Source organism: Cyprinus carpio, chromosome A13 (genome assembly GCF_018340385.1).
Source record: "Cyprinus carpio isolate SPL01 chromosome A13, ASM1834038v1, whole genome shotgun sequence".
In the NCBI taxonomy this organism is placed as follows: Eukaryota; Metazoa; Chordata; class Actinopteri; order Cypriniformes; family Cyprinidae; genus Cyprinus; species Cyprinus carpio.
In genome coordinates this window covers 9328566-9400654 of record NC_056584.1, presented here as the reverse complement: position 1 = coordinate 9400654, position 72089 = coordinate 9328566, and the positions used below count along the sequence as shown (strand labels likewise).

At 36.6% G+C, this 72089-nt stretch overlaps 6 protein-coding genes and 1 pseudogene across 7 annotated transcripts in view; all 7 read right to left on the bottom strand.

Annotated features, from left to right (window-relative positions):
- The window catches only part of LOC109101146 (transmembrane protein 150A-like), a 27956-nt gene extending 2783 nt beyond the window's left edge, over positions 1–25173 (bottom strand). Inside the window, exons 1-6 of the mRNA XM_042768664.1 lie at positions 24908–25173; positions 24281–24481; positions 18658–18705; positions 16489–16575; positions 14469–14536; positions 7942–8069 (exon numbers count right to left, since the gene is read on the bottom strand). Of these exons, the coding sequence (XP_042624598.1) occupies positions 7942–8069; positions 14469–14536; positions 16489–16575; positions 18658–18705; positions 24281–24345 (396 nt within the window). The 5' untranslated portion in view covers positions 24346–24481; positions 24908–25173. The remainder of the gene's footprint in view (positions 1–7941; positions 8070–14468; positions 14537–16488; positions 16576–18657; positions 18706–24280; positions 24482–24907) is intronic.
- A 2159-nt stretch (positions 25174–27332) lies between these two features.
- LOC109100794 (tripartite motif-containing protein 16-like) lies at positions 27333–30905 on the bottom strand. Its single transcript, XM_019114228.2, has 6 exons — positions 30425–30905; positions 30180–30275; positions 29121–29354; positions 28865–29024; positions 28282–28341; positions 27333–28185 (listed from the first exon to the last, which is right to left on the bottom strand). The coding sequence occupies exons 1-6, from the start codon at positions 30821–30823 to the stop codon at positions 27665–27667; spliced, it is 1470 nt and encodes a 489-aa protein (XP_018969773.2). The 5' UTR covers positions 30824–30905; the 3' UTR covers positions 27333–27664.
- A 748-nt stretch (positions 30906–31653) lies between these two features.
- Positions 31654–35068, bottom strand: LOC109100796 (toll-like receptor 4). The gene is made up of 3 exons (XM_042768663.1): positions 34942–35068; positions 34294–34460; positions 31654–34201 (listed from the first exon to the last, which is right to left on the bottom strand). The coding sequence occupies exons 1-3, from the start codon at positions 35026–35028 to the stop codon at positions 31993–31995; spliced, it is 2463 nt and encodes an 820-aa protein (XP_042624597.1). The 5' UTR covers positions 35029–35068; the 3' UTR covers positions 31654–31992.
- Positions 35069–35426: 358 nt separating this feature from the next.
- Positions 35427–39008, bottom strand: LOC109100795 (toll-like receptor 4). The gene is made up of 3 exons (XM_019114229.2): positions 38045–39008; positions 37771–37937; positions 35427–37688 (listed from the first exon to the last, which is right to left on the bottom strand). The coding sequence occupies exons 1-3, from the start codon at positions 38165–38167 to the stop codon at positions 35471–35473; spliced, it is 2508 nt and encodes an 835-aa protein (XP_018969774.2). The 5' UTR covers positions 38168–39008; the 3' UTR covers positions 35427–35470.
- A 7288-nt stretch (positions 39009–46296) lies between these two features.
- LOC109100571 lies at positions 46297–48664 on the bottom strand (annotated as a pseudogene). Its single transcript, XR_006161475.1, has one exon. The product of XR_006161475.1 is annotated as a toll-like receptor 4 (transcript).
- A 1030-nt stretch (positions 48665–49694) lies between these two features.
- Positions 49695–55223, bottom strand: LOC109100797 (zinc finger protein 501-like). The gene is made up of 2 exons (XM_042768661.1): positions 55057–55223; positions 49695–53208 (listed from the first exon to the last, which is right to left on the bottom strand). Exon 2 carries the CDS (start codon positions 53062–53064, stop codon positions 51490–51492), a length of 1575 nt encoding a protein of 524 aa, XP_042624595.1. The 5' UTR covers positions 53065–53208; positions 55057–55223; the 3' UTR covers positions 49695–51489.
- A 1732-nt stretch (positions 55224–56955) lies between these two features.
- LOC109101148 (storkhead-box protein 1-like) lies at positions 56956–70522 on the bottom strand. Its single transcript, XM_019114567.2, has 4 exons — positions 70030–70522; positions 60041–60193; positions 57666–59916; positions 56956–57422 (listed from the first exon to the last, which is right to left on the bottom strand). The coding sequence occupies exons 1-4, from the start codon at positions 70340–70342 to the stop codon at positions 57275–57277; spliced, it is 2865 nt and encodes a 954-aa protein (XP_018970112.2). The 5' UTR covers positions 70343–70522; the 3' UTR covers positions 56956–57274.
- Between the last annotated feature and the right edge of the window lie 1567 nt (positions 70523–72089).

Below are 72089 nucleotides of genomic sequence, written 5' to 3'. Positions count from 1 at the left end.
CACAAAACATAAGTCATATTGCAACACAAACTCATATTAAAAACATAATTTATAGACTTTGTCTGTAATCAATGTTACTTGATTTTATGAATATGATTTGCTCACAAAAGCAGATAAAATTCATATACATACATACTTATATACAATCAACTTTATTTTTATTTTTTATTTTTTTTTTGTACTTTAAACAATGAAAGCTGTGTTATAACTGTCAGTACAGTACGTCTAAGTCAGTTACAAAACCACAGTCCCAAAATTGTCCTGAAGCATATTGGGAAACACAGCAACATTGCTGTTTATGTATAATTTCCATTTTTATAGCTGCAAGCTTTGCTGTGCTCACCAAAATATGACTGTGTAGTGTTTTTAAGGTCTGGGTGCTGAAGGCAGAGACAATGCCACATCACACATCACATTCAACACCACCAGCAGAGGGCAGCAGAACAACCACAACTACAATGAGCCCCATTAACTACATTATAAACCACACAAGACAAGGTCTGTAATACCTGGAAAATGTCAGTAAAAATCCATATCATACTTTAAAATCCGTATCATGCTTTAAAACGTACTTTAATATAAGGAGCATACAACATTTTTAAAAGAAGTCTCCAATGCCTCTCGATGCTTCATTTATTTGATCAAAATAATAGTAAAAACAGTAATATTGTGAAATATTATTCCAATTTAAAATAACTGTGTTCTATTGTAAGATATTTTAAAATGTAATTTATTCCTGTGATGCCAGAGCTATTTTTAATCAGTCATTACTCCAGTCTTCAGTGCCACATGATCCTTTAGAAATCATTCTAATATGCTGATTTGGTGCTCAAGAAACGTTTCTTATTATTATCAATGTTATAAAAATGTATTTTTGGATCAATATAAAGCCTCTGTTCATCCTCTGGTTAAAAGTATCAATCTCTTTCAAAACAAATGATTGCATAGCAATCTATTATAGTTTATCAGACAGCAAACAATATATCATCACTGTCCCTCGATCGATCCCTTGCAATAACTTGATCTGTATTTATTATTTTACTTCTTTTTTGACACACAAACAAAAGCAAAGTATCAAGTGTTGCAGGAGGAACTTTGGAAACCATAAATCAACTCCAGGCTGTCAGTGAACCAATGATTATCTCAGCAAATGATATCCTGTATGTTCCCCTAAGGCTAAGACTTCCCCTTCACTTCAGTGTCTAAATATTGAGCTGCTGTTCCCATTGCTTACTTGTGCTGTCATTATGACAAAAACATGTTCTCAGCTCTGTAATGTGCAAGGTATGTAATGTGCATCTCAGGTTTAAGGACAAGGATTGAAGCTCTTGAAAGCTTCACAGTCTTGTGGGAAACGAGCCTGAGACTGAGACTGATGCATTAATCTGCCCAGACAAAATGCTGGCCACTCACATTACACCTTCAAGTGAACACCTGAGTTAAAGGAGTAAACTTAGCTGAAAATGTACTTACTCTCACGCCATGCAATATGAATTTAATTCTTTGTTGGAACAGATTTGAAGAAATGTAGCATTACATCACTTACTCACCAGTGGATCCTCTGGAGTGAATGGGTGCCGTCAGCATGAGAGTCCAAATCTCAAGTAAAAATATCACAATAATCCACAAGTAATCCACATCCATCAGTTAACATCTTGTGAAGCGAAGCGCTGCTTTTTAACTTTAAACCATTGCTCCATCAATTATGCTTCCATCCATCCAGTCCATCCCTTGTTGTCCTCTCGTATCAAAATCCACCAACATATTTCTTTACAACTGTTTTGGGCAGTATTTGCTTGTAAACAACAGTGCTTGATCTGTCGCTTTGGATAAAATTGTCTGCTAAATGACTAAATGTAAATGTATATTTCGCTTCTGTTTCAGATGAGACGATTTTTTCAATAGAAAAAGCAATATTGTGTATGGATTACTATTTATTACAAACACGATTTCAACTTAAAAGAATCTAGACAAATTTATTACAAACAATCATTATTGTGATGTCAACTACGTTAAGTAATGGACTGGAGCCATGTGGATTACTAGTGGATTATTGTGAGGTTTTTTATCAGCTGTTTAGACTTTCATTCTGACGGCACCCATTCACTGCAGAGGATCCAATGGTGAGCAAGTGATGTAAAGCTATGTAGAGAAAGGATCTTCTGTCATTTGGACTTGCTTTAACGTGGTTGAATGCCTGCCTTGCAGAAAAACTTGTAGATTTGTTTCTCTCTCTCTCTCTTTGTGCAGACAGTGTTTAAAGAACAATAAAAACTTATTTTTGACAGCATACAATAAGTAGGGCTGTCAAATCCAAATCTTAAATTGCATGACACCTGAATAATTGATCAAATTCAAATCAGGTCTTGCAGTTTTTCATTGTCTTCAGTTTTTTTGTGTATTTTATCCTTTGGGGACCCCTTCCTCCACTCTGGGAATGCAGAAGAAAAGATCTTCACAGTTTGCTTTGGCAGTCAGTAGCTGCCAGACCATCAGGACTAAGACCAAGTGAGACACTCTATGCACAGAAAACGCAACTACACCCACTGGAAGAGCCCCACACAGGAAGAGCCCCATTCTTCATTAATTCAGGATGATTCATCCAGTCCAATTCTGAGCAAGAAACACGCGTTTGGCTGTAGTTAAATGTTTATAGGGGACCACACAAGCATCCACTTAAACATAAACATTCACACCACACTGAACGTGAAAATTTCGGAGCAACAACGCTCTCAAAATCCACTTTAGACTCTCAAGGCCCTTTCACACTGAACGTGAAAATTTCGGAGCAACAACGCTCTCAAAATCCACTTTAGCACTCAGTGATTGTTTAAAGTGGGTTTTGAGCAAAAAAATTAATAATCACAAATTTTGAAGTGTAGCTTCATGCTAATTGTAGTTCTAATTATATTTTAAGATGTATTCTTGTAAGCATTATAGATAGTTTGTATTTCTGGTGTAGAACCAAACTTTATTTATCTTAATTTAATGCTGTTTATTGAGCAGCGGTCGATGTTAAAGCCATATACGAGATACATAAATGAGGAAAAATGCATTGTTGGTCAGCGCCACCTAGTGTGCAGGCGTGAATTAGCAAAAGACGATCAATCACTTTGCGCTCGGTGTGAAAGCACAGTTCGTCTGTGATTCACATCATGCTCAGTGTCAGAGGGCCTTCACTTAAGAATTATTCAGATGGGATTTGGATTATTAAAAGATGTGGGCATGTGGTCTGAAAAGATTTTTCTGACAATTTTTTTTTCTTATGTCAGCCTTTACAGGGTTAAAGTTGCGATATAACTAGGTAGCGATAAATCTTTTCTTCCACATTGTGCCCTACATCAGAGGGAAATGGATTATTGAAAAATGTAAAAATGTAGGACAGGGACTTGGTGCAGTTCATTGGTTGCTGACTGGATGGAGGTAGACTTGAATGTGAACTTGAAGTCAGCTGTAAGAAAGGGCAGTTTACTAAATGACTGGAGAAGTCTGATATACGTCACTAAAGAGAAGCTTGTTATTTCACTGGAAAATCGAGGTGATGAGGTGCATGTGTGGTGTTTGGGCCACGTGCTCATTCCTGTCTCTCCTGCCTGTCAGATCATGATAGCTCTGTACTCCGTACACAAAGCACATGGCAAGCCATGACTCATTCATCCATGTTTCCCGTAACCTTCTCTCCATTTTATAGAAAATAGGAAGGATGGAGCAATCCATTTTTCTTTCCAAAAATGCCTATTTTGGAATTAAACGTTGGTGATAGGAATGGATCAAGATCTTCAGATTATAAATGTAAAAATCTAGATGCAAATCAAATTATAAATTTGTCATTATAAAACAGTTCAAAACTAATTACTGGAAGGCTGGACTGAACTGCAATCAAAACAACTGAATTATCTGCAGTTAAAGTCATCTTAAAAAGTTTACTACTTTTTTAATGTACTGTGTATGATTCACTTGTGCACATTATTCTAAAACATGTCATCAAAATATGATACCTCCGAACACCTGGATCCATTAAAACACCCAAATAAAAACCTGATTGGCTTTCAACTTCTTCCCTCCGAACACCTGGATCCATTAGAACATCTCAATCAATTCCTGATGGATTCAATGAAGTCCCGCACTACACATTTTCTTGTTAAAAATTCCATTCACTTGGAAATATTTCACATTAAGGAAGTAAAGAATACCATTTCATGACTTTTAAGACCCCATGAAGTCGCTTTACAAGAGCAGCGTTCTTTCCTACGTTGACATATTTCCTACTGAAACTAAAAGCAGGACATTTTGAAGGATTTGTCCCTTAAATAAAATAAAAGACTTCAGTTACATCAACGACATGAACCAGGATTTGCTAGTGAGATACTAGAAAGCATCTGATCTAACAAATATCTGTGTAGCACAGGATTAGTCATCAATATTTTTGGTCAGTTTTACCCAGTAGAGGAAGACTATAGATTTCAAATGTGTACTGTTCAAAGGTTTGGGGTCAGTAAGATATTTTTTACACATTAAATAGATCAAAAGTGAGAGAAAAGACATTTATAATGTAACAAAAGATGTTGATTTTAAATAAATGCTGTTGTTTTGAACTTTCTATTCGTCAAAGAATCCTGAAAAATATGTATTACGGTTTGCACAATAATACTAAGCATCACAACTATATGATAATAATAAGAAATGTTTCTTTAAAGCAGCAAATCAGCATATTAGAAAGATTTCTGAAGGATCATGTGACACTGAAGACTGGAGTAATGATGCTGAAATTTCAGCTTTGCAATCACCGAAATAAATAGCATTTTAAATAGCATATATTACAATAGAAAGTAAGTTGACATTTTTTGCACAATATAACATACTTCTTAAAAAAAATTAAAACATTTACCAGCCCCTAACATTTGATTGTTAGTGTATGTCTTTTAAATTCAGTCAACATTACAGAGCACACAGATAACCTCAAAAACTAAAAGCCAAAAAACTCTCATTTAGATTTCAGCAGGTCTTTAACAGATTTTCATCACAATCCACTGCAACAGCTTTTACTCCTCTGAAGTCAAGGGAGTTTTATTTGGCAAACAGGATCCCTGTTATATTTCAGCTCATCTGAATGAAGGCCTGACTGGAGCACAATGTGGCAGGCAGTGAGCAGGAATGCTCTGTACATGTTTTCATTACACAAGCAGCAGCGGAGGGAGGGACTTCAGGAGAGTACTGTTTTTTTTTCTTTCTTTTTTTTTTTGATGGAGGAAAACAGCAGAGGGGAATGGAAAGAGGGCTGGCAAATGTGACCAAATGGACTGCAGACTTCACATGTGCGACTCAAACATGGAACTCTCGGCTCAATACACATTGTAGCTCTCCACACAGCGTGGGTGGTCCTGTATCATCACAATGACCTAACGTGAGGCATTAAAGCTATCTTCGCTGCTGTAAAGACTGGGTTAGACCAGCATGAATTTCCATGATTTTTATGCTGTAGATGCTATTCAGATATCATGATCTTTCTTGTGAAGCTGGCTGAACAGGTTAAAGTTTAGTTCACCAGAACATGAAAATTCTGTCATCATTTACTCAACCTCATTTAGTTCCAAAACCCATAAGACTTTCGTTCATCCTCAAAATGCAAATGTAACAATTTAATAAGAAACCTGAGAGATTTCTGCCCCTTACCAGGTTCAAGAAACTTTCCTCCAGTTGAACTGTTCTGGAACTCTGTTGTAAATAGTGTATAGTTGTGTCCTCTTTTGGAAGGACAAACAAACCATCTTTCCTTTAACATATAAACACACAGCATAACACAAAACTACAGAGAGAATGAACAATACTAAATCGATAATAAAAGTTGCGCCTTCTTTCTTTGAGTATATATTTGGGCGGTGTTACGCAAATCTTCCCACACAGTGACGTAGATAAGTTGGGGGTGTTTGAATAAGGCGTTTTAGGAGGGCGTGGTTGACTCTTAACTTTTATAAAGAATATCTCTTCGGGTTTGGGACTTTAATCTTTGAGACTTTACGGATCTTCTATATGCACGAACAGCTTTTAACACTCCAAAGACAAAGGAAAACAAGAAATCTCATCATATGATCCCTTGAATCAATGAGGTTCTTGTGCATCTAGCAAGTACAGTTGAGCTTTAATTTACCATATTGGATGTGCTCTATGTATGTGCAGTGATGAACGATTATACAGTATGTGAATAATAGCCTAATCTAAATCTGTTAATCATATACTGTGATTGTGCTCTCTTCAGATGAATTCAGTTAAACCGCTCAATTAGTGTGGATTCTTTTACTATCTCATGAACGGTCCCACTTTATATTAAGTGGCCTTAACTACTATGTACTTACATCAAAAATAAGTACAATGTACTTATTGTGTTCATATTATATTGCAAACCACTTTTGCTGCTATTGAGATGGGATACGGGTAAGGTTAGGGACAGGTTTGGTGGTATGGTTAGGATTAAGGGTGGGTTAAGGTGTAAGGGATGGGTCAACAGTGTAATTATAAATGTAATTACATAAATTAATTACAGATGTAATTACATGCAGGTATTTTTTAAATATAAGTACAATGTAAAAACATGTATGTACACAATAAGTGCATTGTACAAAATGATTAATTAAAATGTAAGTACATAGTAGTTAAGGCCACTTAATATAAAGTGGGACCTCATGAACTTTTTAAACATCAATGTTTTGGTGGAACAGACTTTCAATAGAGGTACATAAATTTCCCATTTTCATTTGTGTTCCAAAATGAACGAATGGTTTTAGTTCGACATGAGGGTGAGTAAAGGATGAGAGAATTTTTTGATTAACTAATTATTCGAATCAGTCCATTCCAAACCATTTTAGGATGCAACAAACAAATGTTTCAAGGGAGTAGCTTTGCTTGATTTCAAAACATATCAAATATGCAGGGGAGCAGAACCAAAATAGCTCTAAACCAATAACAAAACTGCTAGTGAGATGAATTAAGTTGATTATGTTGCGAGGTTGAAGGGTCAAGACTTTTTTAAGTTTTCACCTGACTATGAAAGTTACAGCCTGCTTTAGTGAGGGATGGACAAAAAACAAGTCTGAACCTGTGCTCCTACACATTAGGTTACATGTTGCTTTTGATGGGGTACATAGATAATAAATGCAGGTGCTTATATTATCAGCAGAAAGGTTTGCCTCCCCCATTCTGTCTCTATGGCAACCGGCCCATAAAAACCTGCGATGCCCCCGTTGGCCGACCTCCCTACATCACTAGCAGTCTGGGAACACGGCCAAACGCCCAAACATTTTAACCTGCAAAAACGCTGTCGCCAAGGGCTAACACCGATTCATGAATAAAGGTAAAGGATGTTGGTTTTGCAGGACTCAGAGGAGCATGTGGCTCTGCATGAGGGGCTTTATGGAGTCTGGCATTTATCTTTCATCTAAACGCTCTGGAGGAGGATCCAGGGGAGCAAAGAACTGGAGTAAAGTATAACTCAAGCACGGATGACAGAGGTATTCTCAAGAAATATCTGACAGAAAACTCTAACCCAAATGCTGATATATACACATGCACACAACTGCATCCTAAGATACACTTGCAAACACAAACGTAAGCACACACAAAGACCTGGGAGCCAAAAAGTTTGACACACTGGACTGAATTTGTGTTTTTAAAACATTAAAATATAATGTAATAAATATAATGTCACAGATAAATATTAATTTGCTAAATGATCATCTTTTAGCCTCAAAAAAACATATTATAAATACATGCATACATGGTAATACCAGATTTTCTACAGGAAGCCACTGTGCGTTACAGCCTGAAGCCTATGAGAGTGTGTTTCCCCTTCTGCTGTCAAATGTTCAACTTAAAGACCCTGAAGAAAACTTCCTGTGCTGATGTGGAGCAGTTTTTGGACACAAGTAAGGTTTATGCAAGCTGTACCTGGAAATTGCCGACCATGATGAGTCCTGCAGCACAGATCCAGCCGGTGGAGAGACTTGCTGTGTTTAACACGCAGTTCTGGTGCTTCTCTATCACATGGGCATAGCGAAGCATCACAATCACCATTACTGAGAAAACAAAAAAAATGGTTATTTTATAAAGAAACACCACAATTAAATTTGCAAAAAAGCACAAATTTAAAAGACACTGAATATGTGTGTGTGTGTGTGTATATATATATATATAGTGTGTGTGTGTGTGTGTGTGTATATATATATATATATATATATACTGGATAGTCTTAAAAAATCACCAATAAAATCCTATCAATGCAAAATTCCTGATGAAAAGCCTAGCAGCCTTCAACAATGTGGTCTTTAGATACAAAACAGTTCGTGTCAACCATCTGGATAGTCTGCAACAGTCACTAAGACATGCCCTGTCAAATGTTACATAAAACATTTAGCAGTTTTGCAACATTCAAGATTTCTAAGATATGAGTTCATATTTACTTTCATATTTGGCAGACACTGTTAACCAAAGTTAATTTAAGGTATACAATGTTAGCAGTATAAACAGGGACTAAAAGTAATACTCAATAAGCATCAGATGAAAGTAAAAATTGGCTTTGGTGAGTAGATACATGCTATCCAAAACAACTGAAAAAATCTGGAAAAGGAAAAATCTGTTTTGACTTGCCCTCATCTAATGACTTCACCTTCTCATTGGGAAATCTTCCACTGACGTACATGTAGGATGAGATCTATGAGGCATATCTAATTTTATTTCCTAATTTTACTAAGTAGTGACACATACGTAAAATATTCATTTCATAAGCCACCAAAATGAAAACAATTAAACAGCGAAGCATCTTAATGTATTTGTGACAGGCACAGTTTCACAGAGAGACTGGTTCGCTTATCTCAAGCGACACAGAGACCAACAGTGTTTTTAAAAGTATGCACAGAAACAGCTAAATAGTCCAGTTATCACAATGCCAAAAATATATAAGCCTATGTCAATCCATTCTCCAAACCACTCCAAACCAATTTATTTGACACCTCTTTAGTGTCACAGGGATGTTGAAACTTATATAGCCTATTTATTTAATAATTATATAACTTTTATTAATAAATACACTATTCTCACCAAAGAAGCATCCTATACTCAACAAAAAATAAATTAAAAAATAAAAAATACAAAAAAAATATTAAAAATTCAAAAAAACTATTACAATTTCAAATAACTGTTTTCTATTTAAATATTTTAAAATGTAATTTATTCCTGTGATGCAAAGCTGAAGTTTCAGCATCATTACTCCAGTCTTCAGTGTCACATGATCCTTCAGAAATCATTCTAATATGCTGATTTGCTGCTTATGAAATATTTCTCAAGAAATCTTTTGTAACATTATTAAAGTCTTTATTATATTTTATTTCTTAAAAAAAATCCTTGCTTTTAAAATCCAGCTTAAGCTATAATTTGTGATCCTGGACCACAAAACCAGTCTTAAGTCACTGGGGTATATTTGTAGCAATAGCCGAAAATACATTGTATGGGTCAAAATTATTGATTTTTCTTTTACGCCAAAAATCATTAGGACATTGAATAAAAATCATGTTCCATAAAGATATTTTGTAAATTTCATACTGTAAATATATCAAAACTTAATTTTTGATTAGTAATATGCATTGCTAAGAACTTCATTTGGACAACTTTAAAGGCGTTTTCCCAATATTTCGATTTTTTTGCACTCAGATTCCAGATTTTCAAATAGTTGTATCTCTGCAAAATATTGTCCTATCATAACAAATCATACATCAATGGAAACTTTATTTATTCAGATTTGAGATGGCATATAAATCTCAATTTAAAAAAAAGTATGTGGTCCGTGGTCACATTTGAAGTACAGGAACAAAGTTAATTTGCTCTCCTTAGGTTGTTTAATCAGTTGTCATGATGGCATACAATATGTCATCTTACAAGGTTAGTGTGACCTAACAAATGAGACAGAAGAAGGTTAGTATTTTTACTCATTACCAAACCACCTGGCCTCAGACATGCCGAGTCAGACTCACTCTGACAAAACATTATTTCCAGTATTCTTTGGACAAGAAAATACTCATTGTTTTCCTGAAAAATGTAAAGGCTAACAATGTGGAAAGATGAGGAGAGAGTGGATGAGGAGAAAAGAGGGGCTCAACTGTTTTAATGCTGGGTTAATGCTTAATGAAAATGACTGAGGCAGATGTGGCCCGTAAGAGTGGCAAAATGAATACTCTTAGTCAACACTAAAACTGTCATGACATGATTACTTATAGTACTGAAACACTGCAGGAAGCATGAATTTACATGCTGGTCTTGCTTACGGACAACTATAGCCATGTTTCTAACCAGTATGATGCAAGTCAACCAGCATGGTGAAGCTGGATGATCAAGAAAGTCTTGCTGATTAAGCTAGATCAAGAGCTCATTGAGGACCAGCATCCAAAACAAAACATATGCTGGTGACCTTCTATGCTGGTATTTTCAGCAATCTACATATAAGAGGCTATATGTAACTTTTGCAGTCGTAACTAACTTGTAACTAGTAACTACTATGTTCGATATAGCATGGTGTTCGATACAGCAAGTGATGCGCATGGAAAAACAAACAACATGTCTGCAGGTTGAGGAAATTAACTGTTTAATAAAATCCAGCTGAAATGGCACAACAGCAACAGGAATTGTGGCGCGTAATGGTTGTTTACTACATTAGACTACACTGTCAGCTGCAGTCTTCCTTCCCAAGCATCTTCTGTGACAATTCCCTCATGAATGGGCCCTCAGTGGAAACAGGTTCAGGAACAATGGGAATTCAGCACAGACAGCTATCTGCAAACGGCTAAATATATCTGTTTATCACTGACTAACTTTAAACTTTATCTTCTTGTGCTCTGGACAACCCCAGAATCCCATTCTACTAAATGGTTGTAATGAAAAGGTCAAAAAAGGTCAAGGTCTTTCCAACTGCCTGCCTGGGTACATGGTTGTGTGTAGGTGTGTTTGTAAACACTGTTTTCTGGAAATATGTTCCATAGGGCGCAAGACAGGGGACTCAAAAGTTATTATGGACATGGGAAGTTATTATTTCTGCTGTGTAACTACCACCACACTTCACAGACAAACAAAGCTATGTTTAACTCCAGTCAAACTCACTTTATATTAATGGCAATGTTTAGCCTGAAAATGTGCCTCTCTTGAGCTAGATGTTTCAGATTCTGTAAATTCAAAGCGAGTAATACGCCTTGAACGTGTCATTGGTCTGGAGTCAACATGACAGTGTGAGAGAACCCTAGACAGGATGCTTGCCAAGTATGGTTGTGCATTATTCAGACCTGAATTAAATTTGAATTGAAGGATGCAGAATTGCAGTTCTAATTTGAAATAAAAGAAAGTAGATTTGAAATTAATTAAATAAACAGTAGTATAAATATTTTACAAAGGTTTGTAAAGCCGAACTTGGAATGTTGGCTTGACAAAGGTAAAAAAAAAAAAAAAAAAAAAAAAAAAAGCCTTGAAGTTTGATCATTTGCAGACAGACTGAACTTTGAGTTAATTTCTTTGCATTTCAATCCAGTACAATTTCCTCTTCCTAGTCCTAATTCTAGTATTATTTGGTATATACTGTAATAGTATGTCTAAATATTTGAAATTTAATTTTTATATTTTCAGGTTAATTAATTTTAATTTTAGTTTAAGTTTTAGTAACTTCATTATGTGCTTCTGTCATTTTCATTAGTTTTGTTTGTTTTTAGTTGCATCTATTTAGCTTCTATTTATGTCTATTTATTTTATTTTTAACTGGCAATTTCAGTTCATTTAGTAATTTTAGTAATTTCAGGACTTCAACTTAAAGTTATTTTATTTCAGTTAGTTGCAAAGGAAACATTTTAAATCATTGGTTTTTAAGTTATTCATCTAATATTTATATTTCATTTTAGTTTTATTTCAGTTAAGGAAAGCAATCTGTAATAGTTTTAATTACAATTAAATTTCCTGTGGATGAAAGAAATATCATATAAAAACCGATGAGATAATTAATGTGGATGAGACTGCTTTTAATCAAAGGACAGAGACTCATCCACCAACCATCCATGGAAAAGCTTTTAATGGGCAATGAGATGTGAAAATTACTGTAGCTTGTGAGGAATATTGTATGAGGATGACACGACGACTCTAAATCAGTGCACATACAGAATCCAATCATGGAGCAGTCTCTGCTCCGAAAAGGTTTTAGTTTGTAACGGGTGAAATGTGGCGGAAATACTGTAGCCCAAACACATTAGCGAGATGACCTGTATATTAATGGATCAAGGGTTTTCACCTTGGTGCAGCATTCCCTCAAGAGAACAAAAAACAGGAGATAAAATTAAACAGTCCTGTCACACGGTCTTCGGGAGCCTGAACTAGCTTCAGTCAGTTCCTGCTGTGAACTCTCTCCACCCTGTTTCCCATCTGTTAGAGTGCTACAGTGCTGAGAGATGTTTCCTCTAGTGCATGCTGACATCAAAAAGAGCTCTTGAAAGCTCAGATTTGGAAACACTGAGCATTATATAAGCCACGAGAAAACAATGCAGCCCTGGGGAACCGCTGGTCACCATTGATAGAATGATCGGCATGCGTGGTGTTTTATAAACTTTTTAGTGTAAACAACTGCATTAAGATCCTATTTTCCTGGAACGGTGATGCAATCAGTCACGTAGCATTCAAGGAGGTTTTGTTTGATAGTCGTGTTATATAAAACACACTTTCAAAAACTATTCAAAATTCAACTTTCTTGTTTTGTTGGATGAACAACGGTAATTTCCTTGAGCAAACAGGCAGAGCCCGAATCTCCCAGCAGGAGAATACTCTCAGTTATCGTTACACTGGGTGTGGGACTGAACACAACAATACAGCCCTTCAGCTCACAGCATGAACACTGCCACCAGGCCCAGACGCTCAGGTCAGAGGTCACTCTGAACCAATGATTCTTTACTCTCACAGACCTGCTGTGTAGTTTGCACTCGGCTGTAACCGACATCATCTACATTAAGTATAGCTCTGCTCACACAGAATACAGCTGAATTTATGTCCAGGGAACACCATGAACAAGTCTTAAAAAATAAGATGTTTTGTAATCTGATATAGCTCAAATATGTCAATGTTACCTATTAAAATTTGTATTCAAAGGGGATTTCTGTTCTTGTTTATCTGCTTGCCCTCTGGTCATTGTTTTTGCTGTGATGTGATTCAAATTCAATTCAGATCATTTCTGAAGATGATTCATCCTTCCTGAACAGCAACTCACTTGGCGTTTTTTAATAATCAGCAACTACATCAACAACCCATCATTATAAATAAATATTTTGTCTTTCCCTAAAAATCTGACTTTTTTGAGTTGTGAAATATCAAAGTTACATGTAAACAACTGCTTTTCCTGGCAAGTTTAGATAATGAGAAGTGTGTATTGTCAGCATTTAGATGATAATGTCTTTCCCTAAAAATCTGACATGAGTGAACATAAACCAATCCGTAGTGTTGAAGATAGTTGACCTTGTATAGTTCGTGGTGATATTACACAAACGCAAACATACTAAGCCTGTGGTTTCCTGAGCTGATTGCTGCCCAGACAGTGAATCATTGTGCTACAGATGGGAATCATTTACCGAGTGAACTACAGATTGATCTGAAATTCCAAAATCAAAATAAAGTTCAGAAATGATGTAAATGAGAGGAAAAAGGAAGTCGACGCTTGAAGGTAAACTGTGCAATCAGAATCTCCTACCCCAGCTTAACATGCAGATAAATCTGTAAGCCATCAGCAGGTTGATTTCGCCAAAAAGTGTAAACACTGATCTGACACTGAATTTTTTTTTTTTTTTTTTAGCATCCTTATTAGCACAACACAGCAAGTTTAGAGTGGTGCTTTCTGTTTACATATGTAAATGCAAATACAAACTAAAATGAATAGAATGTACACTGCTGTTCAAAAGTTTGGCCAACAAGTTTTTATTTATTTTTTTTAAGAAAATAATTTCTTTATTCTGAATTAAGGATGCATTAAACTGATCAAAAGGGATATTAATGATGTTACAAAATCCATCTCAAATAAAATCTGTTCTTTTGAACTTTCTATTCATAAAAGAATCCTGAAAAAGAGTACCATGGTACTTAACAAAAATGTTAAGCAGCACTTAACTTAAGTTTTCAACAGTGATAATAATAAAAGAAATTTCTTGAACAGCAAATCATCATATAAGAGTCATTTCTGAAGGATCATGCGACACTGAAAACTGGAGTAATGATGCTGAAAATTCAGCATATATTCAAACAGAAAACAGCTATTTTAAATTTCAATAAAACTTCACAATATTACTGTTTTTACTCTATTTTTGATTAAATAAATGCAGCCTTGGTGAGCATAAGAGACTACTTTCTTTTTAGAGAAATCTTACCCACATTTAAACTGTAGTGTAAGTGGGAGATGTGCATTGTAAACTCACCCATAAAGGATCCGGTGCTGCAGATGAGGCTGAAGAAGCAGCTCTCTGGAGGAAGTGTGCCGCATTTACTGCAGATCAGAACATCAGAACAGAGGTTAGATGTCCAGGGTTCTCACCACATGAACAGACACACATACATAGATGCACATTCCAAAGCAAAGGGTCCTGAGAGATGAACTCCTATTGGCAGCTGACTAAAACAGGCCTGTTTGGCTCTTGGGAGCACACTGGCAGCTGTGGGTTATTGGGATGGAGCTAGAAAAGGGCTTGAGGACCCTTAGCTTTTCCCACACAGCTGTCACTCGGTATGGGAAATGTCAAAAGATAAGCAAAGATAAGGCCTTCACCAAAGAAAAACTAGCACTTCACCATGAAAGGAAATCTTCCTCATAAACACAATCATTCCTGAAGGCCATTTCAGCTTTATATAACATATCACTATGGTATGAAGCCTTTAAAAGGAGATGCAGTTGCAAATAAATAGAGTAAACAAACCTAAATCTACAGCCAATCAGCCAAAGAGTGTTGAGAATGACAGGCTACCTACTACATAGCGCATTGGATTCATTGCCTTAAAGGGTTACTTTAATCAAAAATGTAAATTCTGTTATCATTTAATCACCGTCATAGGTTTCTAAGCCTGTATGGTTTTTTCTTCATGTCTCTTCCAAACAAACACTTTTATAATGACAACAGTTGTTAAGATTAAAAAAATGTCAATAAAAGCACCATAATAGTCTCATTAAAAGTGATGCATTTGACTTTTGAAACCATATGTTAGTCTTGTGCAAGGGGCACAGTTAAATTTAATCATTATTCATTGAGAATCACATCCAGCTTGTCTAAAAATTGCCATTGTATCTGGATGAATAGTCTTCAAACATTGAAAAATTATTTTGTTACATAGAAGAAAGTAAATGTTTTGGCCATGACATAATAACTGTAAATTAACTGTATGCCCAAAAGCCATGTTCTTCTAATAAAAATTCTCTTAACCAAACTCAGCTTTCCAAAACCACGTAATAGATTCCTGCCAAATGTGCCTCTACTTTATTACATAAAGCAATGCTTTCTATAAATAAATCACTGAGGTGTTAAGCTCTATAATGATAAGCTGGAAATGTGTGTCCTGTTCTAATTGCGGGTGTCTGTTGATCTGACCTTTCACCCGCTTCAGAGCACCTCTGGGCTGAGAACCGCAGACTACGGTGGCTAGCAGTCAAAACAAACCCTCACACAAACACACACACATACACAGACTGTTGGTGGTAGAAATGCAGATCATGGACACACCCAAAGGCACACATAAATAAGACTAAACATATAACTCGAGTTCATACTCCATAAACTACACAGCTCTGGAGGCAAAAGAGACAGACAGTCTGTTGAACAGCTCGGGATCCCACAAGTTATTCCAGAATCCACAATATATGCATTGTCAGATTTCCCTTTGATGATAAAATGCCTAGAAGAATCAAATAAATGAACAACATACTTTGGCTAAAACCATCTCAATGTTTTTGTCCTATTTGTCAGTTTGGTTTAGTTTTTTCCTCAGTAATTTGGGAAATTCCTTTGTGTGGTGTACAAGTTGCAGCTCCTCTAAGTGTTTTCCTCTCAGCAGGAAAAATATTTTGTAAAGGTGAATATCTTGTTTCGAAAGGGTGCCACGTAGGTCACATGTTTTTAGATTCCTGTCTCTCCCCCTGACCCCATCTCGGTCTTCAGATTGAGGAAAATAGAAATGACGTGCATGCAGAGGAAGGGAAGGGGTCTTGGCATGAACAATGTGCTGACACAGACCACTCAATTCAATTACTTTTTTCAAAGCATTAGAAACACAACCTCCAGATATTTTTGAGAACTATTAGATAGTTTAGAAACTATTATACAGGGTTAGTACAGTTAACTAAACCTAAAACTAAAACTAAAACCACCAAAAAATATTTTCATTGCTTGAAATAAAATAATGTTAAAACCATTATTGTTACTTGTTTTCTTGCTGTTATTTCATACAGACCTTATGAGAGGAACATTGTCCAGAGTACAGCACATGGTTGGTCCCCTCTGCATTGGCAGATCCACCTCACATGAATGGTTATACATCCTGTTAGTAAACAAATACATAGACCACCATATTATTAATACACATATGGAGTTAAAACAGAGCCAAAATGAGTTCATTAAGTCTCTGGGAGACTACTTTGAGATACTTTGAGTTTTGCTCACTGGCCATAAATAATAATGAATCATATCAGACAGATCTGAGTGTATTGAGTAGGACAGCTGCATCTGTCTCAACCCTCTACATTGCGAGTAAATCACTTGCATATGCGACTAAATCTAAATCAAGCGATCTGTGCTATTTTTCAGTTCATCTCAATGAATGCGCAGCATACCTGTATTTGACATAAGTACCCGTAAACTCTAGTGTGAAGGCGCACGCCTCGCCGTCGCTTTGTCTCACACACAAGAGAGAGAGAGAGAGTTGAAGCGATACATGTAAACGATTTTCTTGGTTGTATTTTCCTGTCAAAATAACTGCCGGGTTTTCCTGTAGTAGGCGGAACTAATACACAAACGGCAATCTCATTGCCTGGCGCTCAACTATTATCGTCCCTGTACTGATTTCAGCAAATCAGTTCGAGCGAATGCACACAACCTGATTAATATTCATGAATCCAATAGCTTATTAATCCTTAGTAATTATTATCTTATCAATATTTTTGTTATTTTTTTTACAGAAACACTGAATGACCAAAAAAGCACCACCACCAGTCCAGTTAAAATGTTCAGTTAAAATGACTAATATGCATTCATGCATTTATATATAATAAATGTTTGTAAAATGGCACAGTTTCTTAAATAACAGAAAGTACACTCTTTCAGTTGTTGTGATTCAATTGCCAAGGTGGCCGTAGGGGGTTGTGTCTGTGAATTTGGTTACACGCCGCTGCATTCCTAATGTACGCTGGATAATATGACCAGAGTTACAACTCAATTCCAGTATAAACATGTTTTGACAGTCGCCATAACTTTGATTCATACTACACTAGGGTAGTCAAAAGTACCCACTTCTTCACCAAACTTTTACACAGATACTGAAGTCGGTACTTTTGGCTGGCCTATACTATGCCATGCAGAACTCAAAGCAAACAGAACGTGGCTACACACCATTACTAAAGCAAACACATACCGCTCTACAGGACTAATGCTCCTCCCTCCAAGAGAAAAAAAAATGAATGAAAGACCACTGTTGTTTCCAGAGTCTAAAAATTACTCAAGAATGCAAAGCACTTTAAAAAGGTGGACCACATTGCATTAAACAGACTGAATTTGATCTTGTTTGCTCAGCTTCAGCTCCACTAGTTACTGTTAGTAAAATAAATGCTTTTATTTGCTCTACATATGACACCTGGTAAGAAAGTACAGGTTTTTCACTGATATTCTGAAACGGTGGGTTTTATTCATCAGTCATGCTAATGACGAGTAATCCTCTGTGACTGCCTCTGCTCACGGACCCACACACAAATGCTATTATTACTGCTTTAAATAATTAAAGTACAGTGTGACACCTCCCAAAGCCCAACAGCAGCGCTAACATTTAAGTTACCTAGACACCGCTATGATCCATATGCCAATGTTTGACTAAAGCTCTCATGGTATGAAGCACAAGTTAACCTGCGATTAACAATGAAATGAACAGGATTAAATTCCTCACTGGCTGACACGTCCTTGAGCCAAGTACAGTTAATGAGAAAGGATTCGGACACTCGTTCAACATCTCATCAAATACATTACTCATTAGAGCAGCAGAGGAAGTGTAGGAGATACAAAGTCAGGAGGTCTCTCTCTGATATGCACATTTTAAAAAGGTGTTATCAGTAAATGATTAATAGCTTCAAAGCACATACATCAAAGTGAGCTCTTTTTTTCAAAAGATGAAAATATGCACATTTTAGTTACCAACATAATAATAAACATATGAAAATAAAAATACTCTAACAAAAAAATTATACATATTTTTAAAACTTAACATTATTTCTTCAAAAAAAAAAACTTTCTTTTAAAAATATTTCTTAATTGTAATGTGCATTACAGAATTCAACATTATTCAAAATATTTAATCACATGTATTTAATTTAAATAAATTATTTTAAAATTCCGTAGTATATTGTAATATACTTACCAGTTGTTCACAGGACAGACATGCTGGTTATACAAGGCCATGGCATACCTGGAAAAATAGAAATTATGATATATTAGCCACATAATCAGCAAAAATCAGAGCAAAAGTTTTAAAAGGAGGATTCAAGCTTGTATTTCATTCCTATTTGCAAGGACAAATTTGTCTCATTTAAAAAGGATTGTGAAAAGTGAATGTTTGGAGCTTTATTGTCGCATTGGTAATATTTTACATAGAATATCATTTGTTAACATTAGCTAATGCTTTAACTAACATGAACTAACAATAAACAATATATTTTTACAGCATTTATTAACCTTTGTTAATTATAATTAATCGAAACATTCATGCTCATGTCAGTTCACAATGCATTAACTGATGTTAACAGATGCAACTTTTGATCTTAAAAAAGATATTAGTAAATGCTGAGATTAACAAAGATTAATAAAGGTTAAATAAATGCTGAAGAAGTATTGCTTATTGTTAGCTCATGTCAACTAATGTAGTTAACTAATTAAAACTTATTGTAAAGTGTTACCATAGCATCTGTACATAATAAACATCATCTAAATTAAATGGACATAAACAAATCAAAATAAAAACATCATGGCCTTAAACAATCTGTCTTTGAATGCAGCCATGAATATTAAAATCAATGTTTCAAGTCAAGCTGACCACAAAACCAATTTATACCACTGATGTCTGAGATTACACAAAGAGACACAGTATAGGCCCAACACTTAAAGGTATGAAACACATAAAATCTTACAAGTTACTTTATTATTATACGTGATGCTTATGGACAGACAGAACGAGCTATCAACTCCTTCCATACCACTGCAACAGCCTGTGTATTCACTGATAAAACCAGAGGTTGATGTCCTTTTGACATGTTTTCTGCTAGCACAGAACCAAAAACCAGAGAGCTCTGGAAATTAAGTCAATATGACCTGTATATCTTCAGCTTACATCGGCATTATGTGTCCTTCTTTACTCACGCTAACGGTCAACGCCCTCCTGATCCAGTCACATCGACCCTCAGGAGAGGTCAATGAACACAGGATCATCAGATAACAGTCAAAGTAAACGTTTGCCTACCAATTTTAACAGAATATCGAGTTTGTACGATATATCAATATATTTTTAATAGGTCATATGGTATGAGGCAGTAACATTTATATCAATATTTAGCAGTTTGATTTGAGCGCATCTGAATAATAGCAGAAGACGCAGAGTGAGCTGCTGCAGGGAAAGTGCATAATCCAGTTATTCCAATAATCCAATCTATAAGATTTATTTTTAGAGTGTTTGCTAATCTGCAATACGTCTATAGGATGTTTCCTATCAGATGTCAAATAGATGTTTAGAAAATGTCTTTAAGATGTTTATCATTTAGAATGTATGTAAAACTGACAACCTTAAAGATGTCTATCAGATGTTTGTACACGGCAGATGCTTTCCAAATGAAGCGATCTTTAACAGACATCTGATTTGCTCTGTTTAATGCATTTGAGATGTGCTGATTTCCTCAAAGGACTTACATTTCACAGGTATATTTTCCATCTGTAACTGTTAGAAAGTCAAGGAAATATTTCCGTTTTGTGGTCAGGAGCCTTTTGCATGAGATTCTCTGCTAAACTGAGCAAGCACGCCAAACAGATGGAGCACAACAGAATAAGAGCTCAATAACTGTGTCATATCTAGAATTTTAAACCTACAAGTGTGTATTTATCGTAGCAGATAGCAGTAATGGGGTAATCAAAATATAATGCAATTAATCTGTGCTCTTGTGTTCATTTACTTTCGTTTTTAGTTTAATAAATTGAACTTCTGCTTGAAAAAGCTTTGTTTTTGTTTTTAGATTGTAATGTGATTTTAGCTCCTTTATTGCACATAATGGATAGCATGACCTACTTTCACTATATTTATATTCATTGCCTTAAATATAAACAATATACAAATAGACAAAAATAGACAGGATGTTAAAAAAAAAATATATATATAGAGAGAGAGAGAGAGAGAGAGAGAGAGAGAGAGAGAGAGAGAGAGAGAGAGAGAGAGAGAGAGAGAGAGAGAGAGAGAGAGAGAGAGAGAGAGAGAGAGAGAGAGAGAGAGAGAATGTATAGAAATACAGCTGCATTTCAGCCAAAATATACAGAGATATGTTTTGTTTTGTTTTTTGGCCATACCACACTGCCAAAAACACATTTGCATTTGTCAAGCGTAACTCCATCTGACAGCACGCAGGGTTAGAAGTGGGCTAAGCAGCAATTAGGTTTGTTTTTATCTCAAATAAATGTATGTGTGTGTGTGTTCACAAGAGACAGATCACCTGAGCCTTGCACTACACTAAGCAAAACGCTGAGAGAAATTACATTTGGTAAACAAACATTCTGCCATCTGCCCTGGCTGGTGTTGTGAATAATCAGGCATCTTGTTACCAGGTCACTCTCAACATCAAAGAGAGGCACACAGGCCTTCCTCAGAAACACAGTCTGGATACAGAGTAGCCCAGCCCATCTGCTCACCATAAGATTTGGACTTTCTTGGCTAAACGTTACTTCTTCATTTTTGTTCTTTCAAAGGCTTAAAAGGAATAGCACACACACACAAATGAAATATGTGTATGACTTTCTTTCTTTTGTAGCACATAAAAGATTAAATAAAGACTTAAGCTAAGCTTTGGCAAAGGTTTGTAATATTTTCTAATTTCAAAGTCAAAACTAGAATGGAAATACAAACACTTGGAAATATAAATGTCCACAAATTATTTAAACAACAATTTTAATAGTAAAATGAGTTGCATTTTTCAACATCAAACTGATTTTTGTAAGGAAATTTATACATTTATATACAGTATGGTTTGCATTCTGCTATATCACTTGAAAAAAATAGACATATTTGAGAGCTCATCTACAAACTGTTTAATGGGGGTGAAAACTGCTGCAAAATCATATGCATTATAAAAAAAATTATAAATTTTTTTTACATTATTTTTTTTACATCTTGAAAAAATCTTGCAAAAAAGCATCACAGTTTCCACAAAAATATTACAGAAAAGCCGGTTAACTATGATAATAATAAGAAATGTTTCTAAGCACCTAATCAGCATATTAGAGTGATTTCTGAAGGATCATGTGACACTGAAGACTGGAGTAATGATGCTAAAAATCCAGCTTAAAAAGCTACAGTACTCTCAATAAAGGCTGTCTAAGAAAGAGGCGCGGACCAAGGATGAGTGCTTCATAATCTAAGAAACATGTTTTAATGAGCCCTTTTGAATCTAATTGCTTAAATCTTTTTAAGAACAACCTTTTAAACAGATGGCAGACTCCATCGGTGTCCATACCCCCTCCGTTCAACATCACACACTCGAGTCATTCACAAAGACAGCTTGTGTTGCGCGTCCACAGCAGGTATATGTAAGTGTGAGAAATTAATCAGGTCCAGTCAAACCAAACCTGATCTGATTGGAAAATTAGGCTACATCCCAAACCAGAGAGGCACAATGCTAATATTTCCAAACATTTTATCACAACTACTGAGGACACAGATGTAGCACTGACAGTTTCAGCTGTTAAAGTGCACAGGCTTTAAAATATAAAGCCTCTGTTATGAATAAATATTCTCAGTGTTTTTTGCATAAACAATGTGTTCAACGTTGCAGGGAACAGCACATATTTGTGGGACTATTCAAGCCTGTGTGACGTTACCATAAACAAAAGCCTCAACGTATAGGAATACCGTACAAGTGGAAACATTGGCTTGGAAACTCTTTCCTAAATGGAAACTTTTTTTACAATGTACCCTGAATAATTTAAACAACCGTATCACTAGGGTGTAACTGGGGGCTACATACTACACAAAAACTGCCACTAACAAATGTGTTTTTACATTTTAAAACAATGAGTGTGAGATCACTCCAAACAGTTTCATTTGTGCAGTTTGAACTGTTAGTTGTTGTTGATTTTGGAAACGTTAACTCATTTTTTTTATAGGTCATTATTAGAGGTTTCATTTTCAGCTATGTAAACATGCCCTTTCTTGCACAGATAATGGAAGAAAAAGTCTCTAGAACGGGACATGTTTAGTTCATGTTGTATTGGGAATTTCTCCCAGACCGTCACTACAGGAGTCATGGAAAGAATAAACCAAACATTCTCTCTCTGGCATAGTGAATGAGAAGCGCTGATGCTGCTCTAAGTTGCCCTCCTCTGTTTTACTCACTCCTCTCCTCACACAGGCTTTATGTAACCACCTCAGTGACTTCAAACTCAAGGCTCTACAGGAGAGGAAGGGGATCTTGAACTCCCCGTAGAAACAGAGCGTCTGCAAGCATTTCACAGGAAGGAAGGAAGGGCAAGCAACGTGACACCAGCATAGCACTGCACCTTCAAGCAAATAAAACCGCATAAAAGGTATTCCACATCCCCTTGATCACAGTCTTCCAACAACTGCGATCGCACATGACATCAAAAACCTGATTTCCTTAAAACTTACTCTTCAGTCAATCACATGCACAGCTCTCTTCCTGAACATCATGGGCTTTCTCTCCATTTCTGTACCATGACAACTTTACTAATAATGACCTCAAAGTCTTCAACATTTTTCAGGCAAGTTCAGGTGAGTCAGTTATGGGCAACTTTGCAGATTTATGTATAACCCACTCCTCAAAGACAAGGTTCAGGAATTTGAATATAAATGATACTGAAAGTGGCAACACTTCGGATGTTTTGGCTCATGATTTAATACTTGCACAAATATTACACCTTTCCATAACAAATTATTTTACATTGAAAACTGCACGATTCAGAAGAAGCTTTGAGGTGTCCCAAAAAAAATTAACCTAGAGACATAACACACTTTTTGTGATAAGGATAGAATCTCTGTGTACTATAAAAACCATTTCAGTGCAGGCCAAACCTTTAGCTGTGATATATTTGCATAAAATGAACTGGCTTCAGCATATTGTGTATGTACCCAGCTAACATGGAATGCTCTCTCAAAGTTATAAACCAAATGTTCTTCCAGTAACATTAATAGAATATTTGTTAAAAATTCTTTAATAATGTTCCCAAAACATTATTTAAACATCATTCATGGAACTTTTTTTCCTGAAAGTTAGATGATTGTCTAATGTTTTTAAATGTTACTGTTTGTTTCAGAGAACATTCAAAAGTAACATTACCCTAATGTTTGCAAAATTATAAAATTGAATGTTCGCAAAACATTTGCAAAACAAAAACCAAAAAACATTTTTAAAACCTGGACATTTTAAATGTTAAGATAGCTCAGCAATAATGTTTTTATAATTAAATGGGAATGTTAGCAAAACATCCTTTTTTGTTAGCTGGGCACTGGTTACATCGCACTATTAAAACAATCTGTGACAAATAAAAGCTACATCATTTATTCCCCTATACCATAAAGTTGTAAAATTGACCCTATATAAACTGTTGAAATGATGTGCAACCAAGTAAAAATGTAATTAGGTTTAAAGTTATGTAATCTTAACTCAAAGCATACATGACATCTGCACGTTTTATCCATAATAGGTGTGGATCCAGAGCATGGTCCATTTCCAAGGCATGATCGTATCATATGATATGACATAAAATGGACTTACACAACCCATATTCCAGTGATGGTCAGAGCTGGGAGGCTGACAGGTAATATCATCCACAGAGACATCTCCAGCACACGGTCCTCGACTGCTCGCCTCAAAACATCCACTTCTTTCGCCTTCGCCAGCCTGTCTCCCTCTGCTCGTCAATGTGCATTTATACTTGTTGCATGACCCCAAACTGGCTTATCTTAAAGATCATATCTGCAATGTAAAATAAATCATCTTTTCAATGACAAAAACATGATAAACAGTTCCCTAGACTGTCACCTGGCATTTTGGACATATGATATTGTACTACTGCACAATGCATACCTGTTTGCCAAACTGTGAAATCTGCATTATTCTACACACAATTTAACACTTTCATACTCTTATTTACATATGCATGTACTATATTAGTTTATATATTTGTTAATGTCTACAACAGAACATTTCGATGACTGAAATAACTGCTGCATGCTGCATGGTGTGTATCTGAATGAATAAACTTGACTGTGATTGAAAACTGTAATAAGCATGGAGAAGTACATCCTTTTGGTAAAAAGGCAAAACGGCCGACTGAAGTTGCAGCTTAATGTAATTGTAACAGCCGTGTGTTGAGTGTAGAGTGAGGACACTGTGTCTCACCTTCCCCCTGTGATAGGGGACAGCAGACGCGTCTCCCACCTTTGTTAGACCCTCAGACAGAGCGCAGGCTGTTCAGGAACGGACTGCATCAATCACCAGTAACCGCCACGGGTTTATCGTTAATCCTCAAGCGTCCAAATGACAAGCGGCCGTGTAAGTTCCGTCGTTCTCAGTGTTTTCGACAGATTTGCGGAGCCTCGCTCCTCTCGGACGGTCGGCGCTGTTTGTGTCTCGTCCCGCCGTGTGGACTGAACGCGCACTTAAAACAGTCCAGCTGTTCACACAGCTCCGCCTCCCGACACAGCTCAACACACACACAGCAACATCCTCATACACTGTACATGTTGTTTGTAATTTTGAGGTGAAAAGATGCACAAAAACCACTATAGAGACAGAAAAAAAAGTATTTATGTACTGTAGACACGGAAACAAAATCTAGATACGATAAATGTAAAAGAGATAAAAAAAAGCATTTAATTTACAGTAAACATCTATATTAGGCCTATACATTCAACATGTGGTTATAGTGAAGTGTAGTTATATGTAGGCCTGTAGTTTTATGAGTAAAACTTCAAATCATCAATTAACTGCACATGAAAGCAGTAAAAAAGAGACGTTCCCAAAATATTTTATTTAAATCGTTTATGAAATATATGTAGCCTACATAAGGTGTTTTACGTTGCATTTTATGTTATTTAGTTAATGTTTCTTAAATTATTTTATTATAGACATTGTAATTCTAATTTCTAAACATTTTAATCGTGGTTCATAAAAAGCCTAACATTTAAATCAACATGTGGTTTATTGATCCTTCATAAGGCCTACATGTACTTTAGTTGTTGAAGCAGACTAATTCATTACATTTAATATTGTCCTATTGTTGTATAGGTTATATACATTTTTATTAGATCCTGCACCTTTCTATTTGAATACTGTTCCAATACTATTGATGTTATTTGTGAATAACACCAAGGATGGCTACTTAATTTCCTTGTGCTCTGTGCAATGGCAATAACAGAATCTAAATGTACAGTCTTTGTTTGATGGAGAAGCCATTGTACATTATGTGAGATATGTAGCCTGAAGAGATAATTTGACGTTATGTCATGAGTCATGACGTACTTGCTGAAAATTATCTAATTAAGTTACTGATAATTGATTTGGCAGTTCTTAATTATCATCTGTGATAATACACGTCCCTGACACTTTCAGCCATCTTCAAATGTGATTCATGTTACTTAATGTTAACTAAAATTCAACTTTCCACTCAAAGTGTTATGCTGATAATATAATTTGTAATAATAATAATAAAAAAAATAAAAAAAAATCAACATTAAAGGAATAGGAAAGAATGCAAAATGTAAGTGTTTCCACTTTGACCAGTGTCTTGAATAATAAAGATCAACTGTGTGTCATCTTCAAGTCAGAAACTGCTTATTTTCCTTTCAAACTTATTTAACACCAGAAGGTTTCTGTTTAGAGGAAACTATGTTGACCTGACCAGCCGATGTCTTGAAAAACTGTGCAAAGAGTGCAATGCTTTTTTTAGGCCCCAGACATCATTGCATCACAATTGAGCAACCTCTGTAGTAAACCATTACAAGCGACAGAATAGGTTAGCTTAACAATCTTGTTAAATGAACATTTGATTATCATTATGTATGTCTTGTCTATGAAAAGCTGCTACTTGTATTTAATAAAGTGGTTGTACGTCCTGATGTTTTGTTCTGCTAGACGAGATAAGCTATGCATGATGTAAATACTTATATTAGAGTTTTAGTACATTCTGATAGGAGTTCCCCTCTGATTAGATGTGCTACTGATTGTGTAATGTTCAATGCATTGCTCATCTTGTCTAAAAAGCATTTTTTATCAGACAAGCATCACAGCTGACACTATCATCCTAGTGCAGGGTTGGTCAGATTTTCAGAATAGCTGTTACCAAAGCATATTCTGTCCACACAACAGCCTACTATAAAAACAATCCTCAACAATAAATATGGTTTGTAATTAAATATAGTTAACAGTTTGCCATAACAACAACCAATCTGAAGAAAACACGATTTCACAGCTGTACTATGCTGAGACAGATCCACTGCTGCATGATAGCAATCCTAATCAGTTTACATTGCTGCGTGTTTCTTCTTTCTTTGTTCTTTGGATGTTCTGATGTAACCAGCTGACGCTATGTGCAAATGATGAAATAATATTCATGGATAAGAACATAAAAGAATGAGTGATGTGTGAGTCAGTGAATGTAGATATTAATTGTGAAAAGTTTGTCTCATTTGAGCATAGAAATATTTCTTAAGCCTGAAATGATGACTTAGTCATATCGGTTATTGTAATACATTTTAAAATGTGGAAATGACAAATAAAACACAATACACAAAACAAAACAAAACTCAAGAGTTGCCTTCCCCGGTTTTATTAAGAAAAAAAAAGTATTACAAATCTTTCACTTTCAAAATAAATTGGAATGGCTCCGTCTAGTGGATGTCTTTTGAATAATAATAATAATAAAAAGAGTCATGTATTTATATCTAGGATTCTTACTTTTTTGTGTAACATAGCACACAAAATATACCCAGTGTCTGTGTTTCTAATGGGGGTAAGTGTTGGTCTAGAGTATTTTAAACCAAGAAACAACCCAGTAAATAAAATCAATGAGCTAATTTATGCATTACACATTAAAAAAAATCAGTGTTTTATTACTCTATATTCTTTATATACTATACTCTTTATTTAACTCTATATTTACAGTCGTACTGTAGTCCCGTATCCCCAGACTCCAAGGCCAGGGTAAAGGGGCTCAGTAAATTTAGCTTGAACCTTGTGCAAGAGCTTCATTGTGTCAGACACACTGTAAAATGCCACTGTTCCAGCCTCGTAATCTACATACACCCCTATCCTGGAAGAACTGGGGACAGCAATAGCTGTTCTTTTGCTGTTATGTACAAAAGAGTACTTGGATTCAGAGCAGTACAAACTCCAAGACTTGTCATTCCCCCCAAAGCTGCCAGCATTGTTATTTCCTTTCCTCTGAATCCCCCTGTAAGTCACAGCGATGTCTATTTCTGTGCCACTCCACTCCACTTCCCAGTAGTAGCGACCGCCGGCCAGCCCCTCCTTACACAGCACCTGCTGCCAGTAATCGAAGCGATCGGGGTGCTCCGGGTACGACTTAGGCTCGTTGCTCATCCGCACCACTGTGTTTCTGTCTGACAGGTGTAGGTTTGGGTGGGCTGTTGAAGGATCCACTGAGAGCTGACAGGAATCTAGATTGAGAAGTGGTGTTATTAAATTAATCAACATAAAAAATCTATTTATATAAAATGACTGTCTCACTCTTGATTATATTGATTTAAACTTACATTCTAAGAACTCCTCCCTTTTTGCGGGATCCAGAGTCTGGAGAATTTTAACCTCCTTCACTGCAGATGAAAAACATGTATGTGTAAACATATTATACAATATATACACAACCGTTCAAGAGTTTGGGGTCTGTAAGATTTATTTAAAAAATAAATTAACATTTTTATTTAGCAATGATATATTAGATTGATCAAAAACACAGTAAAGACGTCTATAATGTTACAAAAGATTTATATTTTCAACGAAAGCAGTTATTTAGAACTTTTTATTCATCTAATAATTAATCAAATAATAAAACAAATAAGTATATCATGGTTTCCACTAATAATTAACACTAATAATTAACAGTTTTCAACACTGATAATAATGAAATGCTTTTGAACAGCAAATCAGCATATTGGAAACATTTCTCATGTGACACTGAAGACTAGAGTAATGAGACTGAAAATTCAGCTTTGGCATCACAGGACAAAATTTGATTTTAAAATATATTCAAATAGAAAACAGTCCTCTTAAATTGTAGTTATATATCACATTATTATTGTTTTTATTTATGGATTTGTAACAGAGGGTTTTGAGTACCTGCTGATGAGATTTTGTTCAGTTCTTCTTTGCTTATGTCTTCTAACCGCACTTTGAGGTCAAAGATGGCTTTCTTTGCATTGTCAAAACTGTGATGAGGGGCTAATGTCACCTTGGACAAGTCTTCATATCCAGAAGGAGCAGAAAGAGACTGCCAGCTCTATGGGAGAATAAGCAGATATGTTATTTTATATGTAGGGAACTGTTTAGTGAAAATGCAAATGCTTTATGGGCCTCAGCGCTTTTTTAACAATACCTGTAAGAAATGGATATGATCGTTGGATTGGGACAGCTGCTCCAGGTCATTGTGTTTCTTTCTCAGTAATGTAATCTCCTCCTCCAGCCTGGCCAGGTGTCCTTCTGCACGTGTCAGCAGAAGGGTTTCCTGGGCTCGGATCATCTCCTTCACTTCTCCATGCCTCCTCTCTAGTGCCCGCAGCAGTTCAGTGAAAATACGCTCATTTTCATCCAGTACATTCTGAGATGAATGCTATAATGAGAAAAATACCATGGATGAGATAGGGACTGTTATTCACATTTTTCCTTCAGCAGTCAAATGTTACCTCACATTTAAGAGATGGAACAGATGTAATGCACCATTCTAATATTTAATCAACTGGTAAGCAAGAAACAGCACAGTGAGCTAATTTAACACATTGCAGGGATACCATAGCCAAGAACCTTTTAGTAGACAGTTCTCAAAAACATTTTAATAATCTAAAGAGCCTTTTTCCACTATAAAGAACCTTTTGTGGAATGGGAAGGTTCCATAAATGCTAAAGATTCCATATGGAATCACTGATGCCAATAAAGATTCATTTTTAAGAACACTTTACAATAAAGTTAAACTAACTAACATAAATTAAGGCATTTAATATCATGAATTAACAATTTTACAGTATTTAACATTCATTTAGTTTATAAACCTATTCATGTTTATTCATGATACTTTAATTAATGTTCATTTGTACATCCTAAAATGTGAAGGATAGGTGCAGGGATTCCCAAAGGTTTTTTTTTTAACAGAACCCCTATGACCAAATATTGTAGTTGAAGAATCACCTGAGATTATAAGCTAGTATTTCAATAATTGAACAACATATTTGCATCAACACATTTGTTCACAGTTCTCAATGTCGGTTAATAGTCAAATGACATGCAGTGCCTCACAAACCCCACTTTGGGAAACCCTGACCTAATGCATTAACTAATTACAACAAATAAACCTTACTGTAGCATCAGTTTATTTAACTTGAGAAATTAAGTAACAGATATGAACAGCAAATTCTTCCAAATCATTTTCTAAAATCCTCACTTTTAGGGAGGCCACTGCCTGTCTGAGATCTTGCCATTTCTTTATTCTTTCTTCAGTTTTCTGCTGTGAAGCCATCAGTTTAGCCCCAAGCTGTTTCTGTTGAAAAAAAACACAAAATTCACTGAGACATTGATCGGTTAGTCTTCTCACTGTGTGAAAGCACTTAATTTATTAACAATTATGATTTAGTTGCGCTGAGTAGCATTCTTCATGACATTCAATGTTCTCTTTGCTGATAAGCTCACCTGTTTTTCTGTCCTTTCAGCAGCTGCTGAAACAATATCATGTTTTTTGTGTTCCTCCATGATACACATAACACAAACGCATGCTTGGTCAGAACGGCAGAAAACCTCCATGAGTTTATCATGTTCCGCGCAGATCTTCTCACGCAGTTGCCCTGTTGCCACCACCAGTTTGTGTTTCATGAGAGCTGGATACTCATAATGAGCCTGGAGATGTGTCTCACAAAATGAGGTTAAGCATGTAAGACACGACTTCACTGCCTTGTTCTTCTTAGCCAGACAAAAATCACACAGCACTTCTCCAGAGCTGTTCCGGCTGCTGGAGCTGCTGTATCTTCCAGACCGCCGGGGTTTCTCTAGAGTGCTGTAACGGCTTTGGTTTGCTGTACTGCTTCGAGACATGTTTAAACTCTCTTGGCATAATCCAAAGACAAGTGGTAAAATGTAGTTTCAATGAAACTGTACTGACACATCCATTATATAGAGAAATGTGAAGCATGTGTGATAAACCAGTTTACCAGGTTAGGGTGACACCTCCTGAATACACAGGTGACAGCTGATGTCAGAATAAAGAGAAAAGCAAATATGTGAATTTTGTAACATAAACATTGCAAACACCTTTTACACACACAAGTCCATTGTGTTGATGGTGAACCATAAAGAGGAAGTAAAAGTCTGCAGTTTCAGCTGTAAATGTTTTTATGATGACAGTTTCAAAAAAGTTAATGCTGTGTAAGTTTCCTCTGCTGGTTAAAGAAAACTTGACTTCTCTATATAAACTGTGTTACACAACTGAATAAATGTGCAACAGCTTAAAAGTATTTTTTTTATTTATTTTAATTTACACACAATTTAAGCATCCAGATCTAAAATGTGTAACAGCTGAGAATCAAAGTAAATTCTTCACATTATACTTTAAGTATCATCATATCATAATGTACATGACATCTGAAAGCCCAAAAATGTAAATTAGGAAATAAATAAATATTGTTTTACTTTTCATATGAGCTATTTCATATTTTTACATTTCATATGAGATATGATCTATTTTCAGAGAGAGAGAAAGAGAGAGAGAGAGAGAGAGAGCTGTGAAACTCCTAACGCATAATCAAGTGAAAAAGAGCAAACTACAGTCCAAAGGTTGGAAACTCAGCTACAGAGTCATCATGCACTAAATTAGGAACTTTTCTGTTGCTTTTTATAGAATATTACTTAATAAATCCACACATCAATGTTTCCAGTAATACCTTTATGAGAAGTTAGAACTGAATTTATTTGACCACAAAAGAACAATAGTGTTTAATATAGTTTTGTTGAAACTGTATTCTCACTTATTCATATGTGCATGCAACTTTCACTTCTCACCTTTGTTTCAAGAGAGAAGTACCAAGAGGAGCTTAAAGCCCTCTGTGTGCAGTATCCACAACAAATGGAACATTACAGACAGATTGTTTTGTGAAAAATGACTATGAAGCAAAATGCAACAAGTCCACTTTACATTATTTGTTTAAATTGAAGCCACAGTTGATTTGATTTCATATTACACACATTCACATACATATTTGCCTAGATTAATGCTCTAAAATAGCTTTCCTGAGGCGTATCCAGAATCTCATTTTACTCAAAGGCTCTCTGCTCCATTTTAGGTATGTGTTCTTTTTCAGATGCTTATGAAGTCCAAACACTTTCTTAGTCTTCCTCTCTTCCACGTCTTCCAGAATGATGATGATGATGCTGGCACTGCGCTCCATCATAAAGCGAGACTGAGCTAATTCAAACTCAAAGCGACACCAGGCACTATCAATGAAGTGTTGAGACACAACCACAATGATTTTACGACTGCCCATTATTCCTTCATCAATAATGTTGGAAGCGATGGACTTCCCTGCTTGAAAGTCCCGCATATGAAGGCAAAGCTGAATCGGTGGAACACCGTTCTCCAGATTCTCCATCAGTTCATTCATGACCCAGACTTCATCATAGCTGGAGAAAATCACAAATGCATCATAGGTACATTCTTGTTGTGCAGGTGTTCTGTAGCCTCTCAGTAAAATACAGCAATACTGAAGATGAAACTGAAACCTATAAACCAAGAGTGATGAAAGAACTACTACTGTAACAAAACATACTGATAAAACAATTGTGAGTCTCTTCTTGTGCACACAGCTGTCAGTGTCAAAGTCTGTTGCTCTAAAATCTGAGCTTGGTGAAAAGGTTTTACAGAAAATATTTTCTGGTTGCTTCAAAATGTTCTGATTTTTGATAATCCATGAAATAAAATCTGTCTGGGAGCAGGAGCAATCGATGGGGTTAGAGGACAAATCAAACTCTGAAAGGTTTGTGGGCAAATTTTGGAGAACATGAAGTGGGACGCTAGTAATGCTGTTTTTATCTACATAAAATGATGTGAGGGTATTAAGCTCTGGTTGGGCCAGAAAATCCAAAATCATCAACTTGTTTCGGCTTAAAAATAAATGCCGTATTTTCTGCGTACCAATAAAAGTTCTCCTGGAGATTTCTTCAATGCCACAGTGTGAGATATCAAGAACCTCCAAGCCTGTTATATTTTGTAAGACATAGGTCAATGCATCACCATGAAAACTGTTTCCCGCCATTTTAAGCACAGTCAAATTGTTCAAGTTCTGAAAAAACATTTGTCTTGTTAAAGTAATACTTGTGTAAGAAATATCCAAATACTTTAAATTTTTCAGACCATGTAAAAATCCAAAGTAAAAAACTACGACTAGTTTTGTATGGTGGAGGTCCAATACTTCAAGCAAGTCTAATCCGGAAAATGGCTTATTGGTCATCCCTATCTCTGAGTTCTGACTGAAATTCATGTATCGAATATTTGGTGTCCTTTGAAAAAATTGGGAACAGCAGTCCTTCATAATCAAAAAGTTTCCACTCAAATCTACAAACTGAAGAAGAGGCAAATCAGAGATGCCATTAAAGGACATGGGTATATTATTCTTAACCACTAGTTTTTCTAAGCTAGGTATGTGTGAAATAAATGGTAAAACAGATAATGAAGTGGGGCCTAAATACAGCTCCTTAAGATGGCGAAATTGAATATATTCCATGCTTCTGAAATATCCTTTTTTCACTGTGATTTTTGTTGCATTGATCATACAGCGGAACAAGTGCATTTCAGAGTCAGACCATTCTTTCAGAACAAAATATATTTCATTGAAATTAACTGAGCAAAGACCATCAAGATAACTCGCATCTGACACCTTGACTTTCCACTGCATTCTGTAACTACCAATGATCAACTTATCCACACTAAGACCAGCAAGAGCTTCTAGACACTCCTTTTGTGCATTTAATGAAACAAAAGCAGATTGTATGTGAAATTCCTTGAGATACATGCCTTTGAAAGCTCCTGGTTCAATGTGTAATAATGGATTCCTAGAGAGAATCAAAGTCATGTTTCTGCCGATCTCTCGCAACACAACTGTGTCATTGGATTTGATGATGGATATATTATTGGCATGTAGATCAAGTAAACTGAAGTCTTTGAAGGTGCTCATGAATGGAGGGAGAGACACAGACTGGATGTTATTTGTCCCGACTCTAAGCTCCTGTAGCTTGGTTAGATTATTCATTTGAAGCTGTAAGGATGAGAGACCAACATCCACAAGAACTAGTCTTTGTAGGTTATGTAAAGAATTCAAGCATTCAGGTCCAATGTATGTAATAGGGTTTCCAGTGAGAATCAAATTAGTCAAATTCTTCACATTGTAGAAAGTATAATTTTCAATATGCTTGATGTGGCATCTGAAAGGCAAAAAGATTAAAAGTGAGTACATTTGAAAAATGGCTAACATGTGTAAATTGTAACACATGATGATTCATGATTGTTCATTTACCTTGTGAGATCCAAGACTTGTAAATTCAACAATACAGGAAATACACACTTATGTAAAGAGCTCAAGAAATTGAAACTGAAATCCAGAGATGTCAAACTGAAGGGAAGACTGCTGGGAATATGAGTCAAATTTTTCCCAGAACATGAGTACTCCATATCCTTTATTAACTAGAAATGAAAGAAAGACACAGGAAAGGATCATTTTTTATTTTTTACTTCAACTTACTTTTGGTATTTTTTTATTTTTATAACCTTCGGGTTCTGTCTTAGAGACACCAAGGCCTTTTTACTTTACTGATAGATAGATAGATAGATAGATAGATAGATAGATAGATAGTAAAGTCCAGCTCTGAAAAGTGCATGAAATTTCCCTTTTCCTTAAAAAACAAGGTTAATTATGAAATTACTAATATAATATAATTTGTTATAATATTTAGTTTCCTGGGACATTGAAAAAATAAAAATCTCAAGAGAACGTGAGTCAAATTAATACCAAAGTTCAGAAGTCCTGCATGTTTATAATACTTTAGCTTACTAGAATAATATCAGTAACACTACTACAAAATAGTACTGTGCTAATTATTGGGCCCACATAAACTAACAGTATTCAAAACATTTAAAGCATATATATGAAGTAGGTTGTTCTTACCGTGGTACATTCCTGTCCTTGTCCAGCATTCACCAAAATCAAGATTAAGCATAGGAAAATCATCCGTTCCCCAAATGTCACGATCATTGTTAGAAATGATCTTGCGTGAGATCTATGGAAAACTTGACGTGACAAAGAACAAGCTGTTAGACATGAGATTCTAGATCCTATTGCAAACTAAGAAGTTTCCTGTCACTAATCTTGAATATTACTTAAATTCACACATCAGTGTGTGTGAAACTGTTTCAATTTATATCACATTTGACATAAATCAGATTTTCTCTGTTGTCTTAGTATTGCATGTGTACAAACATCTCTTACTTCTCCTTTTTGTTTCAAAAGGGAAGTTATTCATTTCCAACGTGCATTCCCATGATGCATAGAAAGCTATTTATTTGCAGTTTTTAGGAGCTCTGACTTGGGAAAAAGGTTTAACACAACATAAAATGCAATAATTCTTCTTTAAAACTGTGGTTGAAAATGAGGCACAAGTTTATTTATTTAAAACATGTATGCAATATATGTAATATTATTGGTTTGTGGCAATAATAGCTTTCCTGAGGCGTATCCAGAATCTCATTTTTCTCAAAGGATCTCTGCTCCATTTTAGGTATGTGTTCTTTTTCAGATGCTTATGAAGTCCAAACACTTTCTTAGTCTTCCTCTCTTCCACATCTTCCAGAATGATGATGATGATGTTGGCACTGCGCTCCATCATAAAGCGAGACAGAGCTAATTCAAACTCAAAGCGACACCAGGCACTATCAATGAAGTGTTGAGACACAACCACAATGATTTTACGACTGCCCATTATTCCTTCATCGATAATGTTGGAAGCGATGGACTTCCCTGCTTGAAAGTCGCGCATATGAAGGCAAAGCTGAATCGGTGGAACACCGTTCTCCAGATTCTCCATCAGTTCATTCATGACCCAGACTCCATCATAGCTTGAGAAAATCACAAATGCGTCATAGGAACATTCTTGTTGTGCAGGTGTTCTGTAGCCTCTCAGTAAAATACAGCAATACTGAAGATGAAACTGAAACCTATAAACCAAGAGTGATGAAAGAACTACTACTGTAACAAAACATACCGATAAAACAATTGTGAGTCGCTTCTTGTGCACACAGCTGTCAGTGTCAAAGTCTGTTGCTCTAAAATCTGAGCTTTGGGAAAAGGTCTTACAGAAAATATTTTCTGGTTGCTTCAAAATGTTCTGATTTTGGATAATCCACGAAATAAAATCTGTCTGGGAGCAGGAGCAATCGATGGGGTTAGAGGACAAATCAAACTCTGAAAGGTTTGCGGGCAAATTTTGGAGAACATAAAGTGGGACGCTAGTAATGCTGTTTTTATCGACATAAAGTGACGTTAATTGTTTCAGGATTGGGAGGGCCAGGAAATCTATAGTCATTAAATTGTTTCCTCTCAAATTTAAAAGTCTAAGCCTTTGAAGATTTTTGATTGAGCTTGGGTAAAGCTCTACCACAAGACAGTATGACATGTCAAGGTGCTCCAGAAAAGTGAGATTATTAAATAAATATCTTGCTACATCACCCTGAAAATTATTGCCGGCCATTTTAAGAATTTTAAGATTACTCAGCCCATAAGAGCAATATATGTTAACAAAGGTGATACTTGAATAAGAAACATCCAAATACCTCAAATACTTTAAGTTAGAGAAAAGCGAGAGGTATCCCATACCTACAACCCTTGTATGATGGAAATCTAGAATCTCTAGGGAATCAAGTCCGATTCCGATAAATCCACAAAGACCGATTTGTGGATTTAGACTCAAATTTAAATACCTCAATTCAGGGGTCCCAGAAAAAAATGAGCAGCATGATGTTGATGTAATTTGGTTTGAACTCAGATCCACATACTGAAGCTTAGGCATGTCTATGAAGTCTGGAATTTGGGTTGCAACGTTGTCTGTAAATACTAGTTTTTCTAAAGTATGGAGATGTGAAAGTTGCTTACCTGGCACAGTATCTAATTGACTGGAAATCAAATAAAGCTCCTTGATTTCATGAAATGGCACATTCGCTATTTCACGAATTATCCCACCCTTTACAGCTACAATTGTGGCATTTATCATACAGCGAAAGATATTAACTGGCACATCATGCCTTTCTTTCATGTAATAATATACCTCATGAACATTAATAAAGCAAAGACCATCTAAATAGTGTGCATCTGATGATATAATCTTGTAATCACACCTGTACTTTCCAAACATTAGCCTTTTCACATTAAGACCATATAGGGATTTTAGACCAGCTTTCTGAGCAGCAGATGAAACAAAAGCAGATCGGATGTCCAGTTCTCTGAGATAAATGTCTTTGAAAGCTCCTTGTTCAATATATAATAACGGATTTAAAGAGAGAATCAAAGTCATGTTTCTGCCGATCTCTCGCAACACAGCAGTGTGATCAGTTTTGATGATGGATATATTATTGGCATGTAGATCAAGTAAACTGAAGTCTTTGAAGGTGCTCATGAATGGAGGGAGAGACATAGACTGGATGTTATTTGTCCCGACTCTAAGCTCCTGTAGCTTGGTTAGATTATTCATTTGAAGCTGTAAGGATGAGAGACCAACATCCACAAGAACTAGTCTTTGTAGGTTATGTAAAAAATTCAAGCATCCAGGTCCAAAGTATGTAATAGGGTTTCCAGTGAGAATCAAAGTAGTCAAATTCTTTACATTGTAGAAAGTATCATTTTCAATGTGCTCGATTTGGCATCTGAAAGCAAATACATACATTTAATATAATTTATAGAGCAACACATTATACAACATACTTAGATGGCAACAATATTACTTACCTTGACAGATCAAGGACTCGCAGAAAAGACAAAACTGGGAAAACAGTCTTCTGTAAGAGTTTCAAAACATTAAAACTGAAATCCAGAGTTTGAATGGAGGAAGGAATACTGGGTGGAATATAGCTGAGGTTTCTTCCCATGCAGGAGTAGTGCTGATTCTCAGTAATCTAAATGAATGAAAGAACAAACTAATGGAAATTCTCAAATTTCACAACAGTAATAAAAAAACAGTTATGAATAACACAGATTTCAATGAAACAAAACAACAACTTACTTTTATGCATGATTCTCCAGCACTAATTGAAAAATAAACCATGAAAGCACTTACAGTGAAGAAATTCATCTTGAGTGATCTCAACCGGTCATAAAAATGTGAGCCAGCCTTGGTAGAGGTCATTAATTATGAGGAACAAATGCCATGGTTTTCAACAATGGGGAAGTTTGAGCAAAAGGATGTCATAGGGAAGTAGGCATGTGCTTAATTTTCGTAGATCTTGATTGGAGAGGTACGTTTATGAATAGATGAATTGTAATACAAAAATCTAATTTCCACTACAATTATACATAATATAAATAAAAGTAAAATAAAAAATCAGCTAAAAAAGGTGTTCAACTGAAAGTATGCTGGCCTCAGGAAAGAATGCTTTCGTAGACACAGCCTTGTTGTGGAGGCTAGCTGTAAGGTGATTCTTATTTTTTAATGGAAATCTTATTTTTTAATGGAATACTGTAGTGTTTATTATAAATAATTTATCTGTGAACTTCATTATTTTTTTAAATGCATGTGCCCTAATAATCTTCAATCAAAAACGTTAACCTCCCCTCCCCCTCAAAACCACTCATCTTCTCTTCTGGTCACGAGCTATGGTGCCGGGCGGATCTAGTGACGAGGGGTGGACGCTGGGATAAACAACGGGGAAAAACTAAGGCTGATGCTTCACTTTATGGTCATTAATGCATTGACCAGTGCTGACGCAAGCCACGGGGGAGTACACTACTCTTAAAAATTAAAAGGATATTAGGATATTACCACAACATTACTCTTAGGACGAAGGACGCGCTGAGTCATTCAAGCAGTCTATCTCTCCCGCGCACGCTGTTACTTATGTTTTGTGCCATTGATCTTCCTCATTGTCGTCATCTTCTTCTTCAATAAAATAAATAAAAAATTCTTCATGCTATGGTGACGGTGGTGTATCCAGTGGAGAGAAATCCCCTCACAAATAACTGCAAACAGGCATTCAGATCTGCCTCCATTTTGTTAGCAACGCCCCAACTTCCAACAATCCAATCAATTCCCGAAGGACGAAATCAAGTCCCGCCCTCTCATTTCAGATGCCGTATCACTTGGATAGACATCACAGTAGAGAAAAAAAGACAATCGCTACTTCCAGTTCATGCCGACTTTAAAACCTGATGCAAATGACGCGGATTATCTGACACACACATTCGCTTTTCGCCCAACATTTTACGGTAATCTAGGAAAAATTTAAGACCGTGTTAACGAGGTAACTCGCCATAACCGCACATTTTAACATAATTATGTGCGCTTTTGTCTGCTGAAGCAGCTCAACAACGTATGTGGAAAATTACACACAGCCTTTCAAACTCCATTTGACAATCAGCTTTGTCCAGTCTCTGTGCTATTTCTCGCTAGAAGATATGACCGATAGCACTGTTATACTCGTTTAAACTACAGTTGCAGATATCTCATAATCCCCTCACATGAGCGCTTGGGCCGCAAATTGAATAGCCCTGTTCACTAAAGGCTCCAAATACAGACCACAGAATGATGCGCTTAAAGCAACAAGGTGTCACAGCATAGAGAAGTTCAAAGCACAAAGTGGAGAGATATTGATGCGTAGTAGTATATTAAATATGTGCGTTAGTTTATTCAGCCTTTTCTTTTAACGGTTTTAAATTTCAGCTTCTGTGCTCGTGACGAACAAATCATAGTGCTCTACTCCAGTGTTGTGATCTAACCAGATATCCAGTAGAAATGGTTTCAGAACACTTAAAATATAGTGCACAAAAACTTTATTGTGCTTTTTTATGTTTATGTGGCCTTCCTGAGGCCTTATAATAGCACAAAATAGTATGCACTCTATCGGATTTGGATCGGTCTCGTCCGATCCTACAGAAAATGCCAGTAGCTTATCGAAGCGATACCGATACTGAATATCAGATCGTCGCACCCCTAGTTTACTGTATATTGTTATTGACCCTTTTCACAAGACTGTGATGACAACGGTCATCAGCATCGTAAATCCTTGAAAGTTTTTCATATTTGTATTTTTTTTTAAATGTATGACACTATTCTTCACAATACATCACATTATAACAAAAATACAAAAAAAAAAAAAAAAACTAAAACTAAGGTTTTTCCAAATCAACAACCCAGGGAGGGACATCGATCACTATCAAATATTACATCTTTCTCTATTTTATGAAATCCATTATCAGTAAATATAAATTTTTTTTTCCTTTTATTGAAAGCCATGAAAACACTATCATGGAGTTTTTATTTTGCTATTTGAGCAAATAGGAATGCAAAAAATATATTTGTGGTACTCTCCCGTTCACTGCTCTTCGAGTTTACCCAACTATGACGATTTCCGTTTCTGAGAAACCCAGAAATGTGAGAAAGGTCCAATACAAAAAAAATTACAATAAATCAACTAACAAACTGTCCCCTCATCCCAATCTCAAAATCCCATCAAAATGCCCAAACCCCTTAAAAAGATCTAAACTACGAAAATAAAGAATTGAATGGTTGAAGGGTGTAGGGGACCAAACAACTGTTTCTTAAAGTGCCCTTCTGCGTCATCATCATGTACCCACACAGAGGCGCCGTCATCATGCAAAGAATCTGCGCAAAGGATCATGGGAGCCCAAAGTGTCCATCAGTTTTACCCCTTCATAATCCTTAATTTCAAAGGGCCCTTTGAAGTGGCCAGTTTTAAGCACTTCGGTTTGGAACGACCCTTCAATATGAGGCCATGATTGTTTTCACTCCAAAGTGCCCTTTGGAGGGCGATATATCCCGTTTGGAACGCACTGTGGAAGTCTTGCCCATAGGCTTACTTCCTTGTTGAAGAACAAGTTGGTTTACACTATCACTTAACACTACCATTGCAAAAAAAACTCCTTACAACAAGACAAAACATTTTCCATTAAGCTATAAAATTAAAAATTAAATTAACAATCGACATTTTCATGCTTTGACGCTAAGGAGAGTTTTTAGTGAAGGGTAGTGAAGTGACGTGGTGATCCATACTCGGAATTTGTGCTCTGCATTTAAGTGCACACACAGAGTAATGAACACACACCCGGAGCAGTGGGCACCCATATTGCTGTGATGCCCAGGGAGCAGTTGGGGGTTTGGTGCATTGCTGTAGTCTAGGATCTCACCTCAGTCGTGGTATAGGTGGAAGAGAACACTGTACATTCACTCCCTGAGACTGGAACCTGCAACCTTCAGGTTACAAGTCCGACTCTCTAACCATTAGACCATGACTGCACTTGTTGGGTGAGCGTGATTTCACCAAGTACAACATGTTCCTGGATCAACAGCCTTGTTGATCCTGGAACAACATTCTAATCAACCAATCAGAATTGAGGGATAACTTTTCAGGAAATTTCTGTTTTAGGCTTAAGATCGGGATTAGGTGCTTCTACACACTTGTTAATCAGCTATCATTTCACACTGCTTTTAGGAATAAATTATGGGTAGGAGTAAGTTTAGGCATAGCGATTGGGTTAAGTCTATATTTTTGGACAGTAATGTTGACAAAATATGTTGATCCAGGAACATGTCTTACTTGGAAAAATGACGGCGACCGCCCTTGTTGATACCATATCTAAACCAGTTTGAGCTGTGGGGCTAAAACTGATCTCGAGCCAGTGTTTAAATAAAATTAGGTAGGCTTACAATCAGATTGGGCTGGATGAAGTGAAAGGTTGCAGGTTTATGTCCCGTATTGGCAGTCAATGTATTGTCATTTTGTACACCAATGTTTTTTTTTTTTGTTGTTTTTTTTTTTTGATAAATGCTATAACATAAATGCTAAAAATAATTTTGACTATACAGATAAAACTTAAGTACTGTATTAGTATGAACAGACTTCATTTACATCAAACAATACTGATATACTGTCAAAAGCATTATTGTAGCTGCTTGAGTCTTGTCACTGTATTTACATATGTTTTTGACCAACAGAAGTCCTCTGCGTCATCACATTTATCATTACCATATCATTTTTCACTGTTTCAAAACAAAGACCAATCAGAATCAAGTAGCCTACTCCACAGAGCCGTGTAATAAAAAACATTAATAAATAGCCTACCATTAATTTTCATTTTCAATACTATGATAGTATATTCAGATGCACTGTAAATTGCATTCACTGGATAAATTAGTCATGCAATAATCTAAGAAAATTGTACACAAACATCTTTTAAACAAAATTCAGTTAATAGCATGAATTCAGTCTTTTTTTTCAGTCATTTTTTTTTTTTGAGCACTGAGTTTGTCTATCATTTGCCAAATTTGCACAGAGAGAAGGCATGTTTAATCTGAAAAGAGTGGCAATGAGTGTCATATACTGATAATATATACAGCCAATTGATCGGTCATTACCAGACAGCCTTATCAGCCTGAATTCAGAATTCATTTTGTGATAATGACCGAATGACTTTAAAGCATTCTAATTATTTCATACTTAGTAAGTTAACAAATAGGCCTAAATATATATGAACTACTGATGTAAGTTGAGTTTTTGTATATAACCTGAAGCTTAACATTGTATTAGAGGTCAAAATTCAATTGCTTGTCTTCTGGTTTAAGGTTTCCTTAATTTAGTTTTTTGTGTCTCTTTTTCTTACCAGTTTTTCTTTCTTGTTCATCTGAGCAGAGCCTCTGAGTATCAAATGATTTACATCTTTTAACAATAGCTCTTATCAAACAACCACTGTGAGATACAAGATGGCGCAAACTACCTACTCATTTGTTTCAAAAGGGAAGTTCTGAGATATTCACAAGAAGAGTAGCCATCTTTGCCAAAAATGGTTGAATACAACATAAAAAGCAATTAAATTATTATTATTTTTATTTTTTAATTCTAGCTGAAAACTGAGGCCACAGATTAGGCTATGTCATCAAAATAACTGTATGTAGGAACCAAAATAAAGATTATTTCACCACTAGGGTGGTGTGCACAGCGGTGAAAGGGATATTAACTATATAGTGATATTATTAAGTGATATTAACTTTACCTTAAAGTTGGCGGGAACATATGGTTCTTAACATAGCTTCACATAGCTTTGTTTTTCTTGTGTTATTTAATAAATTGAGTCAAGAAACAGACATAGCTGTGTTGACATTGTTTATTCTATCCTGTCCATCCATTCAACAACTTACGACCTTGCCCTGGCTTATTGGAAATCCACTATACAGACAATTATCAGGTCAAAGCTGTTGTGAAATAACTGGAAAGCTGTACTGACCAACTCTCTGAGGGATACACAAGAATTATTCATTTTCTAAACAGTATTATTAGAGAATCAAGGTCATGTTTCTGCCGATCTCTCACAACACAGCAGTGTGATCAGTTTTGATGATGGATATATTATTGGCATGTAGATCAAGTAAACTGAAGTCTTTGAAGGTGCTCATGAATGGAGGGAGAGACACAGACTGGTAGCTTGGTTAGATTATTCATTTGAAGCTGTAAGGATGAGAGACCAAAATCCACAAGAACTAGTCTTTGCAGGTTATGTAAAGAATTCAAACATCCAGGTCCAAAATATGTTCCAGTGAGAATCAAAAATTCTTCACATTGTAGAAAGTATAATTTTCAATGTGCTTGATGTAGCATCTGAAAACGAATACATATATTTCATATAATTTATTTAATTTATTTATAGCAGCACATTATACAACATACTTAGATGGCGACAATATTGCTTACCCTGACAGATCAAGGACTCACAGAAAAGACAAAACTGGGAAAACAGTCTTCTGTAAGAGTTTCAAAACATTAAAACTGAAATCCAGAGTTTGAATGGGGGAAGGAATACTGGGTGGAATATAGCTGAGGTTTCTTCCCATGCAGGAGTAGTGCTGATTCTCAGTAATCTTCAGTTAAAAAAACAACTCAATTTTCACAAACACAAAAAGTAACAATACTAAGGAAGAGATTTAAATTCAGAAAACTTACTTTTGTATATGATTCTCCAGCCTCAATAGAAAAAAATATAATGAAAGAACTAATAGTGAAGCAATTCATCTTTACTCTTCTCAAGATTTTCTCAACCTGTCATAAAATAAGCCAGCCTTGTTTGAGATCACTGAATGTGGAACTAATGCCATGGTTTTAAACAATGAGGATTTTTGGCTGACAATACATGAAGAGAAGTAATCTTGAATAAGTAATTAATTTCCAAAACATCCCAAATGTATTAAAGAGAAACATTTAAAAAGTCTTGAAACAGAAAAAAGTTTCATAAAGAAAATAATTACCTCTGTGATTCATAATCAACCATGAATTATTAAAACTGGCATTTACATTACTAAATCTCCAGTAACCATGATCACCAACAACATAGGAAATGTGTGGCTGACTGCTCAGGACTTTGATTGAAAAATAATCTACTGGCCCTAATGTGGAAAAAAAAAAAAAAAAAAAAAAATCACAGCAGTAATAAAGCAACAATGAAAAACACATAGAAAGAAAAGTTAATTTTGTGCATGATTCTCCATCACCTATGGAAAAACTTATCATAAAAGCACTTAAAGTGAAGAAACTCATCTTAAGTCCTCTCATCGAGATTCTCTCAACCCATAAAAAAAACTCCTTGTTTGAGGTCATCGAATTGCAATTCAGGTAAATGAGTAATTCATTTTCAGAATACCTTAAATGAATTAACAATAAGAAACAATGTTTAAAAACCTCTAAAACCAATTGAAAAAAAAGATGTTTAGTATAGAAAATAATTACTAATTCATAAATCATAAATTTCTTATACTATGCCAAAATGGTATTAAATAATACTAATATTAATATTCCAGAATGACATGTATGCATCACGCAGGGGGTTTCAGTGTAAGTCATGCCAAATTGAAATTCATTGCTCTCAAAAGAGAACTTACAGGATTTTCTTGCATCTTTTGCCAAACTCATTAACATTACAAGCTGGCCTGAATCATTGGATGAAGGGTAGTGCACCAAAAAACAAATTCACTGACACATTGATTTGAGTTGATTTTTGTAGATTACCTTAACGAATTTTCCTAATAAAAATAGTCCATTACAACAATACGAACACCGAAACACAAAAATATTAACATATATTTTATTACTTTAAATAATAAGAGTTTGCATTTTAAGCTATACTTGACTTCCACTATAAAATTCTCCTTTAGTTTCTACAAGTTCTTTGTGTGTGTGTGTGTGTGTGTGTGTGTGTCGCTTTCTTACCAGATTCTCATTCATCTGAGCAAGAATTGTATTTTTATTTATTTATTTGCTTTATGTAGAGACTCTTCAGCTTCTGTCCAAGCATCAAAGGATGTATCTTCTTTTCATTATAGCTGTCATTCTGTAAGTCTTCTGACGCTTGTCTGAAACCAACAACAAACACAAGAAAAATCAAACCAACTACCCTATCTAGTTGCGTTTGTATGACGAGAGAACTCGAGAGAGACCGCGTGACACATAAAGTAGGACCTGTGGCACAACACAGGTATAAGAGATCGGTTTCCATTTGGTGAACTCTGACATGCAGAGATAGTTAAACAGATAAGGATCTAAAATGTCAGATTCACCTCCGAATGGAATGAACGCAGAAACTTTTAAGCTGTAACCTATGGTTTGTAGTTTTGTGGGGTCTGTAAGTAAATTCACATGCCATGGTGTGACTGTCTTTCCTCGAATTAGCAGAGATTATCAGAAATATTTGACAGCAAATGACCAATCAGAAACAAGTATTCAAGAGGAGCCTTGTTATAATTCTAAAAATTCAGTGCAGGACTGGTCCACGCATTTGCAGGTTTTTGCACAGAAACCTTGTGGCAGCGGCACAAAAAAATTTAGTCCACTCGCTTCAATTAAACGTTTTGTTTGCATGCACCATAATTATTTTCCTGTGATGCAATGATTGTAAGTTAAGATCCTGTGTAAAATCTATGGAAAACTCCAACAAAGGACAGCGTTAGTCAGGATGGAGGAAATTCAGTTCCAATCATCATACAGTAAACTAAGTACTCTTCCGTTAACAAAGTCACACATCACTGGGTGTGGCGCTTGAATCTCTTTAACTGTAACACATTGCATTTATGTGTTTCTTAGCTTTTTTTTGTTTGCTTGTTTTACAAAGGGGAAGTTATTAATTCCTACAGTGCATCCTAAAGAGTAGAAAAGCCCATAGTTTGCAATATCTAGGCTACTAACTAACAATGGCATCTTAGCCAAAAATGGTTGAATACAACATAAAATGCAATAATTCTTTAAATCCATGGTTTAAAACTGAGGCCTCGCTTTATTTAATCAGAATACACACAATGATCATATTAAAGCTGTTATGAAATGTAAAATGACTGGAAAACTGCACTGTAACTGTTAAAGGGACTATCTGTTTTCCAATAAATAATTAAAAACTTCTGGTTTGTGGCAATAATAGCTTTCCTGAGGCGTATCCAGAATCTCATTTTACTCAAATGGCCTCTGCTCCATTTTAGGTATGTGATCTTTTTTAGATGCTTATGAAGTCCAAACACTTTCTTAGTCTTCCTCTCTTCCACATCTTCCAGAATGATGATGATGATGTTGGCACTGCGCTCCATCATAAAGCGAGACTAAGCTAATTCAAACTCAAAGCGACACCAGGCACTATCAATAAAGTGTTGAGACACAACCACAATGATTTTACGACTGCCCATTATTCCTTCATCGATAATGTTGGAAGCGATGGACTTCCCTGCTTGAAAGTCCCGCATATGAAGGCAAAGCTGAACCGGTGGAACACCGTTCTCCAGATTCTCCATCAGTTCATTCATGACCCAGACTCCATCATAGCTTGAGAAAATCACAAATGCGTCATAGGAACATTCTTATTGTGCAGGTGTTCTGTAGCCTCTCAGTAAAATACAGCAATACTGAAGATGAAACTGGAACCTATAAACCAAGAGTGATGAAAGAACTACTACTGTAACAAAACATACCGATAAAACAATTGTGAGTCTCTTCTTGTGCACACAGCTGTCAGTGTCAAAGTCTGTTGCTCTAAAATCTGAGCTTGGTGAAAAGGTTTTACAGAAAATATTATCCGGTTGCTTCAAAATGTTCTGATTTTGGATAATCCATGAAATAAAATCTGTCTGGGAGCAGGAGCAATCGATGGGGTTAGAGGACAAATCAAACTCTGAAAGGTTTGCGGGCAAATTTTGGAGATCACGAAGTGGGACGCTAGTAATGCTGTTTTTATCGACATAAAGTGACCTTAATTGTTTCAGGCTTGGGAGGGCCAGAAAATCTAGTCATTAAATTGTGTCCTAAGCCTTTGAAGATTTTTAAGTGAGCTTGGATGAATGAGCAGTATGACATGTCAAGGTGTTCTAGAAAAGTGAGATTATTAAATGCATACCTTGCTACATCACCCTAAAAATTATTGCAGGTAATCTTTAAAACATTAAGATTCTTGAGTCCATAAAAGCTGGATATTTTAGTAAATGTGATTCTTGAATAAGAAACATCCAAATACTTCAAATACTTTAGGTTGGACAAAACTGAAAGGTATCCGACATGTACAACAGTTGTATGGTGGAAATCAAAAATCTCAAGGGAATCAAGTCCATTACATCCTCCTACATCAAGACCAGTTTCTGCATTTCGGCTGAAATTCAAATATCTGATTTGAGGGGTGCCAGTCAAAAGTGTGGTGCAACAGTGTTTTAATGTAATTCGGCTAAAATTCAAATCCAAATACTGAAGCTTAGGCATGTCTATGAAGGCATCAACCCAAATAGGTGCACTGTTGTGTGTAATTAATAGTTTTTCTAAAGTATGAAGATGTGAAAGCTGTTTACCTGGCAACGTACTTAACTTAATGGAAACCAAGTAAAGCTCCTTGATTTCAGTAAACGTACATACTCAATTTCTTCGATTAGATCTCGGATTACTGCTACATTTGGGGTATTAATCATACAGAAATTGGCTTCCTAGGATTTTCCATAATGTAATAATATACCTCCTGGAAATAGAGCACAGACCATCTAAAAAGTCAGTATCTGAAAAGTGAAATCTGAAACGGTCCTTTTGCTTTCCAGATTTCAGCCTTTTCACATTAAGACCATATAGTTAAGATCAACTTTCTGAGCAGCAAATGAAACAAAGACAGATCAGATGTCCAGTTCTGAGATAAATGTCTTTAAAAGCCCCTGGTTTAATATATAATAACAGATTTAAAGAGAGAATCAAAGTCATGTTTCTGTCGATCTCTCGCAACACAGCAGTGTGATCAGTTTTGATGATGGATATATTATTGGCATGTAGATCAAGTAAACTTAAGTCTTTGAAGGTACTCATGAATGGAGGGAGAGACATAGACTGGATGTTATTTGTCCAGACTCTAAGCTACTTGTTAGATTATTCATTTGAAACTGTAAGGATGAGAGACCAACATCCACAAGAACTAGTCTTTGTAGGTTATGTAAAGAATTCAAGCATCCAGGGCCAAAGTATGTAATAGGGTTTCAAATGAAAATCAAATTCTTCACATTGTAGAAAGTAATGTTCAATGTGCTCAATTAGGCATCTGAAAACGAATACATACAAATATAATAATTTATAGAGCAGCACATTATACAACATATTTAGATGGCAACAAAATTGCTTACCTTGACAGATCAAGGACTTGCAGAAAAGACAAAACTGGGAAAACAGTCTTCTGAAAGAGTTTCAAAACATTAAAACGGAGATCCAGAGTTTGAATGGAGGAAGGAATACTGGGTGGAATATAGCTGAGGTTTCTTCCCATGCAGGAGTAGTGCTGATCCTCAGTAATCTTCAGTTAAAAAACAAATCTCAAATTCCACACACAAAAAGTAACAATTCTAAACAAGATATTTAAATTAAAAAAAAAAAAAACTTACTTTTGTACATGATTATTCTTTTACTATCTTTATCTTTACTCTTCTCATCAAGATGTTCTCAACCCGTCATAAAATAAGCAAGCCTTGTTTGAGATCACTGAATGAGGAACTTATGCCATGGTTTTAAACAATGAGGATTTTTGACTGAAAATACATAAAGAGAAGTAATCTTGAACAAGTAACTCATTTCCAAAAACATTTAAAAAGGCCTTAAAAAAAGTTTCATAAAGAAAATGACCTCTCCATTTCATAATCATGAATTGTTGAAACTGACATTTACATTACTAAATCTCTAGTAAACATGTTCACCAACAACATAGGAAACGTGTAACTGACTGCTCAGGACTTTCATTATAAAAATAAATCTTCCAGCCTTAATGCAAAAAGCAAATTCACTATACCTGTTAAGAAAATATCTACACATGTAATCTCAATCACTAGAAACAAAACATGTTTAAACCTAAAAGCAAGGCACACAGAAGGAGAAGAACATACCAGCAGATGGCATTGCACACACATCTAACACAAGGTCACTTCAGCCAGAAACTTGCATTTCCTGTTTACTTTGCTACACAGATAACCTTGCCATTAATGACTCTTTTAGTATGATCTGACCTTCAGATTTTAACAACAATCCTATAAATTAAATGTAAAATATTACGTCACCAATAATGTATCTTCTTTACTTACAGAATAAACAATTTAAACAATGTTAAATACACTACATGCAGCAAACCTTGATGAAAGCAGACTATAAAAACACTTTATGAACCGGTTGATAGTCAACAACCTTTATTTATCCATATATGTGAGCCACTCAAAGATGGGGGAAATAGACAATTAGGATGAGAATTGACCACTATAGAGGGCAATCAACATATGGATCAATGGCATTGTAACTTTCTTTTGCCTCTAATCTACAAAGAGGCTTGTTGACAGACAAGTAAATTAAAAGACAGAAGTGTAAACATTCATGTACAGAGAAGCAAAAAAAAAAAAAAATCAAATTAAAACATTGATTAGTATGTAAAGAAACAAAAAGGGAGCAGGAGCCAAAACATTTTTTTTTTCCTATTACAGCTCAGCATATATTTCTACATGGCATGCAATAAGGCACCTAACTAACACAATGAATAAACCTATGCTACGTGATGATGAAGCACAACTGTTATCCAATGGAAAAGAAAGAATAGCTCTGATACAACGTTCACGCCCATAAAAACAGTATTACTTTCATTTCCCTTTCAATTACCCAAACATATTAAAAAAATACATCCGTTTGTAAAAGATTTTCTCCATACACAGAAATGTAAATAGAAAGCACAAACCCATGGAATTAAGGGGGAAGGGGAAAAAAAATTCAAACAAACTTCAAAAAAGCAAGCTATATTTTGTATTTGCATTAAAGTATACACAATCTATTATTATTATTATTATTATTATTAAATGTTGATACTCTGCTAAATGTACCCAGAATACAACTAAATGCTATACACTGCTGACTTGAGCAACGACTGGGTAAGTCTTAAAGGTGCAGTCAACCATTGGTAACATTGGTGGGTAGCAGGGAGAAGCACTGAAGACATTTAGGGGAATACTTAGGTTGTACCAAGTCTGCTTATTATAACAAAATCAGCTGTACAATTCAGTTGTGTGTTGAAAACTGGCAACATGAAAAGTGAACCGAATTTCACAACAGAACAATGTATACATCATCTGATTTTGCTGGGTTTACCCTTTATGATCAAGATCTACTTTATTCAACTTGACTCAATGTACAATATGACATTTCTTGCCCCTCACTTTTGTGCTGCTCTTGAGTGAACTTCCAGGAGTTAGTCAAGTTAATATGCTGTTTTAGGTTGCAGATTCTGTTGGTTTTGTAGCATAAAGGGTTTATGATAATTAATATAGCCTTTATATAGGCCAGCTTGTTCAAAACTAGTCTCATCCCCTGAAAGCACCATCCCACTTCACCTACAAGAGATGGATAAGACTAACTGGATCATACATCAAAAAAGCTAAATTTTTTCAGAAAAGAACAGCACACTACTCAACTATACAGCTATATAAAAGAAAATCAACATATATTTACACATGATATCAGTTTTTCAACCTATTAATGATACAGAGATGGGGAAAAGATACAAACTAGGTGAGTGAATAGTTGTGTCTAGACCTATTTGCAGAAATGATCTACCATTCAAAACCGACTTGACCTAATACTCAGTACAAGATTGTGCCAGGTTTTAATATACTTCCAGCTTAAAGCACAAGTCAGTGATAAAGGAAGTTTTGTCTACGGTTTTAATAACACAACACATTCCAGAATTACATGTACGCATCCAGTCATGTGAACATCACACAGGGGATTTCAGTGTCAATCATACCAAATTGAAATTCATTGCTCTTAAAAAGTCAAAGGACTTGATTTTCTAAGTTCCCTCAGAGCAGGTCCACGTCGACTTTCTGGATTTTCTTGCATCTTTTGCCAAACCCTTTAACATTACAAGGCGGCCTGAATCATGGAATGAATGGTAGTGCACCACTTGTTGGAGAGAAAAACAGGCTTACTGATCAATATGAATTCTGTGATGCCTAGACAGAGAAGACGAATGATTGAAACCCTTTCCACACTGAGCGCACCTATATGGTTTCTCACTCTGAAGGATTCTCTGTTTCAAGATGGTAGTGTGGGGGAATCCCTTTCCTGTTGCAATAGCACTATAAGTTGACTTATCCTCCAAATGAACCCGTTGGTGCCTTGCAAGAGAGGAGGGATGATTGAACCTCTTCCCACACTGAGCACAGGTGTAGGACTTTCCATCGGAATGAGTCCTCTGATGCCTGGATAGTGATGACGAATGATTGAAGCTCTTCTCACAATGGTTGCAGCTGTATGGCTTTTCACCTGTGTGCATTCCCCTCTTTAGCGTAGTATCGAAGGGGAAATCCTTATCGGCCTGGGCATACATCTTGGCCTCCAGGTGGACCTTGTGGTGTCGTGACAAGGAGGAGGAATGGTTGAAACCCTTGTCGCACTGAGAGCAGCGGTAGGGCTTTCCGCCCTGATGGACCAGCTGATGCTTCTTGAGGTGGCGTTTCCTGACAAAGCTCTTCCGACACTGGGTGCACTTGTAGGGCTTCTCCCCTGAGTGGATTCTCTGATGCTCTCTCAACGTAGCTGCCGCAGCGAAACACTTTCCACACTGGGTGCATCTGTGCGGCTTCTCACCAGCATGAGTCTTCTGGTGCTGTTTGAGATTGGAAGCCGTCATAAAGCCTTTACCACACTGAAGACAGGTAAACGGCTTGTCGTGGGCATGCAGCTCTTGATGTTTTTTCAAATGGCGTCTGCGCACAAAGCTTTTTCGGCATTGGGTGCATTTGTAGGGTTTATCATCCGAATGCATTTTCATGTGTTCCCGGAGAGTGATGGCAGCAGCGAAGCTTTTGCCACACTCTGAACACCTGTGTGGCTTTTCAGGAGAGTGCATCATCTGGTGGGGTTTCAAGTTGAACGCATCAATGACTCCTTTACCAACCATCTCAAGACCAGTGGTATAACTTTTCTCTTTCATGTGAATCCTCATGTGACTTCTTAGGCTGGCTTCAACAGCGAAGCTCTCACCGCAGTGGACGCAAATGTAGGGGTGAGTGGCTTTGTGGATTTCAAAGTGTTCGTGCAGATCAGACATGCAGCCAAAAATCTCCCCACACTCACTGCATTGCAGGCCATGGGCTTCATGGATGATAACTCCGTTCTCTGACTCCACTGTAAGCTCCCCTCCGTGGTCTGACTCCACCTTTACGATATGTTCTCCGCCACCTATCTCCGTCTTCAACAGCACCTCACCGAGCAAATGCTCATTGCCTTTGATTTCTGCGCTGCTGAAGTACTGATGATGATCGTGGTGTATTTCAGATTTTATGTAGTCATGGTCTGTCTCTGTTACCACATCCACACAGGTCACTGCCCCTAAATCACCATGAATAGCCTCTAGGTCAAGTCTTTTATCCTCCTGAGTCATAATCTCAGTTTCCGCTCCATAATGCAAGTCACCGACTTGCGTATGGGCGATGACACACTCAGATCCCAACGTATCGAGACCTGGTGTGTCACAGTCAGTCTCTGACTCAGCCATCAGGACACACTCCAGCCTGACGACTTCCGTCTTCCCGGTTAAGTGAAACTTAGCGTTGCTCTACGAGCACCGCTTTCCCGCAAAGAAACTTGAAGGGTTGCCCACCACAGGCTCAGTCCGTTCTCGAGTCAGGATCAGTCCTGCCTGTTGGAGGACAGCAAACATTTAAACTCACCTGCAAAATCATAACGAAATACTTTAGCTGAAAACATTTAACTTCCATATTGATTTCACTGCCTGAAAAAAACATGCAAAAAATAAAGTCATGGTCTTAACCATTACATTAAATGAATTTCTGCTATTTCATGTGACAAAGAAACACACAGCTTCAACTTAATAAATAATAGGCAAATAACACGTTTAGACAAACTTGAAACCTACAAAAATAAGTTATAAGGCCATAGAAGAAGCGGATACATAAACATATACACAGTCTCAAATATACATACAAAAATACTTGATGTTCGCCTGAGGAAGACCTTAGGGTCGAAATCTGATTTTAATAAACTTTGTTTTTGAGAGCAATAGTGGCAGTGTGCCGATTTCTGTTTATTGTCGTGAAGTGCTCTATGTGATGAGCACCTGCCTAAAGTTTTTGGATGTGGGCATATTACACTTTCTTTACAATAAACAAACACAACACTCAATATCCTTTTAAGGTAGAAAAGAGGGCTGCATAGACAAACAGAACCGGGACCTGGGCTATATAGCCACTGCTTGCAAAATATTTTATGGTTAAAAATTGTAAACAAAAAAGTGAGCCTGATCTATAAACAACCATAAAGCTAGTTAGCAGAAATACCTTTGGCTACAAATTGGCTAAGGTTAGCATATAGACAGTTTATATTTGGCTAACTTGACAGGGTAGGTGTATATGAATCTACTGAGCAGACATTTACATTTCTCAAGCCAAATGAACAAAATCGAACAACAATGAAACCCTTTAAACATGGCATCAATTAAAACCCCTGTTTACAACTTTCACATAACTTCCACACAGCTGGCTAGGATAGCTGGCTAAATAGCTGCTAGTTAGCTTCCTTGAGCATGTATTATCAGCTAACTAGCTGGCTAACTAGCACTATAGCTAGATCATAAAATAATACTGATTTGTAGAGCTGACAGGCTGCCTTGAATTCTTAAGTTCACTTATTATTTCTCCTTCACACATACACGTCTTAGTTGAGTTCAAGTCACGTAGAGAGTGATTGTACAGCTTGGAGGAAACACAAGGCGTTAAACGGGGGGCATCTTGTGCGCCAGAGGTCGGATCAGCTAACTAGCTGTAAGATGGCCGCCGCGCCTAGCTTCCGCCTCTCATGTAAGCACACGACGCGAGCAAATGCAAATAAACTAGGTCACGTTAGTTTACTAGTTGTGTTGCTCGCTGGGAAGCTGTGCTGTCACAGCTCTAAAAAGTCAAGATATCAAGGCATAAACGAGGGAAACAGCTCGAGTTAACGGCTAATCGCAGATGTACGCTATTCGCGGAAGCCCGGGAAAGGCGCCCCCCTTCTTACATAACGCGCGTTTTTGTTTCGTGGCGTCGAATTAAAAGCGAAATAACAAGCTCGCGACGTCTTCTGTGGCTATACGTTAGTCTGAAATCGTCCAAATCGTCTGCACGGCGCTGCTATAAGCGGTGTTCATCATGCTACAGTCCTAGCCCGTTTTTAGCTGCGTGAAACAAACATGGCCTGTTTTCTTGCTAAGCTGCCTCGCTAGCGGAACACTGACGTTAGCTGCCCCCGCCGCCATTGCTACACAACACAACCCATCGGTAGCGCGGACCGAGCGCCTCTCATCGCCGCGAGCTCTTAAAATGCATCAAGATACAGCATACGCCACAACCAATGACACAACTTTAATTAAATAACTACCTTGTATCAAATATAGCACGCTAGTTAGCCAGCTAAGGTAATCTAAAAACCCTGACGCACATACACATTAAGCGTTCATATATTAACGTATCTTTCTGAACGTATTCCCGACCTCTTGGCCCTTTAATGGCTCTTTCGCGAGATGCGCTGCTGGTCGTAGTCTGCGGCCTGGAGATCTTCTTCTGTTGCGTCTGTACTGTCTGTTTGCGGTTCTCTCTCTCTCTTTCTCTCTCCTTACGTAGCGGGATGGCGCCGCGGATCATCTGGCGCCAACTATGTTGGAGCGCATGAGCACAAAAAAACAAAGCGGTGAAGAAACAAGCGTTCGACCACCCCCTGTCGTCCTGGCGGAAGGACCCTTCGCCTCAGACACAAATACATTATAAAAAATTATTATTGCATGGGCTAACACTGACCCATACCTTTATAGCTTTTATCAAACATGGCTAATGTTATTTTCTCCATTCACTAATACATTGAAACATTTCAAACCGTGTGAACTAACATGAATGTATTATGAACTGACATAATAATACATGGATCTAGATGTTATGATAAAAATGATAATTGTTCGTTTATATGTAATGCATTAACTAATGTTAATGAATTGAACCTTATCAAAGTATTACCAAAACAGCAATACTTTATTACTGAACTCACCTAATCCTTAAATAAACTGCAAGTAACCAGCCCAAAAGAAATGAAAGCTTGCCAGCAGTGTGCGAGCTCGGGTGTGCCATAGAGGTCAGAGATCTGGATCTGATCGACCTGCTCAAAATGATCTATCAGTAGTTCAGACTGTGATCTTTTAAATTTTATGGGTCATTATCATAGCTCAAATGTGATCTTGTCATGCTGAAAATACTCTCAGGATGTCCTGGCGACAAGCCTGGCATATCTTGTGAAGGAGGAGTAAACGTTAACCCTAATATTAAAAGGATGTGTGAATATGCTGTGGCCTTCCTGAGAAAACATGGCTTCCTCAAAAGAGCCTGTGTTCCCATTGTGATCGGGGAGCACTAGGGTGCGCCCTTTCCCTGAAAACACTGCTTGTTGACAGTTTCTGAGGGAAAGGGTAAAATACAAATACAGTGTTCACATGTTTTAAAATAAAAAGAAAAGACCTTGCTTTAAAACTAGCTTGTGAGTGCCAAGACCCTGGCTTCATTATGCAGATTTAATGTCACTGATCTCGGAAACTACAGTGTTTTTAGCCTGTGCTGGCTTTTATGAACACACAAAGGCTTTAGCCATTGTTCTCTGCCAGTGAGGCTGAAGGAAACATGACACAGTCAGCCATCTTTCAACACCTGTCATTCAGCAAACCCATCTGCTGAGCTCCTGCCTGAACCTGTAGAGCCTCGCACCTCAGGCCTCTGGTTAAAGGTGCTGGAATCAAACTGTGTGTGGCTTAGAAATTAATCTAAAATAGATGGGAACCTGCTATGAATGGGAACAGCTATGGCTACCTCTACTTGCCTTTGTCAGTTTGAATGTTGGATCAACTGCAGGCCATTTGTGAATTTTGTATGACCATCAATGGCAGCGGTAAAGTTAAGCTTTTGTTGTAATAAGTGAACGAAGCCAACAAGTGACATTTTGATGAATGCAGTGTTTTTATTTCCATTCAACTGTACTGGAGGCCAATCTCTTCCTTCGTAGAGGTACAGATGAATAATTTCAAGCTAATGTTATGTTTGTAGACTTGAATAACTTTATGTGTGCTTCAGGCACATCTCAGTGTATTAGTTTATTTGAGATTATCATATGCAGTTTACACACTGCAGTATGCTTTGAGTGGTGTGAGTCACATAGTAAGATTAAAAGGTATTCTTAAACATTGCTTGATTTAGAAAGTACATTAAATGAAGTAGTTGGGGAATGTTATTTTTCCTTTCAATACAAAAATGTATGCCTATTAGTACACATGCTCTTATTTCTATTGCTAACAGATTTATTCAGATGTTGTGCTGTATATCTAACAACAAGAAATAAAAGCAAAGAGAATGACACCATTTATCAATACTTTTTATTTCTGCAAATTACCTACCATTTGTACAAAGATAATAGAGGTTTATTCCTCGTAACGTTCAGAATTTCTCTCTAAACAACAAAGGATCTGTGTACAAAAATATGTCAGGGAAAAAAACATTATTAATCAGTTCAAATGTAAAACTGTAATGAATTAAGTATATAAACACTACCTACATTCAGTTCTTAGTTGTTGTTTTTTTCATGAGGGGTGGGGCAGTATATTTACATTTGTGGAATTTTATACATTTTTTACATGATATAACTATACTCAGATGCTGAGTTACATTTTAATTTCCTTAAACATTCATAACAGGTGTAAGTTTGAGTAATGAACTCTGAGGGTGAATGCCAGTGGAGTGGAGCTTTTCAAGGTTCTGCAGGAAACCACGATGCTTCAGTCCTTTAAGTATTGCTGAGTCACTGCAAGTTACACTCATATGTGTCCTGCAAAATAAACAATGAAAAAGCAACATTTTAAATCTTGGATGAAATCATCCGTTAAACTTTCAGATATGTATATCCAAATATTAGTGTTTAAATACTGTTAACTATGAACCCTTGAGCTGTAATTAGTGCTTCTATTTGATTGCAGTATAAATATTTAAGTAGATCTTTCAGTTGTAGCAACATTAAGTGACTAGATTTATGGATCAAATGCATATCTCAGATGAATGACCTCAGACTAACCTTGGAGAGTCAATGCCGCTATCGGCGGTGTAACTCTGACTCTCTGTGGTTTCTCCTGCACAGGCACCTCTAGGGTCATTTAGGCTTGCACTGATGTTACCACTATCCTCATTTGTTCTCTGATCTTTTGATTCTGGGTGACAGATCCAGTGGTTAGATTTGCAAGCTTCTGCTTCATCTGCAGATTTATGTATGGTCTCAGAATCGGACTCTACTTCGCTTGCATGACAGTAGTCAAAAATGCTGCTTTCCAGGGCTTCGGTATGTTCCTCATCTGCCAAACTGGATTCTTGTAGTCTTTTCCTCAGACTCTGGACTTCTTGTTTGGGGCTAGCACCTTTTTGAAGGATCTGGTGATCAGAAGGCTGCCACCTGTATTCATGCGACCTGTATGTGGTTCTGGTGGGTTTGTGATGAGTATGTTCCTCAACGAAATGTCCATCCCAGCCACCATCTGCAAAGACAGGCTCATTGCATCGAGCTGTGCTGGTCTCACGGTCAAGAACGCATTCCTCATTCAGGCAGACAGAGCTACAACCATTCTCATCCTCCACTGCCTTTTGATAGATGCGATATTCATCATCTGTATACACTTCACTCTCAGTCTGGCTTGTGTTTCTGTCCAATGTTTGACCATCTGACAGCTGATGGCTAGTACAATCGCCAACTTGCGGGTGTGAGCACAGCAGATCAGGACGGTGATGAGACTCTTCTTTACTGTTCAGTAGATGTAGGGAAAGTCTATGTTGAATTGTAGGTTTAGGCCACGAGAGGGGTACTTCTGTTGTATCACAATGTGTAGCATGATCTACAATGTTCTTTTGGTCATGAACATGTCTTAAGGCTCCATCCTGATGTTTAATTTCTCTTACTCTGCTATTTCTGAACTCCCTGCTTCGGACTTTATTCTCTCTCAGCCTAATTTTGTCCTCTATCCTTAATGTGCTACTCTCAGGGTACGCAGAGCTGTAATCTCCACAAAGCTCTTGAACTGGTTGAACATCCAGGGTGGAGTCTACTGTCTGTGCACTTTCATGGAGCTGTTCGCAGGGTGCATCCTTCAGTGTGTGAGATTTCTCCACACTGTCAGCAATTGCTTTAGCCTGATGAGGATCCCAGGACTTTGACCTGTGACCTGGTCTTTCCCGGCGCCCAGGAGTTGGAATCTTGGCTTCTCTCCTCTTTTGTTCTTTATGGTTGGTGTTTGTTTCCACGTCTCTTCCTGGCATTCCCAGAAATGGGTTGTCTATCCGTTTCTTGTAGACACATTTCGGATTCAGAATGGTACTTTCTTCCTGATTGTCAGGTTCATCCAAAGCAAACTCTGTTCTGAGGTGTGGAAGAATTTCATCATCTGCCTCTAAATCTTCAGCACATTGCAAGGTTTTACTCTTTGCCCTTTGTTTCTCTTTGGATGTAGGTACTCTTCTCCTGCTGCGAGTAGCTCTAGGAGCTGATTTCTTCCCCACAGACTTTGAGGTATGATGCCTCTGCTTAGATAGAAGAGCTTCAGTGGAAATGCCCTTGTCCACAGCTTTCTCCTCCAGCTTCTTCATAAGAACTGTGTGTTTTACTAGATTGTCCACAGTCAGATCTGGGTTGATCCGTTTGATGATTGAGTGTTCTAGATCCCTGGGGAGGTTGTTCAAGTCATCCTCATCCCTGACAGGCCATTCCTCCGGTGGGAATTGTCCAGAGAATGTGGCATATTCTTTCTTCGGCTTGTTCTCCTTCTTCCCTGTGTTTCGTCGGAAGAGGTTAAGGCCAAATTTGCGTCCAGATTTCTCCTTGTCCTTGCGGCTTGTGTTGGTGGATTTGCTTATCTCACTGGCCTGGTAGTCTGCTGTGGTAGACGTGGACTGGTGCTGAATGGAAGGTTTGTGTTCTTTGGACCACTTGAGGCTTTTTCCAGTGCACTCACTGATGCTGATGGATTGATGGTCTTGGGCAGATGGAGGTACAATGGACGGAGGGGTGAAGCAGCTGCAGGACTTACAGTGGGCCATGACAGGAACCTCAGTAGAGGTGTCCATGCAGCTCTCATTGCTCACCAGGTATGTGATCGGAGGAGGTGATGGCAGGTCATTGTCACCAGCACTCCACCAATTCCTCTCTTTCACCATGTTGTTGGTGATGAAGTATGTTTGAGGGGTGACTACAAAGTAGCCCTCACCAGTGTGATAGATCTTCCTCTCCTTAATAAGAGCTCCCAGAGCACTGTACAGGATGTCTTGAGTGGGAATGGTCATTCCTGAAAGAAATATTATTGGTGTGAATATAGCTGTTTCATAATGAATATGAATTAAAATAAAAGTGTAATAAGTTAGTGTACAGGTAAGCACAGTAAAGTGAAACACCGCATAATAATGTGTTACCTGGGTGTGCTTTCATCATGTGGTTGATCAATGCTTCCTGATTTACAATCACATGGGCAGCATTCATGTCTGATATGACAGAGCACAGTATTTCAGACAGTGGAATGAACTGTGACTGGGAAATTGGTGACATCTGCACAGGGGACAGATCACCTGTGAAAAAAAAAAAGCCTTCATATGTGTATTTATATATTAATTTATTTTTTGCCATATATCCACTGTCAGAGGCGTTTTTATGTGTGCTTCTTTTTGCTTTCTGCAGGCACTAATTGAAACATTTGTGACCCTTACATACTTGGACCACTTATTACCAGTGTCTGGTGGCTATAGGATTCCTATTTACACAATTAAAAAAAAAAATCAAAATCACATGTTTGTTAAACATAAAATATACTTTTTACTATATTACTATATATATGCAAAACTAAATGAAAGAGGCATAGTCAGCATAGTCATATTCCTGACCTGCACTTTTAGCTTCATTTGCTAGCTCCCATTAGATGTCTGACTCTCTGTGTGCTTAGCAACTAATCCATTCTCCTTTGTTGTAAGAGTGCCTAGAGATAATAGTAAGCTGAAACATTGCTTTCCACTTTTGCCACTGTTCTCCATGGGAAAAACATCCCGTCTAGGGTCTCAAACAGGAAACATCCTGTCTAAGGTCTCTGAGAGGTGCAAAAAGAGGAAAGACTGATGCATGCACTTGATAAATCCATCCTTGTCTTCTTTTATTTTCAGGGAAGTGGTGTAAATGTTGGAACAGTACATCCTTAGGTTGTCCTTGAGATGTATTTAATTGTTGAGATGCTTTAACTGCAGAAACAGTGCTAGAAAACTTCTTGAATTTTACAATAAACATCTTCTTAGGAGTAAGTGTGTTCAAATAGTCTTTTCAGAGAGAAAGCGGGAAATGTTTTGCACAACAATTGAGAGTTCCAGATTCAATTGAGCTGACGTGGGCATGTGGTTGTTACTAAGGACACATGTACCCTTTATTCCTCTCTCCAGGGAAACACTCTGGGCTCATTGTATCATGAAGCTGTTCTGACAACATTACGACTTTTGTCACAGGAATACTAAACCAGATACCATGGCAGCCATGTCACACTGCAAACAGCACCAAGGAAGAAGTAGAAAGGGAGTGGTACAAGTCTTTTAATTGACAAATTACAAATGAATATAAAAAAAAAAAAACAGTGTCTGACATTTAAACATAATACCCTACAGCTCTCGCCGCTCATCACACGGGTCATAGCAGGCCACTTTTATGATACTGAAATGACAAACAAAGCCATGAGATCACTAGACTACACAAAAATAAATAGTAAAAGACTAACATAAATTAGAAATAAAATATGGAAAACAAAACATAACTTAAAATTTAAAATATATTATGAAATAATATGATCTGTGTACAAAACCCACAATACTGAAATAACTTCATCCCTTATTATTTAATAATACTGTATTATCGTTTAATATAGTGTTGTGGGAAAACCTCTATAATCCATCTCATATGAATACACATAAATGGTTTTGATAATAAACTTCAAATGGTTAAGAGTCAAATTTGGTCAGTTTGTTGGGACTGAGTTTATAAACTCTTTTAGTAAAATACCAATAATTGCATTTTTATATTTTTATTTCAGTTTTGATAACTGATTTTTATTTACAAATTTTACATACAAAAAAGGGGGAAAGTGTGCCTTTTCAATTAAGGCTATGTTAAGCAGCAGACAGGTTAACCAAAACAATTTAATTATTGTTTGAGATTCTGTTAAAAACAACCTGGTCAGCTGTGGGCGTCAAACTTCACAGAACGAAATGAACATGCGAGTGCTCTGATAATTCAAGCAACACATTAAACACGACATATAAGGTGCTCTTCGGTGTCCATGTGCTTGTACTAATAAATACAAGGTTTGAATGTGGTATGGTTCATTCCTTGTCACAGCTTTAACCATTACTTACATTATCCTCTCTGAAGCACCTTAAGTGGATGAAACAACAAAAATACACAGTGGACTGAAGTGAAAGAAGGTGGGGATAAAAAGTGAATTAAAGGTAACCTGATAATGCCGCACAAGTTGTTAAGCTCCCTATAGGCAACTTCCTACCTCTGAGGAATTCTGTGCTTCACATGCTTTTCTAGGTGTCATACATTAAAAGTGCTCAATTGCCAAATTAATTCGATTAATTCCATTTTTTTCTAAGTTTGCTATACAAACATGCCTTTTACAAAACCATCTCAACACTAAAGAAAGTCCTGCATTATATAGGGGTTATCAGTGGTTACAGCCCAAGAAATGGGTAACATATGGTGGAAACAATATATTACAAGTTTTGAAAGCCCAATTATTTGGACATTTTTGTGGCTTTTACTCAGCGATAAAAATGTTTGAATGACCTTAGAAAGTCAAGGATCAACAATCTCATAAAATGGCATTTTTTTAAGACACTCAAGTTCATGGTTCAAGGAAATCGGATAGAGCAGATGGCACAAACTTCAAGTACACTTTGACTTTAGTAGACTACTCAATGTAAATGAGTATATGTTTGATTTTTCACATTGAAACTTTGACTTTTAAAAGCAATTTGTAAAGAGAAACATGCACATCCATGCACCACATTGTCTTTCAGATCTCCAGACATGCCTTACAGCCACTTAAAAGTTATGAGGTACTTTAAAAGACCAAGCCCCATCCTCTTAGAATCCTTTTAAATGCACCACAACAACCTGAAACACGATCCTCTCTATCATAACATCACGTCAACTCTTTCACATTCAAAAAACTCTCCATGCATGATTACATTTTCACACAGTGGTGGTCAAAGACATGCAAAAACAGATCGATGGATCTATGCCTCAGCCACACAACAGTTAAAGCTTCTGTGGAGGTTCAGTTCCCCTTGAGTTCTTCTGCTGAGAACTGAAACATTTATCCTAGTAAGCGTTCATGCCTTTAGACCTCCCTTCAGATCATGCTAGTCACTGGTCCTAATGCTAGGACACTCTATTAACAACAAAAACAATGAAGTGAGTAGTCATATGTTGTTTTAAAATACCTTCAGTCCTTAAGTCCACTATTCTGTATAGTATTTGTGTTCTTATCCATGCACACATTAATTTCGGTCTTTGCTTTTTCAGTTTGCATGTCGTTGGTGGACTAATGAAAATGTTTTTGTGCTGTCATTAGTAGAAGTAGGGTTCCTGGTCACTTTTTACTATGAAGGTTTTACAATGCTTTGCCTGCCATGTCACAAGTAAAAAGGCTCAAAAATCCAAAGAGGCCCTCAACATTTATCCCTTTCAGCCACTCACAAACATTCTTTATAGTTAACACACCTCTCACAGAATGTGTCTGCTGTAGTTTTAAAATGAAACACCTGTCTTAAATGTAAACCATGTCCAATGTTCCAAGGGAAAATGTCTTCTAAAATTCTAATTTCTTCTAAAAAAAAAAAAAAAAGTTCTACCAATCCACCCACACAGGCATAATGGATGAACTCTTGCTGATTTGTTAAGACTGATTAAAAAGCCATTTTACAATGTTCACATTCTTCAATATACTCTGTGGACTTGTGTACTCATTAACAGAAGAAACTCCTTCATGCTGATAACAATGCTGATGAAATGAAATATGTTTCCACGTTTATGCTGTCATTTTGAACAATTGGTATGTGATTAGTAGGTACTTTATCAACATACAGCCGTTTCAGTGATTGACACTGACAAACTCAGAAAGTACAGCGAAAGTAAGTGACTAAACCAATATTTGGCCTTTGTGAGGAGTCAAAGACCCTCATATAAACATGTTCTGAAAGCCCCACTAGCCTGCTATCCTGTATCGGAGGGAATAATGTTTTGTATATGTTGTATCAGGTCTCCTGAAAGGAGGTCATTATCAATTGGTAACATCTCTCAGGTGTCAAGGCAAAAGACTAGGGACCCTTTTGAAGTTGATGCAAATAGGCCAAGTTACTTGCCACAGGAAAAATAAATATAATCTATACAGCAGGAGTAACAATATAGCACGAAAAGTGATTGGAAAAACAATGTCTACACTACCATTCAAATTTTACAGGTCGGTAAGATTTTTTTTAAAGAACTGAACCGTTTTATTGCGCAACAATGCATTAAATTGATCGAAAGTGGCAGTAAAGACCTTTATAATGTTAAATAAGATTTTTATTTCTAATGAATGATGTGCTTTTGAACTTTGTATTCATCACAGAATCTAGGGAAAAAAAATGCATCATGGTTTCCACAAAAACATTAAGGAACTCTTTTCAACAATGAAAATAATAATAATAAATGCATGCAAATTTGTGATTAAATCAAATTCGTAATGAAGTATAAACACAAAATAATATATAATACATAATCAGGTAAAAATAAATGCTAAATCTACTGCCAAATGAGTGATCCCGATGGTTTGTGTCTATAAACTCTTCCTTATTCCTCAGGGAATGTCCAGGATTCATTTTCATAATAATCTTAAAGAGATGATGTATTTTTTTCATAGTTTTACTCCTAGAACCATGACCATGGCTGAGCTACATCAGATTTGGGGTTTGTTAACTTTACATTTGGAGGCCCTTCACATATAGTGAAGCTTAATCTAAGCTGCAAACCATTTAATGCCAAAAGCTTTGTTACAACACCTTGCTTTCAATTTAAGAGGAGCATGGAAATGGATTAGTCAGGTCAGGTCTACTCAAGAATACACATCATTTACATCATTTTTGGAAATAAAATGCACTATTTAATGAGAAGAACGGCCATATGAGGGAAGACCTGTCCTCTAATTAAAAACACATTAGCTGCAATTCTTAACAGTAGGAGAGCAGGATAATCTTTTCATTTGCTTGTACTGGCCTAGATCTCCACCTGGCTGTGAACTACATAAATATGTCACCCAGCTCAAATTTCATCAAGGATTCACTTCCTGTGTAACGGAAAAAGGATGCTGCAAGCACTAAAAAAATTTTAAAACAAATGTCAGGTTATCAAATATATAAGATGATGCCTTCCTTAAATCCATTTCAGCTATATTCAAGGACACATGACAAAATATCTCCGGACCTCTCATGCACAAAAACCCCACAGATACATATACACACCAACACACACTCACATAATAAACATTATGTTTATAAGTTCATAATAAACAGTGAGTTCTCACGATGAAAATGAGAAGTCTTATGTGCTGTGTTTGGACAGCATTTGGATGGACAGCTTGAGTTTTTGAATGTTGAGATAATGGAAGTCACAGGAAGAGATGCATTTTTTGAATGTGAAATTAGCCTTAGCAGACAGAGGGACATAGAAGAGCTCTGTGAGAGAGAGAGGTTTAGGACAAGAGCGTCGTGTCAGGGTTGTTTAACTACACTGACGGATAAAGCACACACGATTTCAATGGGTGAAAAATCAAGAAGTCTGAAACAAATACACATGGCTGCTCGTGGCAGACTTTGGTTTGGGTGTTTGGTTATCTTGAAAAACATTCCATTGGTTGCTTTCTTAGAAACCTGATCCAGCTCCAACTTTATCTTCCAAAACTGGGCATGTACAAGACATATGACTCTCTTTTATTCTGACCACATGGATTAGTTATCTTACAAAAAAAAAAAAAAAAGCTTTTAAATAAATAAACATACCTAACATGTTTATCCTGGAATTTCTGACTGTGATGAAAGTTAAATCAAATAAAGCCCAAAATTACCATAGTTCTCTATGTTTATATAAATTATAATAATAATAATTTTAAAAATATCCTACGTTATCCTGCATTCTCTGCTTGTGGTCATACTGCATGCATGCCACTTTTAATGTCATTTATTACTAATAATAGTTTTCTGTGTATAACTACACACATGGATTATTCTATTTACATAAAAACATTTAAATAAATAGTTTTCCAGATATTTATCCTGGTATCTGCTTGTGATACCATATGCCTCTTTTACAAGTTTTTCATTCATAAGCAAATTGCTTTGTTGCTTTTATTCGGTTTTTCCTCAAGTGAAAGAAAGATATGCTTTCATGGAAATTAGAAAGCTTTTGTTCTTTTACAAACACATGTTGGCTGAACTGTGCCTCCTCTGTTTACGGTGCCCACCTGGAAGTGTTGTGGTCAGCAATGACATCTTTGAAAAAAGGACTAGGGAGCAATGACCTCTGGTGCCTTGTTAACCAAGAGGGCAGCTTTCAATGCATGAGAACCACGGGGTGTTGACCTCAGGATAAAAGATTCCAGCACGATGCCATGTCACGGCTAATGAGCTGAGATCTGAGAGATGTAGCCTACATTGCATAAACCTCCAACAAACCAGTTTACTTTGGCAGAGGCACATGTATATGCTCACAGTCAGGTTTGAAGATATTATAAATATGCACTAACAAACATGGTCAATCCAGCTGATAAAAACTTAAAGGGGAGGTCTAATGCTATTTCATGCATTCTGACTTATTTACACTGTTTAAGAGTTGGATTCTCAAGCTAAATATGGCCAAAGATCCAAAAAATGAGTTGGACATATGACAGAGAGTACGGCCTTGTATGACGTCATAAAGGGAGGAATTCCTTGAGCACGTGCACATCAGCCAGAGCAAGAGCATCCCATCAGTGTGCCTCATTCGGGGTACAGAAGTCGTCGGCAGCGCTGCACAGGACTTGAGTTTGAGTTTTATTTGACATAAAAAGTGATAACACATCTGAATTACACTTCTTTGTCAAGACTTATTTCCATTGTGATCCTTGCCTGAGAAGGATTTGTCATTTCGTTTTTAAACCACGAAATCAACAATGTCACCAAAATAGTGTTTTTTTGCTTGTGAGGGAAAGATAATCTTGTTCAGCTTCCCAAAGAACCCAGTGTTTGTTTGGTCTCGGCATTATGTATTATAAACAAATTAATTTAAATTTGAGTCAATAAAGTTTTTGTTGCTGTTTTATTTATGTCGATATCACAACTTGAAGTTGATCATTGCGCAAAAGCTGTGCGTGCTTGTGACTTTTTAGCTCCGCCGTAAAGCTGTATCTGTCTTTCATAAACCTGATAAAACTAAAGACTCTTTGGAGACATGAAGAATGCAATACTACGCTATAGGAACTCAAAATTAACATGAAATTGGCAGGAACTGTGTGTGTTAAGTCCCTGTTAAGTTAAACCAGATGGCATACTATGTTATTGAAAATATTAGTGAGGTTAATTGTGCTAAACCTTACTGAACACCTCATTTGAACTTAGCATGGATGTTATACCTTTCTGAGTATGACGGCATGATCCAAAGCTCCTCAATAATGTAGAGACTTCAGCCACTCTAAGCACCTCAGATTTCAACAGACAGGCGGACAAGGGTGAGGCAGCCCTGAATTTCTTGTTTCTCCAAATGGTTTTTACAGTCATCATCTTAAACCTCTATAGTTAAGTGCACATTATTCCTACGCCTCCTGTTTTTATCAGCTTCCCTGATCAGTGATGCGTGAAGAATTCACTGTATATCAAGGCAACAGGCCAGAGACAAAGCATCTGAGCCATTTCTGCACATTTAAATATGCACCTGTCAACTTTCTTGAAGCTTCAACAATTAAGCTGATAGTTTGCCAAAAAAAGACAACTGTTTAAATATATTTTCTCACCCTTTTGCCATTCCTAACCTGACCCCATATACATTTACATTTAACATTTAATCATTTAGCAGACGCTTTTATCCAAAGCGACTTACAAATGAGATCATATACAGACAAAAACATCAAAAATAAAAAACTCATAAAAATAAAAAACAAAAAATATTATAAAGGAAGTTATCATTGTTTTAAACTAATAGGCTACGTCATGAATATAGTGGTATAAATCAATATTCATTTATGTATTAATTTTTGGAGAACAAACAAAAGACAGAAGCCTGAACATCTGAGCTGAAAAGTCTGTGAGCAAGAGGCTAAAAAAGCACAGCAGACCTCAGTGAACAATCCGTCTTTTCACTTAATGTATACTGATAATCAAGAAGACAGAGAGGGAGGCAAGCTCATTCATCATCCCATCTGCTGATGGCTAATCACAGCCACTAACCCCTTCCTGCTGACTAAACACAGGCCTAGAAAAACACTACTGAAAGTGTGTCACATCTAAAGCAATGTTTAAAAAAAAACTCCTGGAGGTGTTATTTCCCAATTATCTTAACTTATTTACAGTTATATATCATTTCTATACTTTCATTAAACCATACCTAAATCACTGCCAACACAATGTCCTGGTGCTGTCTCCAGACAAAAATAAAAAGACTATGGTACCACCCTGAGAATGAAACAAGGGACATCGGCTCCAGTTGCCAAGCTACAAACCGGGCTAGTGGACACACTGGTCAGGACATAACCCAGCACTATGTGCTTTGGTGAATGGGTAATAAATTACAAAAGACAGTGGACCTATGTCACTGCAGCGGACAACCTGACCTGAGGTCTTAACATTTTTTATATGTGTGAGAGTGTGCTTCCAATTTCCGAAATAAAATGAAACAAGTAAAAAAAAATGAGGGTTTCAACTCCCTCTATACTCCCAGTCCCATTATTGTGTGCCCCGGTTGCATACTATACCCATTGTGTTAACATGCACCTTCACTGCTTGTGACATCAAGAGCAAATGGCGGTTCTTACAGTCTGCTTCGTGTTTGTAGTGGGCAAACCATATGCCTCCCAGAAGCAGCCACACCTGAGGCAACACAAGTCCACACTGTCACAAAAGGTCTGTCACCTCAACATGTGACCAACGAAAACAATTTCATCCCCAATCAAACCACAATAATAACCAACATAAACTTTTGTACACCAAATCAAGATGCCCCATTTTCTTGGTAGTTGACCACTTCAGCTGAAACTGAGCAGTGAGAATTGAGTCAGAGGGAGAGAGCTGCCCAGAAATCATATTTCCTGTCATCTGGAAATAATGCACTTATGTTGCATGCACACAGTTACGCCTAAAGCATGTTGAGGTCTCATGGGGAATTGTTGGTCAGGTTAGGTTAAGGCTACCTTCTACAGCGAACGGAAATTATGTGGTTTTCTATTATAGCTGGGGAAAAACAATCTGGGGACCTTTATAATGAGAGAGAGAGAGAGAGAGGAAGAAGAGGCATTCATGAGGACAGTGGAGCATGTGGATCCTTATAGAGAGCCGCTGGGAAAAATGTCCATGTACACCACTGAAGGTTATATTTTGATTTTCTAATGAAATCTGTCAATGTAAGTAAGGCTCTGTGAGACAATAAAAAGGAGAAATCATTTAAAAAATATAGTTTAAAACATATGCCAAGTTGTAAGAAATTCATGTTGGTTTCATATATTTCTGAGGACATTTAAATAATTTTCTAAAAGGACTTTGACTCTAAAAATGTCAAATGGTGTATCCATCATGTAAAAAATACTCATATAGTTTATGTGCTCTTCAATGCAACATAGTCATTTTCTTCAAAAAAAAGTTTTCAAACATGTTTAAAGATTCATGCATATGGATACATTTTCTCAGGGTTACTCCATTCGACTTTAACAAAACGTGCTTTTTTACGTTGATTTCAATGCACTGACTTGGATTATGCATACAAAGGTTTTCACATTTGTATTTAAACATTGTTTTCAATTAGAAATGTCGATAGCCTATTTTAAAACAAAGACTCACTATTTATCTTAGAAATAATAACTAAAGATTATGACTCCTCGTTTCATTATCCAAAAAGTCTCCTTATCCAAAAAAAGTGTTCTTTACAAATTTTACCATGTCACTTTCATCAACAAAATGCTAAATAAAGAAAACCGCACGCCTTCCTCAGATTTCGCTCTCGTGGGACTCACTTCTGCAGCGCACTCGTTCTGATCAAGTTCAGTTCAATCTGCAGAGTGTGCATGAGCTGTAGACGAAGCCCTGGGACGATCATCGTAAATGAATCTTATAACACCCCTGCAAACAGCCAAATGCTGATCACCTACCCACTGCTCTGATCGTGTATCCTTTGGGCGACCTCAGCGCCCTGCGCATCCACGCTTCCCTCAAAATCTCCAGGTTATTGGCATTGCCCTGGACGAGAAGCACGGAGTTCTCCAGCCATCCCTGGAAGGAAACTTCCGACACCGCTTTCACGAGTCTTTTATTCCAGAAGCTTCGCAAATTTTGCGATTTAAAGTCCGCAAACACATCCTGTCCGCTGGCGCTGCTCGCGCTGTGTTTGCTGTCCTCGTCCCGACAGAGAACAACAGCGAGCGACGCGGCTGACAGCTGGACCAAGCGCTGCTGTACAGACATTTCCGCCTTCAAATCAATCTCATTCTACGTGTAGGTTTGGGAATAAGGTCTCATAATTCAGTTTGCCTAAACCAACGGCTGTAATGTGTCACATTTGAGAAGAGCAGGACGCCACCCAGTGTGCCTCCACTCTGAGCGTGTACTTCGGTGTCTGTCTACGTGCTCCCAAGGCAACCGCCGCTACTGACGAACTGACGCAGGGGAGGGGAGACGCAGCCAACCAATCAAAACGCTTCTTTAATTATATGGGCGTGTTCGCGTCTGGCTGCCATTGAAAGAATCTACAGGTAGTAAACAAACCGTGCAGGGATAATAGGTGGTTAATGGGGCGCTTTATTTAGAGATTGTATTTTTGTCATTAAACCACAACATCAAGTAAGTGTGACGATCAAACATACATACATACATATATATATATATATATATATATACATATATATATATATATATATATATATATACATATATATATATATATATATATATATATATATACATATATATATATATATATATATACATAGATATATATATATATATATATATATATATATATATATATATATATATATATATATATATATATATATATATATATATATAAATTCACAAACATACATGTATATATATATATTTAAAATTTTAATCGTTTGACAGCACTACACAAAATACTTACAAAATACTTTTTTCGCAATTACTGGCCAAAAATTTCACAGTATATGGAGTAAGTTGTCAGTGGAACCTGCTTTCAACATAGCCTGCTATTATAGACTAATGAGTAAAATATAAACAGAAAACAAGTAAATAATTAATGAGACAGCACAAATGTAAACTATGACATAGAATATCGACCCAGTGCATTGATTTGGCCAATAAATATTATAAATTATATAAATTTTATGAATTTCTGACATTTCAAACGTGAAAAGCAATAATCATTTTACAACTTGTTTCTGAGCTTTTGCTATTTGGGATTTTAGTTTGGAAGACAGATTTCATTATAATTTAAGAAGTTTTTGAACTGTTTTAAACCCTCTGCCAGAGAAAACACACTTTTGCGTAAGTGGACTTTTGACTCAAAACCATGTGCACTCTTAAAAACAAAGGTTCTAAAAGTTGGTTTTCGTGGTGATGCCATAAGGGCAATTTTTGTTCCCCAAAGAACCCTTCGGTGAAGAGTTCTTAAAATAATCATTTTTATCTTAGTGTAAAAAACATTTTAATAATCTGAAGAACCTTTTCTACTATAAAGCATCTTTTGTGCATTTGAAAGGATCCATGGGTGTAAAGGTTCTTAATGGAACCGCCAATGCCAATAAATAACCTTGATTTTTAATAATGTACTTATATATAGTTATCATGACAACTTCCTCATGGGAAAACTTGTCTCTCCTATATCACACTATCATCAGCAATGTGGTGAGTGTAAGAAGCATGAATACTGAATACTGAGACTAAAATTTCACAAACTATGTAACAAGTTTCTATAGGCAAACTGCTGTTTTGAAACCTGTACAAATTCAAAAAATAATTTTGATATCCGAAATGCTGTGCCGAGATTAAACTCAAGCTTTGTCTCATGTATTAGACTGAAATCAAACTTGAATGTCTGGCATATGACAGACAGATCAAAAGATGGCTGAAATGTATGTATGACCATGGGGCGAAGGTCTAGCAGTGGAACAGGATATTGTGTTTCCTCGGTGTATGTAAAGAATACATTCCCTCTTCCCACCATAAATCATGT

Coding starts and splice junctions, on each gene's coding strand:
- LOC109100794 (XM_019114228.2), bottom strand. CDS start 30,823: ATGTCTCGAAGCAGTACAGCAAACCAAAGCCGTTACAGCACTCTAGAG. Junction 29,355..30,179: donor AGGCAGTGGCCTCCCTAAAA/GTGAGGATTTTA, acceptor TTCTCATTATAG/CATTCATCTCAGAATGTACT. Junction 28,186..28,281: donor AAGGGAGGAGTTCTTAGAAT/GTAAGTTTAAAT, acceptor TTCTCAATCTAG/ATTCCTGTCAGCTCTCAGTG.
- LOC109100796 (XM_042768663.1), bottom strand. CDS start 35,028: ATGATCGTGACATTTGGGGAACGGATGATTTTCCTATGCTTAATCTTG. Junction 34,461..34,941: donor AAGGACAGGAATGTACCACG/GTAAGAACAACC, acceptor TTTCATTTCTAG/TTAATAAAGGATATGGAGTA. Junction 34,202..34,293: donor CAAGTCTTGGATCTCACAAG/GTAAATGAACAA, acceptor TTTGCCTTTCAG/ATGCCACATCAAGCATATTG.
- LOC109100795 (XM_019114229.2), bottom strand. CDS start 38,167: ATGACCTCTACCAAGGCTGGCTCACATTTTTATGACCGGTTGAGATCA. Junction 37,938..38,044: donor CTGGAGAATCATGCATAAAA/GTAAGTTGTTGT, acceptor TCATTCATTTAG/ATTACTGAGAATCAGCACTA. Junction 37,689..37,770: donor CGAGTCCTTGATCTGTCAAG/GTAAGTAATATT, acceptor ATTTGCTTTCAG/ATGCCAAATCGAGCACATTG.
- LOC109101148 (XM_019114567.2), bottom strand. CDS start 70,342: ATGTCTGTACAGCAGCGCTTGGTCCAGCTGTCAGCCGCGTCGCTCGCT. Junction 60,194..70,029: donor ATACACGATCAGAGCAGTGG/GTAGGTGATCAG, acceptor TTTTTTTCACAG/GTGATCTGTCCCCTGTGCAG. Junction 59,917..60,040: donor CATGATGAAAGCACACCCAG/GTAACACATTAT, acceptor TATTTCTTTCAG/GAATGACCATTCCCACTCAA.
- LOC109100797 (XM_042768661.1), bottom strand. CDS start 53,064: ATGGCTGAGTCAGAGACTGACTGTGACACACCAGGTCTCGATACGTTG.